This window comes from Lycium barbarum, chromosome 1, assembly GCF_019175385.1.
Source record: "Lycium barbarum isolate Lr01 chromosome 1, ASM1917538v2, whole genome shotgun sequence".
NCBI classification, from domain to species: domain Eukaryota; kingdom Viridiplantae; phylum Streptophyta; class Magnoliopsida; order Solanales; family Solanaceae; genus Lycium; species Lycium barbarum.
Genome location: NC_083337.1, coordinates 125,851,636 through 125,923,724, shown reverse-complemented (window position 1 = coordinate 125,923,724; position 72,089 = coordinate 125,851,636). Strand labels below are relative to the sequence as shown.

Below are 72,089 nucleotides of genomic sequence, written 5' to 3'. Positions count from 1 at the left end.
CAAGTTTATGATTTTTGTTGGTTAATGTCTTGGTTATAAGACTGAAAATTTAGGATTTCATTACTTTTGGTTATGTTTGTTCTAAAACTAAAATGAATATAGTTGCTTGTTTAAATTTCGAAATCGAATGAATCAATTTGTGTAATCGAACCGAAATAACAATGTTACACCTCGAAAATTTTCACGTTGTTGCATCGCAGGTAAACTAACATAAGCCCAGAGAGGTCATGGAACCCTTATAAGGTTAAGGATGACTTGTAACAAGTTCTAGACAAGTGTCTAAAGGTTTCGGGATCAAGTGAATCAAAGAAATTAAGTCTGTCGAAAATTTGGGAAAACTTGGCAGAATTTTGGACTGAAATTTTTGGTCCAACTTGAGAGAGGTATATATCCTAGAATATTAGGAGTTATGGAATTCATAACTTATGTCAATTCAAGTTCAGCGAGTCTTCTTTCCAATGCAACTGACAGATCGCAATTCTGAGAAGTACCGGATAAAGTACGGCCCGTACTTTGAAGTACGTCCCGTACATTTTGGACGTACTTTACCCGAATTTTCCAGAAAGATAGATTTTGACCATCCCAAGTACGGGCTGAAAGTACGGCCCGTACTTTTTGGCTGTACTTTGCCTGAAATTTCCAGAAGTCGGTGGACTTTTTTTTCTAGCCTATAAATAGGTTTTCCCACGACTTGGGACTCAATTATTCATCAAAATAAATCCCTAGTGACCTTCTAATCTCTCTCAAACATCCATAAACATCCCAAATCAAATCAAGAAGAGATCAAGCTATAAAATCCTCACTAGTTCATAGAAAGTGTTGGTTCTTGCTTCTAGATGAAGTTGTCACAACCCAAACCGATGAATCATGACGAGTGTCTGACCTATAGTGACCAAACACCACTATACTCATATTTGAACATCAAGGGCCCATAAGCAACTTAAACTAATCTCATACTGCCTCACGAAAGGGGTGACATCATGAACTCTGTACAATCTGAATATATATACATGCTGAAAGAACAATGCAAGCCAACTAGGCCACTACATATACTGTACACAAAATAATAGAAGCCGGCAAGGCTACATCATCTGACATATGCATACAACTGTCTACAGAACTCTACTGGAGTATAATGTTGTAGAAAGGACGGGACAGGGCCTCGTCATACCCATAAACATAGACATCTCAAAAGAATGGCATACCAAAATAGACTGCAGCTCCGGATCAAATGGAGCGCACTGACCACTGCTGGATATAGAGGTCCTACTGAACAGGACCACCTGTCTGTCTAACTGATCCTGCGGGCATGAACGCAGCCCCCCCCCCCCTAGCAATAGAGAGTCGGTACGGATAATGTATCGAGTATGTAAGGCATAAGAGTAACATAAGCATAAGAATCATGAACGGAATCTGGAACTCAAATGTCACTGACTGACCACATAGATTTTTATGAACTAGTATCTGTAAGTAGGTGCATAAATATGTATAACTGACAATGCCTCTACGGGTGCATAAGGATCGGGCTGCACGTACCGCAGCAATGTATATGATGATGATGGCCGCAGAGAGGCCGATATGATATGATGGGATGCCCATAAAGGCTTGATAGGCGTATATATATATATATATATATATATAATACTCTCGGAGTGACACCAGGTCGTACTACCTCCGATGAACATCTTTTGAGCTAACATCATCAATATAATAAATAAGACCCATGAACAGAAGGAACACTCATAAACGGGGCATAGGAATATCAAAGACTGAAGTACTCCTGGTGCTTCTAAGAGTAGAGCAATATGGAAGTTTGTTTAATCGCTTGTTGGCTCATAACATAGGATCATGCCAAAATGAAGAAGGAATAGCCTTAACATACCTTAACGTCTCCTTAATCGCTTAATGTTCTCCTTCCAATTTGCAAAGTCTACATTCAAGAGGAATTACACTAAAGTTAAGTCTTGAAGAAACACTCTTAAGCTCACACTAGCATAGTTAACGAGTTAACGAAATTTAGGCAGCACCTCCCCTATTTTATCGAATTCCACCATATGGTAAAACAACTCCCAAACAAAAATAACAACACCCATAATATCACAATCAAGAAGTTATATTCAATTAAACCCCAAGTTGGACCGAAATCCCCTTTTTAAGTTCACTCAAAGTCATCTTCTTCATTACACCATCCATGGCTTCTCCACTTTCATTCTTTTCCTATCTAAGGAGTAATAAACCTTTACATCAACTCAACCATAAGAATAAGATGTAAAACATACCTTGTAATCAAAGAACTTCACCTCACTCAAATTCCTCCAAGCTCGAGTTCACCACCACTTTGAAAAGGAGCAAGAAACTTCACCCTCCATGGATTACCTTAAGCTCTTGATGTTGATCCTCTCTCTCTTGATGCTATGGAAAGGTGAGGAGGGTTAGAGAAACTTTAAAATCTCTCCAAAATACTCTATAAAGGTAAGGAAATAAGTGTGGAAGGGTGGAAATGAATTTAGGGTCGTTTGGGTTTTAAAAAGGTGGCCAAATCACGCCCCGACGCACTTGGCGAAGAGTATGCGGCTTAGCACACCGAGTGTGCGGCCGCACACTCAACCCTTGGCTTGGGGAGTATCATGGGAAGAAATTACAGCCATTTTGGAAAGTTGGCGCCCAGTGTGCGGGTCAGCACATTGAGTGTGCGACCGCACACTGCCCATTTTCTTCCGGTTTCGCGAAAATGCGATCCTTTCGATTCGTTTGATCTCCAATCCTTATGGAACCTTCTTGGAACTTGTCTAGAACTTCATTAACCATCTAAGGGGCCTCATATATCTTCCTCAAGGTGATTCTAAGAAAATCATAGCTCAAATGATACGAAATTTCCCAAAACATGGCTCAACCTTAACTTTCTCCGACGAACTTACTTCTTTAGCCTCAAATGCCTTTGGAATCTTAATTAGAATCATCAAACACATTTTTTAATCTTAAAAGAGCTTCATTTCCACTTTAGTTTTACATTAGCATGCTCATAATGCGAGCGACACAAAATCCCAAGGTGTAACAGAAGTTGTGGTGAATAAGCTTGGACTAAGGTATAAGGTTCATCTTATTTCTTATGTTGAGTTGATTTAAAGATTAAACAAGTCTTATAAGTGAAAAGAATTATGGAGAAAAATTCATAAGTGTTGTGTTGTAGTTGATGGCTATGGATTGAATTTGAAAAGAAGTTTTGGATGGATTTGAGTCTAGTTTGAATGTAATTCCTTGGGTATAATATTGTTGATGTTGTTATTGATGTTTGGGAGTTGTTTTGGAGTTTGATGGAAGTAAGTGATATATGGGAAATGCTGCCCAAATTTCGTTAACTTACCTAATAGTTTAGTTTGATCTTATAAGCGTTTCAATGACTTAATCTTAGTGTGAATCATCTTGAATGTAGATTTGCAAGCTCGGGAGGATAGACGTTGAGTGGTTAAGTAGACTACGAGGTATGTTAAGGCTGTCCCTTTCTTTCTTAAGGCTTGATCCCATTGTTGTGAACTTACACATGATATCCACAATGTCCCTATTCCTAGAAATACTAGAAGCTTATGGTTCTTGATGTTCTTATGATATTATTGATCTCATCTTATAATTATTGACCTCATTTTATGATTATTGATCTTATTTTATGGTTTTTGATAGATTCATAATGATAATCAGAGGTTTACCGACCTTACGTCACTCCAATAGAGTTGTAGCTTTTATTTGGGCTCTCATGCATGCTTTATATATACGCATGTATTTTCTCACACCGAGCCGAGCTATAGTCGACCGGGTACGACACCTATTGTGCACACCACTACAGTTGGGTACAGATAACACCGAGCCTATATGGCCAGGTACGGTATTATATATATGTATGTATGAAAATATTTTTTTTTAAAAAAAGCTAAGCATGCATGACTTCCACCTTAAGAGGCATTCAGATGTACAGGTTATCTCTCTTATCTCTTGTTACTTTCATATCCTTATTATGTGGTTACTCATGCCTTACATACTCAGTACATCATTCGTACTAACGTCCTTTTGTTTGTGGACGCTGCGTTCATGCCCACAGGTAGACAGGGCGACTAATCATATCCTTAGGCTACTTTCTCAACATTGTACAGGAGCACTCTACTTGTTCCGGAGCTGCAGTTCAGTTGGTATGATTCTTTTGTGTATATATGGGCATGGCAGGGTCCTATCCTGTCCTTATCATGTTATGTACTCTATGTAGAGGCTCGTAGATAGATGTGTACAGTTAGATGTCTTTTGACCTCTTCGGTCTGTATTTTGTTATATCCTTTGACAGCCTTGTCGGCTGCATATAGGCACAGTTGATGATGTACGTTTATATATGTAAATCTTAGGGGCATGTGTCCCTTCGAGCTTATGATATCTATGAGTTAGTCTTATGGCCCACTCAGATATGACTATGAGATGTACGTTTTGAGGTGCTCGGTAGGTTAGCTCCGGGTGCCCGTCATGGCCCTTCCGGTTGGATCGTGACAAACCAAAAACGAATCAAATTGGACTTAGAATGGGTCGAATTTGGATGAAAATATTAGAAAATCAAAATTCAAATTTTCAAACCGATGATGGCCAAAATTGAACCAAACCAATTCGTGCACATGCAGAATCCTTTTCCACAAAGAAAACTTTTTCTACTAATGAATCCTTTTTGAAGTAACACACAATTATGCTAGAATCCAAATAAGGTAGAAAATTCAGGACAAACCCTAACAAGAGATACCAAAACTACAATTTGCCACGGGAAAAAAAAGATAAGTAAACTATGAAGGGATTCAACTCTCGACAATTATTGTACACCATGTAATTTATGAGTTAATTTCTCAGAAGATCACTCAACTAAGGATAATTGTAAATTAAAGTCACTCAACTTTGTTTTGTAACTAAAAAGTCACTCAACTTTTGCTATTGTAACGAAAAAGTCACTCAATTTTGTTTTGTAACTGAAAAGTCACTCAACTTTTGATATTGTAACTAAAAAGTCACTCAATTTTAAAAATACCATACATCTCATGAATTCTTTACATTTTACACCACTGATGTATGTCATCTTTTTTTGTTTTGCATCCTATCTTCTTGTTTTGATAATTTACACCCTAATCTTTTTTTTTCCTTGCAAAATCTAAAAACTCTCTCTCGATCTCGAATTATCATGAGGCCATAATGGGAAAGGCATAAATAAATAAAAAATATAAATATCATCTTTTAAAAACTTTAACTTATACCTTTAAACTATTGCAAATTCTTTAGTTTTTTATAAATATAAATATAAAAAAAAATATGAAAACTCTTTAGTACTTGGAAGAGCTTCAAAATATAGTTTAACAAAAAACAGCGAGTTTTTCTAAAAATTAAACTTTAAACTTTAGTAGTTTTTCTATGTTTAATCTTTAAACGAAATTTAATTAAATTTATAAATATTAATTTAAGAAAAAACTCGCTGTTTTTTTATTTATATTTAGTTGTTTATTTATATCTTTCCTATTATGTCCTCATGATAATTCAAGAGAGAGATTTTTTATTTTTTATTTTTTTTGCAAGAAAAAAAAAAGAGATTAAGGTGCAAATCATTAAAAATAATAAGATAGGGTGCAAACAAAAAAGATGACATACAGGGGTTTAAAATGTAAGGAGTTCATGAGATGTAGAGTATTTTAAAAATTGAGTGGCTTTTCAGTTACAAAGGCAAAAATTGAGTAACTTTTCGGTTACAAAACAAAGTTGAGTGACTTTTCAGTTACAATAGCAAAAGTTGAGTGACTTCCATGCACAATTACCCTAAGTTGAGTGACGGTTTTTATAAATTTAATCGAGATAAAGACACATATAATTTTCATTATACCAAATATGTGTATATAAAATAAAGTATACGTGCGAAAAATTTAAAATCTGTATATCTGAAAATACTAAAATACAAAAGAAAAGAACAACTTCAATAAAATTAACGTTCATTATAAAAAATATATCTAATATATATCTTCAAACCTTCTCTTTTTTGTTTAAATGTTGTTTATAAAATATTTAACCCGCGAGATGATTAAAAGAATCAAAATATGTCTGAATGATTAGTGTCGTATAATTTTTATGAAACAAAATTGATCTTTAATAATCAAGCAACTTTTCATATTCTACCATATCTTCACGACTCTTCACATTATAAATATAAATTTTTGACAGTAAGAAAAGAAATCAACACTTGAAAGGAAATACAAGAAATAAATACTAATGTAAAACAAAGAAAAGAAGCATAATGTACCATTTTTTAAAAAAAAAAAATTGTTTTTATTACATAGGAGAAGGAAAAATGGGGAGAAGATTACAATGTGAGAATTCGAACCTTCACCAATAAGGTGAAAGTTCAGGTAACCAACTAACTGCTACTAGATCCCTACTACTGTACCATTTCAAGGGATACATATCACCCGTTTATTTTCAATTTTTGTTGTACAAACACCTCATTTATTTTTCAAAATTATAAAAGAAAAGAAAAAGAAGGAGAACTAAAAGAAAGAAGATTAGAAATCAAAATATCAGATGACTTTTTGATATAATCCAATCTAAAGGTTCAGTTTTTCCTTTTTCCTCTTTTACTCTTTGCTGTCCTTTTCTCTCTTTGATTTTCTTCGGTGATGATTCCTTTTTTTTTTTTCCTCTATCCATATCCGTATCTAATTTTTCCTAGTTCTTCTGAAATCATAAAACAAATCCCTCCTTTTTCTCCTCACATTATACCGTAAGATTTCCAAATATATGTTCTATTTTACAAAGTTCTTCCCATCATTTCAACATATATATTAAAAAAGAGCAAAGTAAGAAGGATTCGCACTCAAGAGGAATTTGCTCTTTTTTAATATATATGTTGAAATGATGGGAAGAACTTTATATTATACTCCATCTATTTCAATTTATGTGAATCCATTACTATTTGGGGAATTTACGAGGTGGTTCTTTGACCATGTTTTTCTTACATTTTTTCAAAATTATTTGAATTATAAATTATCATGACTTATAGTACTTTTTATATAGTTTTCAAATATATAAATTTTAGTTTTACAAACTTGAAATATCTATGTCAAACTTTATGGTCAAAGTTGTAAAGTTTGACCTTCGTACTCCGAAAAGGTTCACATAAATTTAAACGGAGGGAGTATATAAATAGGCAAGCACAATTGTCGAAATTAAATGCGCAAGTAAATTGTCAGAATGATAGAGGAACGTAGGGGTGGGCATGGTATGGTATTTGAAATTTCGGTACGGTAATTTCGGTATTCGGTTCCTAAAAATATTATATCATTACTGTACCAAACTAATTCGGTATGGTTCGGTATTTTAAAGTTCGGTTTCGGTATTTTACGGTACAGTAAATCGGTACCATAGCTTGTCCGACTTCGACTTGCATATACTCATATCATGGAGATTATGACTTTCGCTACTTAGGAAACGTCTCAATTATTATGTACTAAACACCTTACACATGGAAAAATATTCAAAAGAAAGTACAAGCAATGCCATTCGTAAATCAATTATATAAAAAAGACATTTAAATCAAGATAGGGTAGTCAAAGTTCAAACAATTAAACAATTAGTTTTCTAATAATACTAGTTTATATTGTTGGGTCCATCCCATAATTTGAGGAAGGAAACATCTCCCTCATTTTAAGGAAGAAAACAAGGAAGAAAACATTTCCCTTGTTTTGAGGAAGAAAACATATTCCTTATTTTAAGGAAGAAAACATCTTCCTTGTATTTGGAAAATTGTCAAGTGCTTACTTGAGTCACAAATGACATCAATAGGTTCATTTCATCCCTATAAATAGGGAAGCTTTCTATCATTTGTAGTATCACCAAGAGCAAGAGAGAAAAACAGTAAGCAAAACACTTGAGTGAGATATAGGTATACAATTTAGGATTGGTTTTTTGTAATAGTTGAGTGTGAGAGTTACTCCTCCTATTGTAATTCTGTTCCGGTTATGAATAGAAGACTTTTCCAATTCTAACAAGTGGTATCAGAGCTTGGTTAATCTTCCAGGCCAATCTTTTAAAGTTTCGTAAAATTTTCAGTCAAAAATTTTTTGTCCCAAAATTGTGCTCTGAGTATACCATTAGAAAGATCTCGTTCTGACGATTCCGAATATATATTTTTCGGAATTTTTCGACCACCGGAAGGCCTCCAAAAGTCCAGTCAAAGTTTCTCTGTCCACCATCGCCGACGCCGCTCCGCCACCTTCCGGCCACCAGCTCGCCGGAGAAGACGACCGAAGAAACCCGATACGACCAACCCGTTTTGTCCAGACCAACCCGTTTGACCAGAACCAGATCTGGTCAAAGTCCAATTGCCACATCATCCTTTTGTTGACTTTTTCAACCAGCCAGTGGTTAAACCGGCCTGGTTCGGTTTGAATTAGTACAGCCCGGTTCACTCTGTTTTTGTCCGATTTTCAGATTGGTCAGACCGGTTCCTTAGGTTTTCGACCATTCCGGATTCAACTGTGAGTCCCGTTTTGCCTGATTCTGCTTCCACAGTCCAGTACAAGCAGATTAGGTGCACTTTATCATGGAGAAATCATCATCGGATACCATTATTCCGCTAACATCCTCAAAGTATAACATGTGGAAACCTCGTATGGAGGACTTGTTAAATTTGAAGGATTTAGCCGAGCCGCTCGAAAATAAAGGTGCCAAACCCGACAAGAAGACAGACGAAGAATGGGCAAGAATGAATAGGAAAATGGTCGCACAAATTCGACAATGGATTGACCATAGTGTATTCCATCATGTCGCGCAGGAAACGAGTGCTTACAAACTTTGGGAAAAGCTTGGGAGCATGTACCAAGCAAAAACGGCTCGAAATAAAACATTGTTGATGAGGCGATTGGTAAATCACAAGCTACGTAGCGGTACCTCTGTCACAGAACACACAAGTCAGTTCCAAGATCTCGTGAACCAGCTAAGTGCAGCCGAATGGGTTCTCAAAGATGAGGAGCAAGCAATTTTGCTCCTAAGTTCTCTACCTGATAGCTGGGAGACTCTTGTCGTCACTCTCAGTAATTCCGCCCCCAATGGTAAGGTGACCATGCAGATGGTCACGGACGCCTTAATAAACAAGGAATCGCGAAGAAAAGAAGCCAGGGTAGATCAATCATATGCCCTTGTTTCTGAAAATAGTGGACGCAACGGAGGTAGAAGCGGAGGTAGAGAAAGAGGCCGAGGCAAAGGTAGAGGTCGAGGTCAAAGTAGAGGAAGATCTCAAGTTCGAGGGAGATCACGAGAGCGGAGAAAGTCCGTCGATACCAACACTTGGTTCGAGGGCTATTGTAACTATTGTGGCAACTATGGACACAAGAAGGTGGAGTGTCGAAATCTTAAACGAGAGCAGCCTCAAACTAACCAGAGTTCGAGCAAGGAAGATGGTGAGACCATGGTCACCGTGTCACCAGACATTGCACTTGTTACATGCAGAGAGGAAGCATGCCTACACGTGGGCACAAATGATATTGAGTGGGTGATTGATACTGCTGCATCATTCCATGCCACTCCACACCGGGATTTGTTCAGTACTTATAAATCTGGAGACCACGGCGTTGTGAAGATGGGCAACACCAGTTTCTCGAGCATTGTTGGCATTGGTGATGTGCACATAAAAACCAGCAATGGAAGCTCACTTGTGTTAAAAGAGGTTTGTCATGTTCCGGATCTGAGATTGAATCTGATCTCAGGAGTAGCTCTGGATCGACAGGGGTATGGAAATCTGTTCAAGGATGGTACGTGGAAGTTGTCCAAAGGCTCTATGGTTATTGCTAGAGGACATATTTGTGGTGCTCTTTACAAAACCAATGTAAAGTTGTATCGACCGAGTCTCAATGCAGTTGAAGAAGAGACATCGCCAAACTTGTGGCATAGACGATTGGGCCACATGAGTCTGAAGGGATTGACGACTCTTGCAAAGAAAGAAGCCATCTCAATAGATAAAGACGTAACTTTGGATCCCTGTGATCACTGTTTATTTGGGAAACAACATAGAGTTTCTTTCAGTTCCACCAGAAAGAATCGTTCCGAGTTGCTGAGCCTTGTCCACTCTGACGTGTGTGGACCCATTGAAGAAGAATATCTTGGTGGTAGCAAATACTTCGTGACATTGATCGACGACGCATCACGGAAGGTTTGGGATTATTGGCTCAAATCGAAGGATCAAGTATTCGGTCGTTTCAAGACATTCCATGCTATGGTAGAAAGGGAGACTGGAAAGAAGCTGAAATGCCTCCGATCCGACAATGGAGGCGAGTACACTTCCCGGGAGTTTTTTGTATATTGTGCTGAACATGGGATCAGACATGAGAAAACGGTGCCACGAACACCACAACATAACGGTGTAGCTGAAAGAATGAACCGCACTATTGTTGAGAAAGTCCGATGCACACTCAGTATGGCTAAACTGCCAAAGCCATTCTGGGGCGAAGCTGTTCTGACAGCTTGTTATCTTATAAACAGGTCACCTTCAGTCCCATCGAACTTTGAAGTTCCAGAAAAGATATGGTCTGGGAAAGATATTTCATATTCTCACTTGAAAGTGTTCGGGTGCAAGGCATTTGTGCATGTATCCAAGGAGTTGAGGCAGAAGCTTGATCTCAGATCAACTCCGTGTATCTTTATCGGCTATGGAGATCAAGAGTTCGGATACAGGCTGTGGGATCTCGAAATGAAGAAAGTGATTCGAAGTAGAGACGTCGTGTCCCATGAAAACCAGTTTCATGAGTGTGCTCCAACAGTCAACAAGCAACGAAGTTATCATGCTCCAAATGATGTCCCTGAATCACCACACATTCCTCTCAACAACGAGGAACTTCATGATAATGTCCATGATGAACAAGAAAACATTGATCCGGCAGATGTTGATGATGATCAAAACGAAGAAATTCTTGAGCAGGGGGAGCCTTCACTCCAAGACGCAGCTGGAAATAATCAAGTTCGACGTTCTGCACGAGGGTTAATCCCTCAAAGGTCATACTCGCCAACAGAATGGATCCTTCTTACCAGCGAGGGGGAGCCAGAGAGCTTTCAAGAAGCTCAATCTCATCGTGAAAAATCCAATTGGTGACAGGCCATGGAGGAAGAAATGAATTCTTTACAAAAGAATCAAACTTATGAGTTGGTGAAACTTCCTCCTGGAAAGAAGGCCATGAAGAACAAATGGGTCTTCAAGCTCAAGAAAGATGCTAGCGGAAATATCGTGAAGTACAAGGCAAGGCTCGTAGTCAAAGGTTTCCAACAGAAGGAAGGAATCGACTTTGATGAGATTTTTTCGCCGGTTGTGAAGATGATGTCTATCCGAGTGGTTCTCGGATTGGTGGAAAGTATGGATCTTGAACTTGAGCAGATGGACGTGAAAACAGCTTTTCTGCATGGTGATTTGGAGGAAGAAATATACATGGAGCAGCCCGATGGTTTCCGAATCCCAAAGAAAGAGCATCTCGTTTGCAAGTTAAGGAAGAGTCTCTACGGTCTCAAACAAGCCCTAAGGCAATGGTACAAAAAGTTCGACTCATTCATGCTGAAACATCAATACAAATGAACAACTGCAGATCATTGTGTGTACTTGAAGAAGTTCCCCGATGGAAAATTTATCATCCTTCTGCTCTGTGTGGATGATATGCTGATAGTAGGCCAGGATGCAACTATGATCAACAACTTGAAGAAAAATTTGTCTAAGTTATTTGATATGAAAGACTTAGGCCCTGCACAACATATCTTGGGCAAGAAAATCATTCGTGATCGAAAGGCAAAGAAGTTGTTCTTGTCACAAGAGGAATACGTTGAACGCGTGATCAAAAGGTTCAACATGAAAAATACCAATCCTGTTGGTACTCCACTAACAAATCACTTCAAGTTGAGCAAGGAAAGTTGTCCTTCTTCCGAAGAAGAAAAGAAGAAGATGAAAGCAGTGCCCTACTCTTCAGCAATTGGAAGTTTGATGTATGCAATGGTGTGCACAAGGCCAGACAATGCTCATGTTGTCGGTGTTGTGAGCAGATACTTATCAAATCCAGGAATAAAACATTGGGAAGCTGTCAAGTGGATACTACGGTACCTGAAGGGTACATCCGGTTATATCCCGCATTTTTGCGCATTTGGAAAATTTGGAATAATCTTGACTTGTAGGAAATAAGGCTATGGCTGTATTTTATTTAATACATGTGTGATATTCATGGAAAATATTGATGCGAAAATACGGAGGAAGGCCAAGGGCAAAATTGGAATTTTAGAAATTAGTTCCGCAAATTACAAAAATAAGATTTATAACTAATTGGGCTCAAAAAATAAGAGAGAATTGAGGCCCAAAGATTGTAGGGTGGCCGGCCATAGGCCTTGGCCCAAACCCATTTAATTGATCATGTGATTAATTAATGTAAGAGGGTGATATATACATGTTTATCCTTTAGAACATTCAAGAAATTAAAACAAAACAAAGGAGAGAGCCAAGAGGAGCCATTCGGCCGAGTATAGGGAGAAAAGAAAAAAAAATTCCAAGTCCATTAACTTTGATCCAAAAATCTCATCCTTCTCGAATTCTTAACAAGTTCAAGACGCTCTTCGACGTGGTATAATTAGTTAAGCGAGAAAACAACACTTGCGGCAAGTTGGAAATTGAAGAAAAAGTTAAGAATTCTATTCTTTTGTATTATGGAATAAGTGTATATGTTATAATGATTGGAATTGGATGAGAATTATGAAATTGTGGTGTGTGTGTGCATGGCCGTGTGTGTGTGTGAAGTGATGCATGGCCATGAGCCATAGTGTAATGAAGGGAAGGTGAAGTGAAGTTCATTTAGTTGGTTAGTTATGTTGTTGTGACCTTTCTGACGCAAATAAAGGTTTAATGAATCGAGTCGGCATTGAAAATTGTTGTAAGTCGTTATAGGAGATCATGTGGTTTTTATATAGTTTTTATGCAACTATGGAAGTAGAATTCTAAAATATAAATTATGGTTGTCGTTAATGAATTTAGAAGAAGACAATGCGACTTTGTAGCTTCGTTGCACTTGTAGAAGTTTCGGGTAGCATATGGAGTTGGTGGGATCATTGGAATATTTGTATATTGTTCAAAATGCCTTCGGATTGTGTTTGAATAATCTTGAGCTAGTAAATGAATATGTAAGTGACGATATTGACTTGAAATGATGACGTCGGAACGAATATGGTACGCTATGTAGAAAGAGACTTATCAATGCTAGAATGAGTTTAAATTGACTCTTGATGACTATTATTGTGTTGTTGGTATTGTTGTTGATGTTGTTGTCGGTATTTTGGCCGAGTTAAATTCTCGGGGTGTTGAATTTATAGGGGAGGTGCTGCCCAAATTTTTGTAGACAAGTATGGTTTAAGATTGAGTCACTAGAGCTTATGATTTACATTTGGTAATTGTGACTATTTGTAGATTCTGGAGTAAACGAGATTGGAGCTTAAGCGAGCGTAAGACGCACATAAGGTATGTAAAGCTATCTCTTTCCTTCTTTTGGCATGTCCTAGGTGTACTAGGTTTGAATTTAAGCCTCGGGGAATATCCTGTTCCTAGAAATCCGAGTTTACTTTTAGTACTATTTCATTCAATGAAATTGAATTACAACTATATGTTTGTTGGAAAGAAACGCTCAAGCACTTGTAACTTTCACATACGTAATCGAATCGCTTTGAAACTTTCATGGATGACTCCATAGAGTCTAACGTTTGTAAATTTCGTACGCCACCTCGACCTTACCCGAGGTGGGCCCACTAGTCCCGAGACTTCCTTCGTTTGTCTTACCGGATCTATTTTTGTATGATATAAAAAGGGGACTTTTGCCTATGAATTTAAGGCTCCGTTTGATTAGCTCCATAAGTTATTTGAAAGCTCCTTAATGTGTATGATACTAAATTTTCAGAAAATGGCTTATGAGGTATTTTTCGAAAGTTTTGTAAATTTAAAGGCTCATATCTTTTGTATACTAATTTCGACAGACTCGATACTCACTTTGAGCTTTCTGATCTCAATATATATATGTATATGTATTTATTTGTCGAGTCTTGGAATTTAAATTGTGTATATGCATATGGTTTCCGCACTACTCTGCTCGTGCCTATTACTATGATATCGTTCGCCGGTTCCCGAGCCGGTTTTGTGATCGTGCGTATTATGACATATTCGGTAGTATGATGTGTTACGATTCCCGAGACCTCGCCATAGGGCCGGGTACCGTTTATGGAGTTATGCTGTGATATGGCTTATGAAATGCTTTGATGATATGATATATTATGATGATATGTTATGTTCGGGGTTGTACGGAGATTTGAAACCTTCTGGAGTATGCTGTGTTGTGGCACCAGCGTCGGAGTGGTGACCACGTTCCTGAGCCTTATGCATGATTTTTATTTGCATTATATATACATATAATTTCAGCACGGACTTTGATGTACTGGTTCGGTATTTACTGCCTGTACCCTTCTATGTCAGTTATGGTTTGGATTTTTGTACTCTATGCTTTACATACTCAGTACATCTTTCGTACTGACCCCCTTTCTTCGGGGGCTGCGTTTCATGCCCGCATGTACTGAGGTTTGTGACCCGCCAGTGTAGGCCACACTTTCTGCTATTACGGAGTGCTCCTCTTGATCCGGAGCCCATATTTTGGTATATATCTTTTGTTATGTATATGCTTCTGTATATTGGACTATTTGGGGTACGGCGGGGCCCTGTCCCGTCATATGTTTCTGTTTCGATTTGTAGAGGCCTGTAGTCATATATGTGGGTCGTGGGTCCTACGTGTGTTCGTTCTGTTTATGATTTGTGTCTTAATGCGGTCCTACCTGCTATGGAGGCTATGGCGGCCCATATGTTTGTATATGTGTATATATATTCGGCGATGTGTATTCCGCCGTCCCTTCTGACTTTGATGTGATACTGTTGCACGTGTGACCGCTTAAGATAATATTTAATTTCTAATCGGTTCAAAATGATTAATATGAAATCTGAGATAAATTAGAATATGACGAGTTAGCATGTGAGTTCGTTTGGGGTGTCCAAATAGGGCACCAGTCGCGGCCCACGGAGTTGGGTCGTGACACATCCAGACTATGTTTGTGCTATAGGGGAGCTAAGCCGATTTTGGAAGGTTACACTGATGCTGACATGGCAGGAGATTATGATAGCAGTAAATCAACTTCGAGTTATATATTCACATTTGCAGGGGGAGCTGTGTCATGGCAATCCAAGTTACAAAAGTGTGTAGAACTATCAACCACAGAAGCCGAATACATTGCCGCAGTTGAAGCTGGGAAGGAGCTTATGTGGCTGAAACGTTTCCTTCAAGAACTGGGTTTCCGACAAGAAGAATACACAGTTCATTGTGATAGTCAAAGCACTATGGATCTCAGCAAAAACTCGAGGTGCCACTCACGCACAAAACATATTGACGTTCGATATCACTGGCTCAGAGAAGCAGTCGAGCAACATGAACTGAAGCTCTCCAAGATCAACACAAACGACAATCCTGCAGACATGCTGACCAAGGTGGTACCGAGAGACAAGTTCGAATTGTGCAAAGAACTTGTCGACATACACTCAAACTAAAAGCCAGTGTACCCTCCTTCAGGTGTATGGGACTGGAGGGGGAGATTTGTTGGGTCCATCCCATAATTTGAGGAAGGAAACATCTCCCTCATTTTAAGGAAGAAAACATTTCCCTTATTTTTAGGAAGAAAGCATATTCCTTGTTTTAAGGAAGAAAACATCTTCCTTGTATTTGGCAAATTGTCAAGTGCTTGTGTTACGTCCCGTATTTTTATACATTGGGACAACCCGGATTAACTATGATAATTTAAGGCCTAGACTATTCCGAGATTTGAAGTCGGGATTTTTGACCATTTGATTTTATTCGGAGACATAAGTTGTATATAAAATTGTGGGCATTGAACACTTAGGAAAAATTGGGACCACAATTCATAAAATTGGAATTAAAAATCTTGCCCAAAAATGGCCTTGTAGCCGTGTGGTCCACAAAAAGGTCCCACACATTGTGTGGCCAATTTTAATTGGTCCAACACATTGTGTGGGCCAAAGGTAATAGAGATATTTTGGGGGCTTAAAAGATGACCCTTAAGTCATCTTTTCTCATTTCCACTTCAACACTAGAGAGAGAGAAAAATCAAGACCTTGGAGAGCAATACTCCCTCCAACCTCACGGCTTGGACCATGGAAATTCAAGTCCAAGTTTTGCCTCTCCAAAATTAATTCTTGGGTACAAACCCACTATATTGAGGTCCCTAAGTAGCTTGAAAGCATTGTTGGAGTGATCAATTCCTTCATTCAAGAGGTTGCAAACCCTAACCCCTTTGTGGAGTTGAAGAAGAAAGGTGAGAATTCCTCTTGTTTTATGTGTTATAAATGTTGTATGCATATTATAGTATGTTATTATGGATGAAAATCGTGAAATGTAGTATGTTGGAAGTTGGGTCGTGTATGGTGTGTGAAGTTGTGTAAATGGGTGTTGTGACTAAGTGATGAATTAATTCCATTTAGTATGTTGATTGTTGCAAGGTGAAGAAATGAATGAGAATTATCGATATATGTATGTATGTGTGTATTGTAGCCGTGTATAGCCTCAAATGTTTGGCAAAGAATGAATTAAAATCGCTTAGCGTCGTAATGGTTATTGTGATGACTTTTATGTTGGAAATGAGAGTTTAATGTCCCAAAATTGATATGGTAAATGTGCGGACTGATTTGGAGAATTTGGGTGCACTTAATGTAACCTTTATTTATGAGAACCATTAACATATGTATATGTGTAGCGTGGACGAATATGGGTCTTATTATATGCCGAAGATCGTATTTATATCGCTTAACGTCTTAATTGTCGTCATTATGAATTCTAGTTGGAATTGAGCATTTAATGACTCAAGAATGATGTTGAGATTTTGTGGGCTGATTTGGGTCTTATTATGCGTTTGATGTAAGTCGTATATTTGTGAAAATGACATCGATATATTGTGGATTGTGATACAAAACACGACTTGAAAATGAGGAAAGAAAATAGGGGGCTGCTCTCGGCTAAGGGGGCTGTTTTCGGCCAAAAATTTGGAGAAATTGTGGATTGTTAGAAATATTATGTGAATTGTTTAGAATTCCCTTGAATATTGTGGTAAGGATTTGGGTTGATAATTAAATGTGTGAACGATATTGTGGCTTGAAAGTAAGCCATTGAATTGAATAATTGGAAAGTTGTTGAATGATGAAAAAGAGAGCTATTAATGTTATTTTGCCTTCCGAATTTATTATTGATGTTGTTAGGTTGGTTATTGTGGTTGTTGTTGTTGATTTTGAGCGAGATAAATTCTCGGGATGGCCTATTTACAGGGGAAATGCTGTCGAATTTTCCGTAGAATTTAATGATTAGTTTGGAATGGATGGCTTAAGTGCCCTTAGCTAATGATTGGATATTCGTTGGCATATTTGTAGACCTTGGGGAGCCCGAGCCGTAGATTGGAATTTACTTTAGATTGGCCATCTTGGAGTGCGTACGAGGTATGTAAGGCAACTTCCTTTCTTTTTGGCATGTCTTAGTTTTACATAGGCTAAATTAGAGCCTTAAGGAAATTCCAAATCCGAAATCCGAGCATGTTATGATCCGTATATGTTCTTTGGCACTCTTATGTATGATTTGATGAAATATGAACCCTTATGTCTCTGAAATAATCGTTTTCCGAATTTTGCATAAAAAGGGTTCACTTTAAAGAAGTTCGTAATTTTTGGAATGCCATATCTTTCACAAACATGCTCGGATTACTCTAATATTTTTGTAGAAGTCTATATGACATATGATATGTATGTTTTCCATAGGCGGGCCCGACTCGGGTAAATACCCACCCGTGGGTCCCGCGACTTTCCTTTATGAAATCCGGAGAATCTTTGAAAGAATTTAGTATGATTATTATTTCGATTTTCAAATATGATCATGTTGCTTATGTTTGAATTTATGATAATGATTTTATGCATATGACTACTCACGACTCTATTCGTGCATTCTGTTATTCCTTTTGCCGAGTCCCGGGCCGGTTCTGTTATCGTGCGCGTTTTGATACACTCCGGAGTTATGTTGTGTTTATGGTTCACCGAGCTACTCGCAAAAGAGGGTCGGGTTCCACTTATATTTGGTGTTATGCTGTGTATGGCGTTATGCGGTGATGTGATATGTGACGGGGATACGGAGATTTGAAACTTCTGGTGTTATGCTGTGTTATGGCGCCATCGATGGGCGAGCGACCATATTCTTCTGTACCCTATGCATGACTTACATGTTTGAAACTAAACATTTTGATATGATTGGATTTGCACTTATGTTCGGCACTTCTGTTTCTTTTATGTCTCAGGTTTGTTTTCTGTATATTCTGCTTTGCATACTCAGTACATATCTCGTACTGACCCCCCTTTCTTCGGGGGGGCTGCGTTTCATGCCCGCAGGTACAGATGCGCAGTTTGGTGATCCACCAGTTTAGGACATCCTCCTTTGCTGTTCGGAGTGCTCTTCTCACTTCAGAGCATATGTTTTGGTATACAGTTTCGTTCGTTGTGTATGTATTTGTTCAGGGGTACGGCGGGGCCCTGTCCCGCCATATGATTCAGTTGGTCTGTTTAGAGGTCTGTAGACGTATTTGTGGGTGTGTGTGCCTACTTCTGTTCCGATGTGTTTGTATGATTCTATTCATTATGGCAGCCTTGTCGGCGTGCATTTGTATCTGTGTTTTGGGCCGTTGTGCCATTTGACAGCCTTGTCGGCTTTTGACATATTTGACAGCCTTGTCGGCTTTTTGGACATATTTGATAGCCTTGCCGGCTTTTCGATATATGTATATGCTTATGTTTGTGTCAGATACAGTTGGATACAGTTTGAGACGGCATATAGCAGTTATGGCCATATATGCTATTTGTATGTGATTCGATATGGATAGGTACGTTTGGGTGCCCAACTAGGGCGCCAGTCGCGGCCCACGGGGCTGGGTCGTGACAGCTTGCTTGAGTCACAAATGACATCAATAGGTTCATTTCATCCCTATAAATAGGGAAACTTTCTATCATTTGTAGTATCACCAAGAGCAAGAGAGAAAAACAGTAAGCAAAACACTTGAGTGAGATATAGGTATTAAGTTTAGGATTGGTTTTTTGTAATAGTTGAGTGTGAGAGTTGCTCCTCCTATTGTAATTCTGTTCCGGTTATGAATAGAAGACTTTTCCAATCCTAACATATATATTTGTTAGTATTATAATACTAAGATATATGAATTGTATATGTAATTATATACTTCGGTATGGTATTCGGTATTTCGGTATTTTCTTTGTGAATACCGAATATCATACCAAATACCAAACTTTTTAAAAATACATACCAAATAGCGTACCAAATACCATAATACCGAAATCGTAGTATAAAAATGTTTGATTTCTGTATGGTAAATGGTATCTAGCATACCATGTTCACCCCTAGAGGAACGTCTACATCAATTCCTTTTCAACAGCTATTGAATCAATGAAGTAGAAAAATATAGTTTTTAAAAAAAAAGGTGTGGGGGGGGGGGGTGGGGTTGGGAGGGGAGAGACGAGCCTTCAACTTGAACCGTTTTACAATTTAACGTACCATAACTGCTTTAGTAATAAACATTGGAGAGGTGGGTGAGGAAAAAGAGATACTAATTTTTTGCAAAATATTCATTGAGTGGAAGTGGAGAATTACCTCAAAGAGGCATTCTTGCACAAAGAACTGCAATTATATGTACTTCCTCCGTCCCAATTTATGTGATATAGTTTGACCAGACACAGAGTTTAAGAAATAAATGAAGATTTTTAAAATTTGTGGTCTAAAACAATTCATATATTTTATGTGGCTATAAATCATATCATTAAGGATAATAGGAGAAGTTTTAAGTTAAATTATTTCTAAATATAAAAATATATCATTCTTTTTGGAACAGATTAAAAAAAATGTATCACATAAATTGAGACAAAGGGAGTAATATATGGAAGATGTAGACTTATATTGGAATGGCCTACATGCAGGGCGGAGGTAGGGGGCGGAAGGGGATTCATTTGAATCCCCATCATCCGAAAATCACTATGCATATGTTTGGTCTTTTTTTTTTTTTTTTTTTTTTTTGTATATACAGTAGATATCGAATCCCTTGGTGAAGATTCTGCCTCCGCTACTATCTACATGGGTAAATTTCATTGACAATATTAAAAGCAGATTGGTACCATTAGACCATAATAAGTTATCTGTCATAAACTTTCAAACTTCTCTGTCGATTAGTGACTTTGAAGAAAGGTTTGTTTTTTCTTGGAATAACAATATTTAGTAATTGAAGGCAAAGGTTGAGGACCATTGCGCAGTAGTGGCTTTTGGAGTTGTCTTTAAGGGCATCCCTACTAGTCAATGTTTTATCTTTAAAGTTACAATTTACCTGTCCCGTCCTCATTACTTTCAAATGAATGCTAAACTTCACGGCATAATCGTTACAATCATTTATGTGGCTGTTAAAATTGCTTTCGTAGTGGTTTTTCCGTATTAATTACTCCTTGGTCAAGTGACAATAAAGAGGAGTATTGTAGTAGGATGACATCGATCACTGTAAAAATAACCAAAACTATGATGAGTCCTCTCCATGTGATGAAAATGATACAATATGATTCATATAACTGAACAATTGATTCATTGACGTTTTCAAAGTTACAAAGAACAAAGAAAAAAAAGAAAAAGAAAGGGACTATTCCCTAATAATGCTGCCAATACATGATAATAATTAGAGTTCAAAACTACCCCATGTTGTGCTTAGTCATATGCGTAACTGAAAATATATACTCAGAGAGCATAAAACTAGGAATACAATTCCAAGTCTAAATCATGATCTGCTAACCAAATTTCTAATAATGTGCTAAAAAACATAACCCTTAACAACCGACAAAATCTCACTTGGAATGAACAAGGCAAATAAAGATTTCTCTGTATTCTATTTTACAAAAAGAGGTCCAAGTTACAGATTAAGGTATAAGATGATCATTACATTTTAATCCCAAAGCCAAACGACCATTATACCTGTCAATTCTTAAGCGACAATTAATATCCTATTTTGTTGCAGAAGGTAAGTCTTCATAGTGGACTCCACACCTCAAATTCTGGTATAAATAGGTAAAGCACAGCTTGATTTGAATCATCCGAACACAGACAAGCTAGAGAAACTAGCTATGGAGAAGCACATTCTATTTTCTCTAATATTCTTTATAGTCGTCTTGACGATACCATGTACTACTTCCCAACTACATGCATGTTACCAGAATGACCCTAAGACCAGCACCTATAGTTTTTGTAACACTTCTTTATCTTATACAGACAGAGCAAAAGACTTGGTATCACGCTTAAGTCTCCAAGAAAAAGTGAAACAACTAGTTAACTCAGCAACAGGCATTTCCAGGCTTGGTGTGCCAGCTTACGAATGGTGGTCTGAGGCGCTACATGGGGTCTCAAATACGGGGCCTGGAGTACGTTTCAACGCGACAGTGCCTGGAGCCACCAGTTTCCCTGCTGTCATCCTTTCAGCTGCTAGTTTTAATTTTTCATTATGGTACACATTAGGCCAGGTTGTATCGACTGAGGCTCGGGCCATGCACAATGTTGGCCTGGCTGGATTGACCTATTGGAGCCCCAATGTGAATGTGCTTAGGGACCCCAGATGGGGAAGGGCTCAAGAAACACCAGGGGAAGACCCTCTTGTGGTCTCCAAATATGCTGTTAACTATGTCCGAGGCTTGCAAGAAGTCAATGGAGAAGACTATTTCAGCAGTCAAAACAGGCTTAAAGTCTCCAGCTGTTGTAAACATTACACTGCTTATGATCTTGATAACTGGAAGGGCATTGACCGATTTCATTTTGACGCCAAGGTAATCAAATAGCGTACAAAGCAACCATTTAATTTATTTAGTTACTACTTGTAAAATTCTAGAATTAAACTTGGCCATGAAACTTTTACAGGTGACAGCGCAGGATATGGAGGATACTTTCCAGCCACCATTTAAAAGCTGTGTAGAGGAGGGTCATGTTAGCAGTGTAATGTGCTCATACAATCGTGTGAATGGAATTTCAACTTGTGCTGACCCAAAATTGCTCAAGGGAGTGATCAGAGATCAATGGGGTCTAGACGGGTTCGTTTACTCCTATTCTATAAAGTCCCGATATTCTGAAATCTTTATGCTAACAACTAACAAGGATTCATAAAGCAATTCTACCATTTAGATCATTAGATAATCTAATCAGCAGCAGGGCTCAAAACACAAATATACTTAACATCTGATAAATTCATTTCTATTCCAAAAAAAAGTTGTAATCTGCACTCTTTTCTAACATCTCATGTTGCAAAATCTTTTTATCAGATACATTGTCTCGGATTGTGATTCTATTGAAGTGTACTATGATAAAATACGCTATACTCGGACACGGGAGGATGCAGTTGCCCTTGCTTTGAAAGCAGGTCTTCTAACTACTTTCCTCTGGTTATTCTTGAAATAGAGATTATAATTTGTATAAGTTTTCAATGCTTATCGTGATCGTGCAGGTCTGAACATGAATTGTGGGGATTATCTAGGAAAGTATACAGAGAAAGCAGTGAATTTGAGCAAGGTGGACATGTCTACTGTTGATCAGTCATTGATATATAACTATATTGTACTAATGAGGCTTGGATTCTTCGATGGTGATCCAAAAGTGCAACCATTCGGAAACCTTGGACCATCTGATGTGTGTACCGAAGGTCATCAATCCTTGGGAATTGAAGCTGCAAAACAAGGGATAGTTTTGTTAGACAACAATGGTGTACTTCCTCTGTCGCCAAGCACCATTAAGAACTTGGCTCTTATAGGTCCGAATGCTAATGCCAGTGGAACGATGCTTAGTATCTATGCAGGGGTACCTTGCCGCTTCACTACCCCTTTACAGGGAATGCAGAAGTATTTATCAAACATAACATATGAGCCAGGATGTGCAAATGTTCAATGCACTGATGCAAGCCAAATCGAGGCAGCAGCGAAGGCTGCAGGTGCGGCTGACAATGTGGTGCTAGTTGTAGGGCTCGATCAATCCATCGAGAGAGAATCATTGGACAGAGTGAACTTGACATTGCCAGGATTTCAAGTAAAGCTTGTAACAGACGTGGCTAAGACAACGAAAGGATCAGTCATTCTAGTAATTATGTCAGCCAGTCCTATTGATGTCACCTTTGCCAAGAATAATAGAAAGATTGGGGCAATTTTTTGGGTTGGCTATCCTGGTCAAGATGGTGGTGATGCCATTTCTCAAGTCCTCTTTGGAGATTATAATCCGGGTTCTCTTAATAAACTTTAAAGCTTTAGTCCCTTCCCCCTCTCCTCGCACCTACCTCCCAGTTCAAACAGAAGTTGAAAATAGAAAAAGGTTCTTTCTTGATTTTGTTGTTTTGCAATGCTATTTCAGGTGGGAGGTCTCCTTTCACTTGGTATCCTCAGGAATATGTTGACAAAGTGCCAATGAGTGACATGAACATGAGAGCAAATTCTAGTAGAAACTTTCCTGGAAGAACTTACAGATTCTACAATGGAAAACCAATCTATACATTTGGCCATGGACTAAGCTACTCGACCTTTTCCTCATTCATAATTTCGGCGCCTTCCACCATTGTCATAAAGCCAAAGAAAAGATATGTCTCAGATACCAACTTAACTGCCCAAGCCATTGATATTTCAACCATGGATTGCCAGAATGTAGGGATAAACATCACAGTTGGGGTCAAGAATAATGGCAAAATGGATGGATCCCATGTTGTCCTAGTGTTCTGGAAGCCGACTAATATGACTGGAGCGCCTAATATACAGCTGGTGGGATTTGGAAGAGTCTGGGTGAAGAAAGGGAAGACAGAAACAGTGACAATAAAATTGGATGTGTGCAAGGATTTCAGCTTAGCTGATGCACATGGGAAGAGGAAGATAGTCTCAGGGCTACAGACTATAATGGTTGGTTCTTCCAGTGAGCGCCAAGTTAGGCATCAGTTTAACATAAGGGTGGCTACAAAAGAAGAAGCTAAGATGGAGCTGTAATTTATGTCTTATTCTTAACAGACATGCATATTTATACAATGTGTTTAAAGTAGCTGGTGCACTCCAGTGTTAGTCCTAGAAGAGAGGAGTGCTTATATCTAGATATCTGTGAAATGGGAAGTATACTAGATAGAAGATCATTGCTGACATCTATGAAATAGCAAATTAATGTAGTGCAATATCCAATAAAATTATAACTTGTGATTTCTATTGTATCATCAGATGTCATCCTGCTCGCGCATTTTCATATCTATATCAGTAAGAGTTTCACTTTACCCTCCCCAGACCTCACGTTGTGGGATCCAACTGGGTATGTTGTTGTTGTTGTATCAGTAAGAGTTTCAAAAGAGATACTTAATAGAGAAGTGGAAACCTGAAAGTATATATCTATGATTAAAAAAAAATGAGGTGCTTCAGTTGGATATGCATACAAGTGTTGGGATGATTGAGGGCAAAATCCTTCTAATATAAGATTGTTTGAATATTCCTTCATGGTCTTATACACTTCTGTTCTCAGATTCTTTCTTCAAAGTTCGTTGTCACTTCAGAATTGCAATACCATGTATTTCTCATGCTCTCTTCTTTTGACCTGCACAGCCAATAGAAAAGTTTTTCATATGTAGGTCAATTGACCAAACTCTATTAAAAGTTATTATGCCTTTTTAGTATAGTTCTCTTTGTTCTGATTTATCGTCGTTCGAAGTTTGCAATTGTTAGCATCCGCATGACGCCATGTTAGTTAGATCCCACCAATAAGAGCTTAGATTCTCCTCGATAATGGTGAATTTTAACAAGAACCAAGAAAGTCCAAGTATTGTATAAAATCCCATCAATAGCAAAACAACTACCCACTGAAGGGGCCAGTGCCTAGACACGACTGGGAACACCTAGCCTAACACTATGACGGCAGCCAAGCGTACCAACAGAATAAGTTTGATCATCAAACGTGCGAGTACGAAACAGGATCAACACATTGAAAGAAATCGAAGTTCCTCCTTTCTATTGCAAAAAAAAGGTGTATACAAAATAAGCAACAATGGCTACGTTATGTTGTTGCATCACAAATTTCTTGAAAAAGAAGTTGACTTTCGACCACAATTTAAGAGACTTGTAGCAAAACAAAAAATTCGAACTCCTTTCAGTGATCCAGATTTTGTTGAACTTGTAGTTAAATGGAGGATTTCTGCAATGCAGCAGATAAAATTGTATTTTTAAAGTAATTAATGGGTTAATATATAGTTCTCTTTAAATCATGAAGATGAAGGAATCCATTGATCGCCTTGAATGAAATTCTGGAGAGAGTATGAAAAAACATGTTGAGCTGGAATTTGGCTACTCCATAACACGTGTTCTTTAGCATTGGCTGCAGCCCCAGTATTTTCGAATTCTCCATAGTAAAGTGTGTTCAAAGCAAATTCGCCACTCCAAGGCATCCATCCAGCCGGATTAATAAGATCACCAAATTTACATTGTATAAACACTGTCCTGGAATATTCCTTCCACGGCCTTCCAAGGTAAGTTTTGTGTACACTAGGATTACTATAATACAACTTCATATATTCTGGAGTTCCGTTGATGGAACAATTATGGAAGACGAAGCCGGTTGATTGACCTGGCTCTAGTCTACCGTGAGCAGTCACAGCATTGGTTTCCCCATTCTCTGGATTTACTACCCGAGGGGCAACTAGAATGTCACAGTCTTGGAAGAACGCAGCCGCGTTACCAAAGATGAAATCTATATTACCCTGGATGCGACATGACTTGTAATATTGGCGCAACGAATTGACATAAAGTGTGTCTTGGTTGCCTAGAAATTCGCAATTTTCTATGATAGAACGATCACTGCTGGATCGAAAAGCTACTGCTTGTTGAGCATTAGCACCGGCTGTGTTTTGAATTGTTAGATCCCTGGCCATGAATCCATCACCAAGTACTCCTGTTTTTGGGTAAAAAATATTGAACATCAGAACAACTCAAAACACTGAAAAATCATCAGGTATCAGTATTATTTTTTTCAATTGCTTATATTCCATGAAATCAAGTATAGTATGCTCATTAATGTACAAAGCTAGGACAAGTTGCTTTTATACTAATAGGTGAAGTTTAGTGACTTTGTTGTTATAATAATGGTTAAAATTAATTATAGTAATGTGATAAAAAAAAAAATTACGACTTTAATCAATGATCATATTTGAATTTTTCTCCTCTTCTGCACCAATAACTAGGAGTAATAACGTCTTGGAGAGTTAATATCTGAAATTTGGGATAATTTGATGAAGGATTCGGAGTTTTTTTTGTGAATCAGCTGCAAATTCCTTGTTGAAGAAGAAGAAGAATGTTGAAGTAGAGGAGTATAATTGGGGGTGGGGGCTGTGTTTAATTGGGGGGTCGGGGGGTTCAACAAAGGGAGTGGGTAATTTTAAGTGCAATTGGGAATTGGGTTTGATTTGGGAATTTCCATCCAAATAGGGGTATAGGTGTAAACTTTGGTAACGGCAGGGGTATTTTTATTTACAATCGCTAACGGAAGGTAAAGTTAGCTAATAAAAAAAAAAAGTAAAGGGGCATATTTGACCATTTTCCTTTGAATTTTTCTCCTCTTCTGCACCAATAACTAGGAGTAATGACTATAGGACGGGACAGTCATACGTTTTATTCAATAGTTTGGCAAGAAGTACAACTTTTCGGTGCCAATGCATGCTAATGAGCATAAATGTTAGCATCGTAGTAGAAAATACTCGAGCCGGTAAAATTAATGGAAGATTTGGCTGCGTCAGGTTCATTGTTCAGTCGTTGCAATTTAAATATTCAAGACAGTAGTAGATGTAACTGTTTATACTGTATTTATAGTCTTGAAATTCTAAGTAAAAAAGACTTAATTTCCTGCTAATCTATAATGGACAAAAACTAATTGGGGTAGTGCTTTATCTCCGGTTTAATTTTCCTGATGTCAATCTAGGACTGGACTAATTATCGATTTTAGACTGAAATTTGGACTTTATTATCTTTATCATTATAACATTAAATTGGGTTGAATTACACTAAAATTTACACCAACAAAAAAAGAAATGCAAAATCATAACATGAAACAAAATGATCAAACGAAATGAACCACCAAGTTGCAATAATTGACTTACCGACAGTAGCAGATTCAAAAGTGGTGACCCCACTGTTGGCCATGTGACCAACATTTAATGATCCAGTAATAACAGTTTTGCCCATTCCATCTCCCAAAAATACCAAATTTCTCTTTGACATAGGAACCCTAACTATTTCACCATACAACCCCGTCTTGATCAATATCACAAATCTCTCAGTGACCAATTTGTTGGGTGCTGCATTAACCGCAGCCTGCACTGTCCTATAGTTACAATTTCCAACCTTGCAAACCGTCACATTCGGCTTCAAACTCGAAGGTACCCCGCCCTTGACGTCCGTTCTGATGTCAGACACATAATATAATCAAATTATGCTTGTCTTAGTTTGATCGGTAAGGAATTTAAAAAAAATAAAGAAGATTTTTTAATATTCTTAATTTAAAGATGTGTTAGTATACTAAAGTGTCATTTGTATCTTAGAGTCTTAAATATGTCAGGATATTAGGCGTAAAGAATTACATTCTCCGTGTCAAAGTATATGTCGTGTTTCTTTTTTACACGCCTTTTCAAAAAATACTATTAAGAGGGATTTGATTATTTTACCCTTATTTATGTCTTAAGATATAATTTTTATTCATTAAATATTTAAGTGTTTATAGTCTTAAAAATAATTACTATTAAGAATAAAATTGGAAAAATCTAATTAATTTAGCATCCGAAATAACAAACAATTTGAAATAATTTTTTATTTTTTGACACAATAGATAATATGAGATGGAGAGAATACTAAATATAGATCATGACATTCTTAGGAGGTACTAAAAAGAAAAGTACAATAAATAAATTGAAACAAAGAAAGAAAAGTGTGTTTTTCCTGTCAAGTAAAACTTTTAAATGAGATAATAATACAATTAAAATACCTGGTGCCTTTAACACCTTCCCAAAATCCATCACGCTCCGTTTTAGGCGGACTCCATGATGCTAATTGGTTCCCATGAATATCATAATTCATTATCATCCCCAAAGCATTGCTGGTCAACCCTATCAAAGACTCCATCAACACTATCGTTTTCCTGACTTGAACGGTATCATTCACCTTTTGCAAACCCGCAGAGCATCCGTGTTGATACCCTGAGGCTGCACTCATCCATGTACGAGCGTCCTTTATTTCGCCTTTTTCCAATGCATCAACCGTATGTTTGAATCTGTATTCCGAATAATCGAGTCCCTCTATGCAATTATTCGCGGCTACTGTGATGTTAATGTTTCCACCGGAAGCGTTTAGTATGTCCTTCACCATGGCCTGGGCATTGGCGAGTTTGTGAGAGGACAGAGCTAACGCGGAATGGATTATTTGAAGGGTTGTGGGGTTGGAAGGAAAGTGATGATGGAACGAAGACTCGCATGTTGAGGGGTCATGTGAGGCCTTGCAGGCTCCTCGTATCTCAGGAGGCAAATGGCGGTGTTGGTGATATTTGGCGTGAGAGAGGGAGAAGAATAATAAGAGGAGGATTGCTAGAGAGAAATGAGACCCCATTGAATTATGGTTTTGAAATATGTTTGAAAAAATGCTAGGTTTATTCAAGTTGCTTTTTTTGTCCTTTTTTTTTGGGGGGGGGGGGGGGGGGGGGGGCGGGGCATGGTTTACATATGAATCGATGGTTGAAAAGAAGTGTTTGATTGACCAGTGTTGAAGTGAGGGGCTAAGGATGAGTTTGGGTGAATGGTAAGGAATGTGAGGATGGGGTTCTGTTGAGGTTTTGGGGTGCAATGGTAGAGAGACTCGTTGACTCATTTTCACATGTGGTATAAAAAGAAATTGTCATATTAAAATTGCCTAATTAACTTTATGTACTGTAACAGCAAAGTGATATTAATAAATATTTCATAACTTTATTTATTTAATGGGTAAGTTTTATTGACTTTAGCACTTTACTATTTTAATAGTAAGAGCCTGTTTGGATGGACTCATGCCTATAAGCTGTTTGCAGCTTATAAGTTAAAAAAAAAAATTGGGGTAGTTTAACTTATTTATTTTTTTTGGCTTATAAGCTGTTTTTAACTTATAAACTGTTTTAGATAAGCTAAGTCAAATGGGTTCAATTATTTTTTTGAGCTTATTTTAAGCACAAAATAATTTTAAGTTGATCAGTCAAACACTCAAAAAAACTGAAAACAGTTTATAAGCAACTTATAACCAACTTATAAACCAATCCAAACGGGCTCTAAGTAAATAAATTTAAGTTACTTTACGCGAGGGTTAGACAAGAGTTTCACGGGATGGAGTACGATAGTCACAAGGTTTTCGACATCTGCCGTCTAGGTGTCGGTAGTAATAAATGAGATCTGACGAATTGGAAATTTCCTTAAGTTTATATTCCTTGATATCCTTTTTTATATAATTTGTATAGAAAGTTAGAAACAATTAAAACTGGAGTTGATTTTTTCCCTATATACACCAGTATTTTTGCAAAGTGCATTACATGTGTATTTCATATTATGTTTCAATAAACATATATATTAACACGTGATCCATACTTATTCAAAAAATTATTACTAGTAGTTATATATTACAAATTTGAATGTAACAAAAGCTAGTATTCTGGCATAACCTTAAGATCTTTTATGAATAAAAGTCAAAAGGCGTGAAAGTGAAAACGAGTGAGGATTTTAACTAGAAGAAAAAACAATAAGTGAAAAGTAATGAGAGATTTGACTAAAACAAAAAAGTAGAATGAAAAAAGAAAAAAAAAAGGTGAAAAGGTGAGGAATTTTTACTACTAAGGACAAAAGGGGGGGGGGGGGGGGGGGGAAGTGAAAAGAAAGCAAAGAATGACGGTGAAAACTAATGGGAGATTTGAATTAAAATAAACAAATAAATAAAGAAAAAAATTCAGATTAGAAATTAGGTTATGGGTACGCGTTCATGTTAATGAACTAAAATCGGGTTATTAAAATAGGAGATTGGAGTAATCCGATAGGTCTGACGATAGATTTTAAAAATTGGGGTAAATTTAGTGAAAGATGAAAGTAACAAATATTTTAAAGTACGTACAAGGGTAAATTTGATCACTTACATTCTCAAACTTTATTAGTAATTAAACTAATACACGTTATGAAACAGATGGAACATTAGCCATGCATAGATTATAATTGTCAATTGTCATGCAGAATTTTGTATCAAAAACCAAACGCTATATAAGTAGTACGAAATCTTATATGTCCAGTAAATTTTCTTATACTTCAAACCAAATATAAGCAATGCATAATTCTTATACGTAGATAAAATTTTCCTTATAATTCAAACCAAGAAAAGAATAGAAATGTAGAACATAAAAGTAGAATTACTGTCAAAGAATACAACTCTTGGCTACCTAGGTTTGCACTTCAAGAAAAGCTCTGAAAATTCCAAGGGGAAAAAAATCCGAGAATTATATGCTTATCTTCAGTAGTTGTGAATCGATGGCTTTCAAAGGGAATTCCTTCAATACTTTTGAGTGCCAACTTCTTGGAACAATCTGCCAAAATGAGCTCTCTGAGTGTATTGAAATGCTACAAATAGCAATCCAACTACCAGCTACTTTTTTTTTTTTCCTCTTAAGATATTGCTGCTTCTGTATTCCATGTGTCACCAATTAATGTGCCAACCCTCTCTCCTTTAATGGCTTTAGCAATGTTACCTGGTTTATTGAGATTAAAAACGACAACTGCATAATGAAAAATAAGATTGGAAATGTCAGTTCTTAAGTTGATTTAAAAGTGAAGGCTCGCCGATGACACCTCTAGAGAGTCATCCAGAAAATGACAGAGGGAATCCAAGGGTTGAAAACGTCATACCTGGAATGTTATTCTCTTGGCACAAAGTAATTGCAGTCAAGTCCATCACAGAGAGCTCTTTCGAAATTACTTCATGGTAAGTCAGGTTATCCTGAAGACAAGCATCAGGATTATGCCTCGGGTTATCATCATAGACTCCATCAACGTTTGTTGCCTTCAACACCACCTCGGCATTAACTTCAATGCATTCAAAATTTGATTGTTGAGAACAAAAAACAAAAGAAAGAAACATGCAGTCTCATTTATGTTCCAGTAGCAGAGCGCCATTTGTCTCATAGACCACATCATCGCTTGGATGAGAACCATATGGACATATTCCATTTAATAGGGATAAATATTAGTTAATATTTAGGTGGCTGAAGTGGGCACAGAATGAACTTATTCTTAGCCGAATAGCTTCGCATGAACCATGAAAAATTGATTTTAAGAAAATTACCAAGCCACTCCACTCTGTTAGGAGTGTTTTCCAAATATAGGACAGTTTACAGCGTATAAAGCCCTTATAACATTTCCTACCTAGGTGTGTTAGGTATGAAGGAAAACGTTTTCTAGGAAAATAAATGGGTTTTTTACTTATTTTCTTGTGTTCGGTACGTAAGTAAAACAAATTATCTTAAAAGCATTTGTTTATAATCTAGACAAATACTATGGAAAGCGGGGGTTGTGGGGGTGTGTGTTGGGGGGGGGGGGGGGGGGGTAGGGTTGAAGATGAGGTGTGTTGGAGGGTGAGGAGGACACAATCAATGTGGAATGCCACTTGTGGAACTTGTTTTCCCTACTTCCACTAGAGAAGTCATTTTCCTCATTTTTAAGAAACTTATTTTCCTAGAGAAAATGTTTTCCAACAATTTTGACCAACCGAAAAATGGAAAATTGGAAAACATCTTTTGGAAAATGTTTTTGGTCCATACCGAACACACCCTTGTAGTTTTGCTTTCTCTTTTATCCAATTTAGGAAGGAAGAATGATATTTTGCATAATCCACTTTAATTTGCAAGTATGTCAAAGTTCCATGCACGAAGAACATCAGAATCAGGAAAGAAGTAGAACTCACTCTCTGCACAACGCAGAGCTGCAGCAGTGTCTGTCGTGAAGAAGGGATTCCCAGTTCCTGCTGCAAAAATTACTACTCTCCCTTTCTCGAGATGCCTAACAGCCCTTCTACGGATATATGGTTCAGCAACTTCTGACATTCTAAATGCAGTCTGGACTCTTGTGGGGATTCCAATGCTCTCCATTGTAGCTTGTAAGAATATTGCATTCATAACAGTTGCTAACATCCTGAAAGGTAAGTGATAAAACTTTAATTAAGAGCAGTACCCAAATTTCCCAAAGTGATCTCTCTACCATGCATCTTCAGCACATACTGAAAATTATAGGACAGATTAAACAAGATGCGATACCACCACTCGAACTCAGGCAAATATGACGGATTTCAATCTGACCAACTTAGAGGCCAACTTAAAGAACTGACCTTGTCACTCCAGAATAGCTTTACTAAACAAAAGCTTTGTTTTCAAGTATATTAGCCTGAAGGTCTGCAGGCCCTAGCAATGCAAAACTTGGTTTGAATACAAATACAAGGAAGACATTTGGATTGAAATCAAGATTTGTACCATCAGGTTCTGCAGAATCTCGGACTAATATAATTCAAAACAAAAGCATTTGTATCCCATTAGATATTAAGCAAAAACAAAATGCAATTGACAAAATATAGATTTGGGTTACCTCAGGCATAGCCTACTTAGATTAAAAACTGACATTTGTAAAAAATTTAATCTTGTTTTATGTTCCAATCAGTTCTAATGCTACCTCACTATAATAAGCTTTTATAAACCAATCTTCACTAAGAGATATAATTCTAAAAAGATTACCGGATATCTGGACTAGGGGCATCCTACACAGCTCAGATAGTTTAGAGTACAGCTTAGCTCCCCAGTTTTAACAGCATCCAGTTGCAAATAAATGTCCGAGTAATTAGGATTTTGTAGTATAAATATATCATATTGAAGTAAAATTAGGAGAGAATATGAGTTGTGTGATACAGTTAATTCAAGGGTTAGCTTCCCGTGTTTTTACATAACTTCAGCTTTCAAAAAATAATAACTACCTCACTATTTTAGCAATGGGGTAACAGCCTATCAAAATCCTCTTCGGCCAACAACTTTGAAGCTTCTACACATAGTATATGATACAAATTCACTGTGAAAAGCTGCCTAACTTTTTTTTTTTTTTTCAATTTGCTTCTTTGATCTCCAAATCATCATCTATTCAGGCACATGCTTAATTCCTTTCAAAGCACTTTTTCATAACTTTAGTCACCAACACCAAAGCTCAAAAAAGGAAAAAGGAGCCTCGAAACCCCACTCTGATTTGTTTAACGGTTATGTGATGTAACAGAAAAACAACCAAGCCTGTCCTACATCAACATCTTTTATGGAAATAGGAAATAGGAACCCATCAAAAATAACTCTTCCTACCACCCTTTGCTTCCTCAAGTACATTTTCTGAAAACTATAAAAGAATGTGTACCTAATCACACCTTTAAGTTAGAGTCATGTTTGTTTAAAGCATACTAAATTGCACAAACAACACCACAAAGTCCATTACACCCTTGAATTGTCAGCGGTATACACGGAAGCATGAAAGATCACTAAGTTTAGAAAGTTCTCTTTGAGCAAGAAAAGGTGTCAAATTAACCCAAAAAGACAAAGGGTAAGAAATCGACATTTAACTTTTGAAAGCATTTGAAACAAACTTTTTGAAAGGTATTCAAACTAAACAAAAAACAATAGCAAACATACCCAATATAATCAGCAGATGACCGATCCAGTCCACTACTTCCTGCATGGGAGGATCCACGAAAAATATTACCTCCACCAACAACTATTGCAACCTGCCACATTTGCTAGAACAACTGAGAATCTATGAAAAAACTGAATAAGATTGCCATCAAGGAGCTCATAGTAGTATTATACTGATTTAATCATGACATACGATTGAAAACAAATATATTGAATGACAAATATGAAAATTAACAAATGGAGCAGCAGATGAACAGGCAACAATCCAGTCCGCTACCTCCTGCCCAAGAGGATCCACCAAAAATATTACCTCCACTAACAACTATGGCAGACCTACACAGCTACACATTCGCTAGAAGAACTGAGAAATCTATGAAAAACCAGACCCAGATCGCCATCAATGAGCTCATAGCAGTATTTACTGATTTAATCATGATATAAGATTGGAAACAAGCAGTTAGAATAGCAAATATGAAGATCAACACTTGGTTCATATTCTGAATCACATAAACAATTTGCAAATTCAGTTGGACGCGGGGAAGTTTCATTGCTATAAAATTTTAATGAAATGACTATAATTTTTTTAGTTCAATTTCCAGATAACGATCTTGAGTACTGACGAGCAGGAAATTTGGGTAAATGTTTACTTCAGATAGCACAAGAAATGATAGTGATACGAATCTTAAGGTTGACGCTCCAGCCAAACCATGACCTATGGAGAATACAATAATAAATCAACGGTCTAAGGATCCTTCAAAATAGGGAGCAGAAAGATAGATAATAAAGGAAAAGTTAATGAAACAAAGTCAAATCCTTCAGATAATGCACCACCTTTATATAATATAAGAATAAGGATCTTTAGTAAAGAAATATATGATTTATGCAAAAAATTAACCTCTATGCCAAGTCGAGTGACAGCTGCCACCTCCCTTGCAATGGCCATTGTGATCTGTACAACAACATGAAAGCTTTATAAAAGATCAGAAATCTAGAAAGAAAAAGAACAGAACAACACAGCAACCTATTCTGACCTTGGGATCAATGTTTTGTGCTTGATCTCCTGCTAGTGCCTCACCACTAACTTTAAGCAGCACCCTACGCCATCTATATGATGGTTTAGATGTTCCATTAGTTGTCATCGTGACACCAAAAGGAGCTATAGGAGATAACTCAGGTTGCCTATCACAGAACACAGACACAAAGAAGTTGATATAAGAAACACACAACTTCATGCAAAGCAAGCACAAATAACTAAATGTCAATAGAGATAAGTGGTAACAATAATATGTATAACAAATTATAGTTAGGGACTATTAAGTTATATCTAAAGTGACACTGCATCACTTAAGATAGAACGAAATTTAATATTTTTTAAAAATGCAAGGTCTTACTTAAAGTATCAATAGCATGAAGAATAAAATACCTAAAAGTGGAAGAATGTAAAACATTTTTGGTATTGCTACTAAAGCATCCAATCCAAGGTAAATAGGGTAAACTTCATTCGTTGCAATCAGTGATACATTCATTGCGCAAAAGGAAAAAGGAAGTTCGAATGATTAGCCTGCTCGGCAAAAAGTATAAAAATTTTGAGCTTATTTGCTGATTGAATAAAATGAAAGAACCCCGCATGTTGTGCTTAGGCTGCTAAATTTATGCTATTTTACTCTTACTTTCAAGTATAAAGTAAAAGGTTTCATAAGCCCTTATAAATCAGATGGAGAAACTGTTGTGCTTGCGTTCAACGACTCACACCCCTCCCCAGGATAATCTGTTTCCCTCACCTCTGCTTGACGAGTCCACTAAGGTATTAATGAATAACCTTTTCACAATAAACTAGTCGAGTTAAAAGGGCAAATCTATTAATGCACTTTGAATATTCAAGGACAGTGTTCCACCTCTCAACTTCTACAAGTTGAAGTGCTATTACAGTAAAAGATAATTTCATATGATTAATACATTTATCACACATCATATGACCATTATCAGGTAAACTGAAGACAAAAGCTTTCCCACTGCTGACTTGCTACCGTCAAGAGTTTCTTCAATTTCCTCAAATAAATGTAATATCAATATGGACATTTTGCTTTTCATTTTTAAAAAAACACAATAACTGAGTTGCACAAACACCCAAAAAGATTTTGTAGAACCTTAAGCTATTTTCACCACAATAGTGACAATCATATGAAACCTATCGTTTGGTTTGAAGACAATTTATGATGGGGTTAGTAATGTTGGGATCAGTAATGTTGGGATTAGTTATGCTGGGATTATTTCTTATCGATTGTTTGGGTTGTTGTATTAGCATAACATGCATTGCATAATTTCTAAATAGTACTGAATAGGGTGCATAACAGTATAAGAATAGTATTGGTATCATTAATGCCATGGTTTACTATGTATAAGAATAGTACTGAATAGGGTGTATAAGTAATACTGGTATTAGTTGTACTAGACTTGAATTTGCAACCAAACATTGTACTAAAATTTTATACCAGCATTATTCTACCTAATACACCCTACCAAACGACCGTGTTATCAGGTGCTGGCCTCATTTTACAGCAGCAAAGTCTTTAAGCTGATAAGCTAGAAAAGCTGGACAAGATCAGGAGAAATTTTCTATGGGAAGGGAATAGCAACACTCACAAATTTGATTTGGTAAAATGGGACAAAGTATTGCTCCCAAAGTGCAATTGAGGCCTGGGAGTCAAAGATCTGGCAATTCATAACAATTCCTTACTCATGAAATGGCTTTGGAGGTTTGGCTCAGATGATGGAAGTCTCTGGAAGGAGGTGATCATAGCTAAACATGGTAAAAAGGACAACTGGACTCTAATACTGTGCTTTTATCTTATGGAGTTGGGCCATGGAAGTATATCAGTAAGCTGGGTTCTGAGTTTTCTCATGGAATCCACTTCAAACCTGGTGATGCTGTTCATATTAAATTTTGGAAGGATAGATGGCTCATCAATACATCTCTCGTGGAGGAATACCCCAGCCTCTTCAACATTGCCATCAACAAGGATTCCTCAATTGCTCAAAACAGGATCAACAACGGTTGGGATGTGCATTTCAGAAGGTTTGTACAGGATTGGGAACTTGGGAGTTTGATGGAAATGTTAGCAAAGGTGGAAGCTCACAACATTGATGAAAGTGCACCAGACAAGTTGAGATGGGGAAACAAAGGCACATTCACAGTGAAAGAATGCTATAGGCAACTATGTTCTCATAATCAATTACCTGATATATGGCCATGGAAGCTAGTATGGAAGACTAAACTGCCTATGAAGATTAAATGTTTCAGCTGGGTTATAAAGAAAATTCAAGATTACAGATTCCTTGACAGGTCATCAACAAATGTAAACCTGGCTCTCCACTGTAGAAGTGTAAGGCGTCGTTTGGTAGTATGTATTAGAGAAAACAATACATGTATTAGCTTTGGTATCATTAATCCCTTGTTTGGTACTCCTTCCGTCCCATATTAGTTGTCCACATTACTATAAATATCCGTCCCAAAATACTTGTCCATTTACAAAATAAAGATATAATCAATTAAGTTTTTCCTACTTTGGCCTTATCATTAATTGTTTTTTAAAGTAACCAATATTGATTAGAGTGCAATTAATTGGAGAAAGATAAGGGTAATGTAGTAAAAATATATTTTTATTTATGAGTTCTTAAAGGGCGTGTAAAGGGTTAAAGGCCGTGTAAAGGGGAAAGTGGAGGGAGTAGTGTTTTTCAACGTATGTATAACACCCTATTCAGTACTATCCTCGTACATAGCAAATCATGGTATTAGCAATACAAGGGTAATTAATACATGGATAAGCATGATTAAAGACAGAACTAACCTTAACACACCAAACCAAACACCGGATAAGAAACCAGCATTACTAATACGCCGTATTGACTAAGTTGAAAATATTACAGGAAGACTTAAAATTCTCATAATCCCTAGAAAAGAAAAGGAGAATTAATTAGAATACCTGCCATTCATGTGGTCTGAAGATTGGCCATTGTGAGAGGAGCAACACTTGAGGGCCAAAGAAGGATAAGAAGAGTCATCAAGTTTGAAATGATGGTCAATGGGTTTCAAGAAACAGAGAGATGGCGGAGAGATAGCATTGAAAGAGGAAATGGACCGGCAAAAGGATGTAGAAATAGCCATGGGGAAACCAAAATTACAGCCAAATAGGATGTTTAATTATTCTTTGGTGTTTTCCTTGTTCTACAAGGTGGGAATGTTCTTTGTGGATAATGTTAAATCCTTGGGTTTTTCAAACATGTCATCTCCCGAGGACAATATCACTGCAAACGGAAAGGATAACTAAGGTCACTCTCTCTTTCCATTTATACTTCTTCCATTAGGCTAAGCATTTTTTTTTTCTCTCTTTTTCTAATTTTTCATTTACATTTTTACAGCTTTCAAAACACATGTAAAAGAATGTCACATGTAGCATTTTTTAACCACTTTTATCATTGCGTTTGGAAAGCTTACACAATTTTGATACCTCTAAAAAGGGTCAAAAACACACCCCAACTATCACTATTTTTTGAGTTTCATATCTAAACTATCAAAAGGTTGAGAAAACTACCTAAACTATCACTATCTAGTTTGCAAAACACACCTCAAATTATTCTTGAATGGCATGTGATCTACACTCTCCATTTTATATAAAACTGTTGCCAAGTGTTATCTACGTGGATAAATAATGTCACAATGACACCTACATGGAAATTTAAAAAAACTATTTATTTTAAAAAACAAACTGAAAAATAATAATTTTTGTAAAAAAATATCAAAAATTATAGAAAAAAAAAAGTTTAAAAAATAGAAAAGTTATTTTAAAAAAAAAACTGATTATTTTGTTTTCACATTTTTTTTTTAGAAAAAAAAATCAACTTTTCCATTTTTTAAATATTTTTTTTCTGATTTTCTAAATTTTTTGATATTTTTTTACAAAAATTATTTTTTAAAAAAATCCAGATTTTTTTTTTTTAAATGCTAATTTTTTTTTAAATGCTGATTTTTAAAAAAAAAATAATGCAGTTTTTTTTTTTAAATGCTAATTTCCATGTAGGTGCCACCGTAGCATTACTTATGCCATGTGGACAATTGTTTTGAGAAAATTTCAGCTTCAGTTGTCTTTTGGAGAGTGAGTTCACGCATTTAATTCAGGTGTATTTTGCAAATTAGATAGTGATAGTTTAGGTAATTTTCTCAACCTTATGATAATTTATGTATGAAACTCAAAAAAAAAAGTGATAGTTAGGGTGTGTTTTTGACCCTTATATCCATCTTTTTATGATCAGCTAATTATTTGTAGCAGGTTTGAAAAGTCACCGTGTAACTGAATTTGGGTGTAATTATACAGTTTTGTCATATTTATCCAACCAAGTAATTACCTGATTAGCATATAATTGAGGGAAAGTAATTACACTCTTCAATTCTCAAGGGAGATGAGAATTGCTCGTAATTACATTACAAGGTTACTCCTAAATTTCTTTCATTTTTGTTTTTGTCTTAATTTGTTTTCATTTTAATTTATTCTTTATTTCTATTATTTTAATTTCTTTTCTTTTCTTTTTTTCACTTTATTTTAAAAAAAATTACATTGTTTATCTTTCATTTCCTTTCTTCTTATTTTCGAGTTTTACATTATTTATCTTTAATTATCTATTTTCATTTAGCGTAACTGCGTTATTATTCTATTTTTTGAAACTACATCTCCTAATATTAGAAAGAATGAGTCATTAACAAACTTGGCATATAATGAATGATGTTGTTAAAGTAAAATTTTGTTGTTGAATGAGATTATAGACTTATGTCTTCCTTTTCTTTTGAATTTTATCTACTTAAGTCATGTTGGAACTTATTTTATTTATGTTGAAATTTGACATAAGTGTATTATGTTAACCATTTTAAATTTGTTATATTGCCGGTTTCAATTTATTTGCTTTATTAATATTGACTTGATATTTCACATTGCATGATGTTCATTTTTTTGGTTACAATTGATAGATTATTTTTGTCAAACATTTGAATAGTATTATGACATTATGTTTGTAAATATTATTCTTTTTTTCAAATATGCAGTCATGATGTTCTTACAAAATGTGTGTTTTTAGTTTTTATAATTAATTAAATTTAAAAGTATTTATGAATTATTTTTTACAATATTAGTTACAGATATATGATTACTAATTCATATATTTTCAAGAAACAATATGTTATGTTAAATACCTAATTTAATATTATTTATAAAGGCATATGTTTGACAAATATTAACTTTTATTCTTTGATAGTTAATTTTGTTTTAAAATTTAATCTAATTGTGTAATTACAATTGTGGAACCAGACGCATGTAATTACACGAAGACAAACAAATAGGCCATCGTAATTACTATATTATGTAATTACTAGTCTATGTAATTACTATCCTAGTAATTACACCAATTCCAATTACCTGGTGGCTTTACTCAGTCAGCATGTAATTGGTGTAAATGATGGAGGTAATAACACTCTTCAATTCTCAAAGAGGGGTTGAGAATTGATGGTAGTTATAAGGTTATTTTTAAAACTTTTTTGTTTTACTTTTAATTCCTTTTTTAATTTATTTTTATTTCTATTCTCTCTTTTTAAACATTTTATTTTTTCCTTTTAAATTCATTTTTTAAAATTTCAAAAATAGAATTCTTTTTACATTACTTATCTTTCATTTCTTTACATCTCATTTTTCAACCTTTACTTTATGTGCTTTCGTGTAATTTCTCATATTTTGTTTTTTCCTTATTACTTTCATTTAGCTTAGCTATGTTATTATTTTAATTTTTCTGAAATTATACCTTCTAATATAGAAAGAATAATTCATCTACAAACTTGGTTTGTAATGAATGATATCGTTAAAGTTGGATTTTATTATTGTATGAGGTTAGAGACAAACTTGACTTGTACTGAGTGATGTTCGAATTAATAGATTACTTTTATTAAATATTTGGACAATTTTATGAGATATAATTGTAAATATTAGTTAATTTTGTCAAACATGCAATCCATGATGTTCTTGCAAAATGTGTGCTTAGTTAGATTTTTTTTTTTTAAATACAACAAAAAAAAAAAACATGCCCAATATGTTATTAAATTAAAATATTATTGATTTGAAAATTATATATCAATTACCTTCTATAATATTAGTTATCAACTTATAATTATTTAATATTATATTTTCCAAAAAAAAAAATATGTATCTTGAATACCTAGTGATTAGTAATATTTCAATATAAACATATTTGTCAAACATTAAAATCTATTTTTTTATAATTAACTTTTATTTTAAAAGTTAAAAGATTTAATTATGAAATTACGTTTGTACAACCAAACAACTCAATGTAATAACTCTATAACTACGTATGACAAATAAACATGATTTTTTGTAGTTACAGTACTGTATAATCATTAGGCTGTGTAATTATTATCCTAGTTATTAGACCAAAGCCAGTTACATGGTGGTTTTTCAAGCAGACCCTAAAAGTTCTTTATTTTAAGGAAATAAAAAGAACTATACAGAGAAAATTAACTTTTACTTGATTTCACAGATAATTTTCAGATAAAGGTGATTCAATTTAAACTTCCTTCCTTACATGTGGCTCTACCACTACTTATAATGAGGATCTACATATATTTGTATAAAAATGGTTTAAGAAGAGGTGAGGTGGCACCTCTGTTGGGCTGGAATTTTTATTTTAGCTCATTCTTTTAATCATAGAATAGATTTAATAAAAAAAAAAATTGGACAATTTGCTTTAATCATACATACTTTTAGATATCAGTACTTCTAGATATCATAATAGAAATTTTAGTAGTGCTTTTAAAGTTTCTATAGTTTTTACTTTTGCTTTGTCTTGAGTATTGGTATCTTTGATGATTAACAAACACAATATGCTATGTGAAGAAATTTGCTAAGAATAGGTCATTAATGCGTATATGTAACAAGCTGAAAAGTGTTTTGTGTTGAGATATTGTATTGCGATATCTTAGGAAAAATATATATGAAAATTTTATGTGTATATCTCTATTATTATTTGTGTAATGTAATCTGGATATTCACATGATCTTTCCATTGTGTTTGAGTTGTAGACGCATTTTCTGTGTTGAACGACTTGTTATTTTTTCCTTTTAGTAAGACATGGCTTGAGAATCCTTTTTGATAAAGGACTCTCATCTGAATTTGGTTTTCTTACTTGATAAAATCTTTGAAATAAGTGATTTTCTTTTTCATTTGCTTCTAACATGTTTAGTATATATTGTATACCACTTTGCAGAAATCATTTATTTACAGATTTAAGAAATTGAGAAACAATTTAAAGCTATCAAACAACTCGTTGTTCTTGGAAGTACGAAGACTGGTCATCTAAGAGTGTGAAGAATTGTGTTGAAGACTATTGTCCTTGTGTCGTTGTTTCTATTCATCGAGTCCAACCCTAATTCGATTGTATTAGAATTTTGAGTTGTAATCATCTACTTATTCAGAAATACAATTAGGTTGTTGTTTATTTGTTGCAAGAAACATTTTGTTGTTGTTTCAAGTAAGGGTGACTTGATAGGAATATAGTAGTCGAGTGACGGTTGATGTCAAGGTTTAGAGTTAAGTTTAGATTGGAATGGTTTGTGATATGAATTTAAACCTCACTTCTTTAAGTGAAGTTTGGAGTTAAATCCTACTAGGATAGATTATGATTTTTGTACCTTTTGAACCAGGATCTTTTCACATTAAACCATGTGCTCTTACTATTCCACACGTTACTATTTTTGGTTATTAAACTGAATACTCATAAGACTCGAGTTCTTTAGTCGAGTTAGACCAATATTATCAAGAGAGAGAAATTAGGTACGACCTAATTCAATCCACCCCACTTGAATCATTAAGAAGCACCCATAGAGCGGGTTTCTCATATGCTAGGCTAGCCCGTTGAGAGACCCCTGGATATGATGAGTGCACCACCTGATATTAGAGGACAAACCTACTACTCGACCATCACTATTCAATGGACAGTATTACAGTTGGTGGAAAGCCAAAATGAAATATTTTCTTACTGCAGAGCATTACGAGCTATGAAACATTGTGATAAGCGGACTGAACGGAGATATCCAAAAGAGCCTATAGAGTTCATAGTTGTAGATTACTAGATGATGGCGAAAAATGCCAAGGCCAAAAAGATCCTCATATACAGACTTGATCCCGATGAGTATAATCGAGCATATGCTTGATTAAATGCTAAATAAATATGATAATATGTGCTCTAAACTATTAGGGGGGAACAATATAGGTGTAACACTCCTACTACTATTGTATAACCTTTCATCGGGCTCATAGAGTCGAGTCTACCATTTTCCCACATCAGAAGAGCCGCCTCCACCAACTGGCCATGGTTCATAACACACTCGTTGCACAATAAATTCACTCTGAAGCAGACTTATTAGCTCAACCAATCATCGGAATGCATACGAGATACCATAAAGGTCCAATACGTTAATAGCTACGTGTCCAAAGCTTTGAAGGAAACTTCATATAAGTTTAGTGTCGAGTCGTTGATGAAAAACTACGAGTTGTTCTCCATGAAGGATGATGAATCCATACAAGAAATTATCATCCGATTCACCATCATCACTAATGAGTTGAAGTCGCTAGGTAAGAAATTTTATTAAGAAGAATTGATAAGTAAATATTTAGAATTGTGTCTTCCCCTTGAAAAAAAATAAAGTGACCGCTAACTAGAACAGAGAACAACTATAGAAGATAAAAGGGGAACCTTTGTAGATGGATCTGAAGTAAGTGAGATAGCATGCTCAAAAGTATTAGACGTCAATCATGCTTGATTAGGATCCTCAAACCGGTCAATAAATATTTTTGTAATCTTTATTATCTTATTGGCTGGGTTACTCTTTGCCACGACCCAAAACATGGATCGTGCGGGCATCTACTCAATCTCACCTGGTAAGCGAACCCTTCCCAAAACAATTTCTACCTTCACACCAAAATAAGAAGAATAAATAATTAGTCATTTTATAAACATTACTCTAGGAAAAGAAGTTAACAAAAGAAATATTTTATTCAATAACCGTTTTCCAAAACCGGGTATAGACTCGTACAAGAGCTTCTAAGATTTACAACTCGGAATGAAGTACAACACAACCTAAGTATAACCTTTCTCTTTGAATGAAAGTTAACAGAAGCTTTGGAGTGGACACCGTGAGATCTTCGAAAGCTAATGAAATCTCGAACATAACTTGTAACAACTCTAAACCCCAAATAGGATGTAGCAGGAGTAGTATCAGTAGAACACACATAGTGGTAAGCATCATAGGCAGACAACGATTAGAAAAACATATATAATAGATAGAAGTCAACAGATAAGAATCTTAGGCAATCAAACATAGTTAATAGGCATGCTCAGGTAGTGGTCCGCAACAAATAATTACACTATAACAATTGTCTCAGATCATGGGCCTAGATACAACCTTCTAATCCTCAGCCATTAGCTTTCTAACTACAGACTCATACACGCATAACCTGTCCCAACTCATAAGATAGAAAGGTCTTGCTATGATCAATTCATATCCTAAAGTCATATTTCTAATCCTCAATATGTGTTCTCCTTACTAAGAATCCTACCACGTAACTTAACAAACCTTTAATGAGCATTACACAACTAAGGAACAGACAATAAGGAAATCACAATGATGTAAATGCAGTGCACATGAATGGGAATGTATGCAATGCAATGGCCAATGACTTCCACACTACTAGGCACTCTACACACAACTCAGAGATGGCTTCCATATCAAACCTGTCCACAATCTCGAATGTTCCTTCCTCACTTATCATCACCAGTACCAATCACATCCCGTAACAATGAATCGTGTACATGTGTATGAATTCTATGCATGATGCCAATATCAAGTGTAAATCACAACCAAATAACATTCGTGCCTCTACATGAGCACACATCACAATACCAATCCTAAATCAATATTCTTTCCTTTATCGATGATAAGTGACAAGATAAGTGAGAGATAGATGCATTATAAACATTGTTGACACCTAACTTTTAACCTCCAATAATTTTATTTAATTATCCGGAGTTCCCGAATCTCAAACGGAGTGAAAGAGGTATTTTTTATAAATCAAAATGATTTTACAAAATTAATTTGATAATATTTTGCCTTTTCATTTGGCAAAATAACTTCATATATATATATATATATATCCATTTTTTTTTTACATATTTTACTATTAATGTTAAAGTATTTGTCAAGACAAATTAGAAGATAACTTGAAACAATTATTCAGTTAGTTGCTTAAATTATCAAAAGATAAATTAATAAATATTTTACTCCGCTTAATTTCAAGAAAATTGATTAATTAAATAGATAATCAAATACTTCTTAATTTTATGATTTATTCGGTCTATAATTGCAAATTATTCCAAATTGATTACCAGCGAATTTTCTATTAATTGCATGAGTTGATTGTGTCTAAACTGAAATAGCCAATTGCTTGCACGTGTTAATTAGAGTTATAATTGAAATAATTAATTTGTTTTATGCATTTTGGTCGTATATGAAAAGGGCTAATTAGTTTCTACTTTTAACTGGGCTATAATTAAAATGGTTAATTAGTTGTCATACTTGTAATTTGGCTATTTGTTAAATTAATTGATGGTCGTGTTTTGACAAGATTTCCCCTTTATATATTTGTGTATACATGTGTATACACATGTGTATACAACAAGCATGTACATACATATATACACACACACATAGAGGTTGGGCTATTTTTTTAGGGTTGAGCCCAGTCCAATATGGACCAAGACCCAGCCCAATCCCACTTCCACCCAAACATATACACACAAAGTTACACAAAAAGACCTCTTTGGTCTTATGTGTATGAACAAGGGTTTCGTCGAAACCCGAGTAGCGTCGCCGCCTTCATCTCTTCTCTCCCATCGCGTCATCGAGCTAAAAATGGCAAATTTGATGTGTACAACTGCTTTATGGAAGAGCTGCTCGATCAATTTGGGTAAAGCATTAATTTCTTAGCCACTTTCCACCGTATCTCAATCCAAATGAGGTATAACCCCTCCTCTTTTACTATTTTCTACATTTTTACAGTCAAACAAGGACAAATCCCTTAATTTGAATCCCTTAATGAGACAATGGGATTTGTCTCATTTCAATTTGAATTCACGATTTCTATTGGTCGATGACCATTGTTGACACCTAATTTTTGACCTCCCATTATTAATTTTAATCATCCATAGTCCTTGAATATTAAACGGAGTGAAAGATGTATTTTTAGAAGCCGATAATATTTTACCATTCTCATTTGGTGAAACAATTTCTATAAATATAATAAATCATTTGGAAATTAATTTGCAACAATTTTAGTATCAACGAATATTTTACCACTTTTAATTCAAGGAAATTGGCTAATTAAAATAAATAACCTTTTTTACCCTTCAGACTTTAATTTTCTACATAACCAAGTTACTGGGACAAGTTTCAAATTAACCATGATTGATTTAAAGTAAATTAATTAGGGTTATATTTGTAAATTTGTTTATTGGTGCCTAATTACGACTATAATTGAAATAATCAATTAATTAGCCAATTAGGGCTATGATTAAAGTAGTTAAATGCATTGTTTGGTTAAATTAAGTCATTAGTTTTTTTTAAAATTATTTTGATTATATCAATTACGACCCTAATTAAGTCGGTTCAATTCGTGGTTTAGATTTAATTAAGGACCGTTCTTGCAAAATTGATTATTTTGTTTTTTTAATTTAAGACACAATTGAAAGTTCGGATTTCAGGACATTATTTCAATTGTGGCAATTTCTTAAATATTACATGTTTGTCCCTATATTCAAGTATACACCGATATACGCATGTGCATGCATATACACACACGTATATCATGTATACACATAAAATTGGGCCCTTACCTTTTATTTCAATTTGGTCGAGCCCATTCCATCAGGACTTGACCCGGCCCAACCTTAAAAAATATGAAAATCACTAGGCCACAGCCAAACGAACCCCTTAGGGGTCATTTGGCATTTTCACGAAGGGTCCTTGAAATGGCATTTTCATGAAGGGTCCTTGAAACCCTAGGCGCTGCCAAGCGGCGATTCCTCTCTCTCATCATCACCATGGCCTGAAATGGCAAAATGGCAGGTGGTATATGCCTTTACAGTCATGGTTCAACCATTTGAGGCAACACATTTATTGTTCTTTTGCTTTTTCAATCAATCTCAACCAAAGAGGGTATTACCTTGGGTTTTCGATTTTCCTTCTTCGATTATTTGTATTATCAACGGTCAGCACTGTATTTTCTTTAATTACTTTTGTTTGTTTGCGATTTGAAATACCGTATTGCGATTGGTTCTTGATGAACCTTTTTGGATCGAGTTTTGTTGGTTAAAATCCGACCTTTGATGTTTGTTGTGATTAAATCTTGACCCTACAACAGGGATTGGTGAAGAGAAAATCCCATAGTTGGGATTTATCCCACATCGCGAAGTTAGGGTTTGACGGGTTTGAAGAATTGCTATAAAAAGAGGCATTTGCCCACATTTTTAAAGAGAGGAGAAAATTTTATTTTTTCACAAAAAATAGAAGCTTAAACTCAGTTTTGGCAACACTTGCTTTGAGACTGAAGTTTAAGGAGTTAAAATTTTAAATCATTTTTTAAGTATGTGGTTGAGTTTAATTTTGGGAAGATTAAAGGCTGCACAAGAAGGATGTAATTTGCCTCTGCATTTTTTTCTCTATTCCTGCTTTTTTTCTTTAATCTTTTGCTGTGTTAGTCTAGTTGATTATTTTAGTCAATTTGTCTTGTTAATACAATGTAGTCTATATGTGTGATTAGGCAAATTAATTAGCTTAATATATGTATTTAGATTGATTTCAATAGGTAAGATGATGTGGTTTAAGCTTAAGGTATATTGATTAGATGAAACCTAATACTGCTTTCAATAAAGGAATTTACTTAACACACTTAGTTAATCTAGTTTAACTAAAATATGCCCATATTGGTTTTGCCCTTAATAACTTGCTCAACCTTAATCAAATAGGCTTTACTTGTTTGTTAATCCAACCTATCTATAATGACAAAATAGGGTTCTATAGTTTAAGCCTTGATATGATAAGGAAAGAGTGCTTATGCACTGTTAAAATCAAACTAGCTACATTATAGGTTAAGTGTCTGATCTGTATGGCCAAACATGCCCTTTTTCTAGTCATTTCATGCCTAAATTTATTCATGTCTAAACCTGTGTTGTGTTGCTTAAATAAAAGGTGTATTATTGCTTTGTTGGGAGCTACTTAGATGATTGTTAGTTGTTATTGACTTGAACAATGTGTGTTATTACCTTATGGGGGGATAGTTGGATGGTTACTAGACAATGTTAACTTGAATATGATCAGTAGAGTTAATTGTCAACTTGACTATTTTTGCTATACTTTTCCTAGGTTGTTTTTGGCCTGTTTGGTCTGATGATCTTATATTTGGTGGGCAGTACTGCAAATAAATTTAAGTCTAGGAAACTTTTGGCTGATTTTCATTGAATTAGACCATGTTTAAACTTTTATTCCTGTCTTATGATAACTTCTACTAAGTCTGATTGTCTTAACATGTCAAGCTTGGTTTTGCTCAAGTTAGTTCACCCAAAAAAAAAAAAACTTGTCTAAATCTTGGCATTTTGTCTAAAAGAAAAATAGGAGTTTTACCTGATAATAGTGTTTGTTTATTGCTTCGCTTTGCCCTGAAGACCTGCACACCATTCTTGGCAAATCTTAAAATTAAATGGTGTATGAATCTGTTGAAGTTTTGTTTAGACTGGAATTGTACATTTACACCTCAAATTGACTTGTCTGTGGAAATCAAGATCCTTACATACTCCTTGGGAGGTATGAGGCTTATGCTATCAAATTGATCTAACTGATTTCAATCTAAAAAGGGAGTCTTTAACTGAGTCCTAAGTGCTAGAATCTATGTTCAAAATGTTCTAAAATTGGCATTTATGATCTGTGACTCATGAGGACAGTCAAGACCTTTGTGTTTGGGTAAGAAGTGATGAGATGTTGGTCCTTTAAGTCCATTACAAATTGCCTCATGAGGCAGTTTTGTGCAAGATATGTATTAGTTTGCATTGGCTATAGCATTATCATTTGATGTTTAGTTTTGAATAGAAAATGATTTCAAAACCTATCTTCCCCTGCTTGTTTCTGCCCTTATCTTGCAACTATACATATGTGTTTCTCTCTATCTGTGTCTGATTAAAAGACTTATTGGAAAAACTGGATTTAGAGTTAGTACATGGTAAGTGTGATCATGAGTTTAAAAGACTAAGTTGGCAAGAGTTTATCATTTGATATTTGAAATAAAAAGGAGAGAGTAGAAACATTCATGATCATAATATCTTCTTGACCCTTGACCCTTGACCCTTGACCTATGAATCCCTTCTGTTGTTTTTCTGATGCTGTCTATTTGGCTCGGCTGAAACTTCTATGTTTGAGGGTCCATCTTTTTGTTTCATCATCTATTATGTAGGGTTGTTTGTTCTTCCTTTTTTTATATAATAAATGAAAGGATACACCTAGATATGTGGGATATACTCGAGCTTTATACACCTCACAAGTGTATAAAATTGGTATACCTAATATATATGGTGTATATCACTACTATGAGTCTATTGGATTTAATATTTGTTTAGTTTTTTAGGAGCTCAGGGCCAGTTTCTTGGGGCTTTCCTAAGTGCCTAAGTATAATTCATTAGTTAGCCCAGTTTTGTTGTACTTCTATTAATTGACATTATTTGGGTTTAAGATGTTTTTTTGGGTACTGTTTTTGCTTGGGCCTGATTGTTCTTTAAAGGGTGTTCATTATTAAATGTTCCAATACACTCGACTGGTTGTATATTGTGTGTATATCATAGCTGATTTTTCATAGAGGGTTGTGCATACAAATATTAATGCTTTCTCTATTGTATACCCCAACTTAGCACATAATTAGAGATGCTTAATAGCACTCAAGGATCAAGCTTAAATCTTCCCTGGTGTCTGCCATGGCCGGTGTTCCTAGAAACCCCTTGGATCTTGTGCGACATCAGGAATAAGAAGATAAAAGCTTTTTTTTTTTGGGCTATTCATGTATCTCCATGAATGTGTATATCTAAGGTATATTAAGTTTGAAGTCCTATATATTTGCATGACACTGCCCAGTGCTTATTTTAAAGATGATTGATCTCGTATACCTTTCTTTACCTATGTAAATATTTTGGTTTGCTTCTATGTGCTTTGATTTATGTGGGCTTTGGGCTTATGCATAATTTTTGGGCTTACTTTTTTAGTGCCTCTAATACTTAGTCGATTCCAGGCTTTGTTCTGGCTTGCTTTGTGCTTCTGAGCATTACTTGAATTCACTTTCATTTTGCCATCTCAATTTGCACAAGTCCTAATCTTTATCTTTTTCTATCCTTGCTTGCATGAAATGCCATCGTTGGGTGATCTCTCTTGCATAAACCCATTGGGCCGGCCCAATAGTTTCTTTTGATCGAGTCCGCTGAGAAAAAGTAAAAGGGAAGCTAATATGTTTTGAAGGCCCAGCCAATGGGTGAAATGGCACTAATGGGCTTGGGTAGGCCCATCAGTTAAAAATTTCATTCTCCTCCTTTCTCCATCTATATATTTACGTGTATATATTGTATGTATACTGAGTATGTGAATATTGGAACCCTTGTGCATGCTAGAACTTAGGAAGAACGCCTAGTATTTTTAAGAGGATGCCAAAAACTCTTTTTCCAAACTCGATTAATGTTTAATTTCGCATAAAACTAGAACTCGGTTTGATAGTGAATTTTTTCTCAAATTTTGGTTAAACAACATGGCTAATTGTAACGAGATCTTGCTTAAGTTTAAAATGAAGCAACGTCTAGCATATTTTCCCTAAAGCTGGCCAAGAAATAGATTTCCAAGCTATCATCCGTGATTTGTAAAAAATAGGCGAACTATTTAAAATTTGGAACTGGTTGAAAACAATCTTTTATAAAACTCAAAGACCATTTTAAATTTGGGCTCGATCTGGTTGCATGCATTCTTTAAAGAATGGAAATGGATTTGGACTTGGTAAAATCTAATGAATTCGGTTGATTTGGGCTTGACAGTCCCAAAGCAATAGTGACTAAAAATGGTGATAAAACTATTTGGACCAAAATTGAGGACTTTGGGTTTGGAATACAAGTTGACTTATGGGCTTGAATGATAAAAATGGGCTTCGAAAGGGTTTTATTTCTTTATATATATATAATGTATAAAAAATCAGAGATATACTTCATATTTTCTAGAGGATCATCAGAACCCTTACCTCGAACGTTGGTCCCAATTTTTTTTACTTATTTTTGAAAAAAATTTTAAATCCGGTTTTCCTAGTTTTCCATAATAAATTAGGTGGCAACTCTAAAAAAATACTAAAATCCAATTAGAACACCAACAACGTCGTAGTAACTTTTATGCCTTAACCCACGTAAAAGCGAACTGTAACAACCATTTCACACGGATTCAAGATGAATCCCTCTAAAGCCGAAAGTCCCACATCGATACTTAGAAAAAGATTTGGGGTTTTGGGGGTTCTATAGCGAACTGTAACAACCATTTCACACGGATTCAAGATGAATCCCTCTAAAGCCGAAAGTCCCACATCGATACTTAGAAAAAGATTTGGGGTTTTGGGGGTTCTATAGAAAGAACTCCCAAGTCAGTAACACACACACACACACACACACAAAAGTCTCAATATTCAGAGCAAAAAAAACTCAATATACCTAGGGATCTAGCCATATCTGCGGGAACCTTTAACTTATTGAGTTTCCTAGTTTTTAAATTTAATTCTTTTGTTTGTGGTTAAGTTTTGAGGTGTGAGGAGCAAGAAGATCTCCAATTTCAATCTCAATTCAAGGCTGCACATAAGAAAGGTAAATGTCTCTCCTTTTAGTTATTTTTCGTATTTTTATGTGCTTAATTTATAATATGTTTGTGTGTTTAATATAGGCTCGTTAATATTTATTTAGTTTAGTTTAGCATTAATTGCTTAGATGGTTTAGATTAATTATTTTAGTTGTTAAGGGCTGTTATGTGTTTATTTCTAGTTTCATGTCTATTATGCAGTCTCGTTTTAGGAATATTTGTGATTAGTTGCTAGATTAATAGTAGTTTAGCATTATTGGCAGTTTAGCATTACAAGCCTGCCTTGTTTTAAGTTAATATAATGTTATTTGTTTATATTGGTTTAACAACCATTGTACGATTAATATAGTCTAGTTTCAGTGTAGTGTTAGCATTAGTTAATGCTATTATGATCGGTCTTTAAGTATGTTGCCTAGTTCATATATGTTGACTAGTTCATTTATGTTTAAATGTTAGTATAGATAACCTCATAAATCTGCTAATCCCTTTATTGTTAAATGAGTGCCCATGTTCAATGTTATTGCCTTGTTAGCTTAATCTGAGTCTGTTGATATCCATATTAACCTTCATAGTCCTTATCATGTATTAGCAATGTAATGAGGCTGTATATAAGAAGTCAAATTGGGGTTTAAGTGAGAATATAGGGATTTGACTTTAAAAACACCTTATCTTGAAGCTTTGCTATCATTAGCCTAATCCTATTATCAGCATGCTCTAGAAACCTATTTGGCACCTGATTTGCTTAAAATTATTAACTGGTTCACCATCAATTGGCTTCTTGGTGGTTTAATTTCAAAACGAATGCCCAAGTAAGAGTTCAATTCAGTGATATAGAGCCTTTACATGTGAAACAAACTTGAAATAGTATTGGAAGAACTTTGGCATACTCATTGAGTCTGTTTGCATCTAACTTGACATGAAAACTATTTCCAACTGCTTTGCATTGTTTTAACCTATCCTATTTAGTTCTCTCAAGGAGCATGTTGTATGTGTTTAGTTTGAAGTTTAAAAGGGGATGAACATTATGTTATAGCTTCAAAATGGTCATGAACATATTATGTGAAATTGTATACTATGTAATCCCTCTATGTGGTTCATGATCTGGTCAATAAGGTGTCACGACCCAATTTCACTAAGTCGTGCGGGCACCTATTTTTCCCACCTCGGTAGGCGAACCCTTAACTCAACATTCACAAATAATAGAAAATAGCGGAAGAAGTAAAATAGCGAAAATCTCACAATTATAATATAAATAAGAAAATGAGGAAGTAAATAAAATCCACTCCAATATCTGGTCTGGTCATAGAAGAGCATCTAACTAAAATTTACAAGTCTGGAATATTAATAATACATCAAGTCCGAATATGTCTCGAAATAGGAAATTAGACATAAATAAGAAGAATCTTCAAGGCGGCGGGCGTCTTGTGCTCACCCTGTAGACTCTAAGCAACTCTCGGGGCGACTATCAGCCAAGAAAAATAGAAGTAGATCCAACCTGAAATTCTACATTCATAAAAGAATGCAGCAAGTGCAGCTCAGTACAAAACCACAGTACTGGTAAGTATCATCGGCCGACTAAGTTTAGCTAACATAATCCAGATAATAAAGAAAGATAAGCAGATAAATCAACAAGTATAACTCAAACACAAGTCAGAACCAAGTACACGTCATCACCTAGGTTGAAGCATCTAAACCCAAGTGTGCTAAGTCTTAATGTATCCAATCCGAACCCAACAACACAAGTAAATCACCAGATCATCACAATATAAGCCATAATGCAATGCAATGCAATAATGTATGAATGCAAATGCAATGCAATGCAATGCTGTGTACATATATACTCCGGACGGAAGTATCGACGTCCCGGTAGCACAACCCATGAGGGACCCGCGAATTCCATGCACCGTCACTCCACACACAGTTCAAAGGACCCAATTTTCCACAAGTATCGCAATGTCGGTGTTCCATATCAGTCCCTCCGCACACAGCTCAGAGGTGACTTACTATGTCCCATGATCAATCCCTCCGCACACAGCTCAGAGGTGACTTACCATGTTCTATAATCATCAATGTTCCTTCTCGTTTCCATCAATAGTGCTAGTCACACAGCATAATAAAATGATATGAAATGAATATGGAACGATGCAAGTACAATAATGAATAATATCAAGTTCAAGTTGTGCCACACACAACGCACCCATATCGTTAACAAGTGATCCACACGGTAATCATAATGAATCTCCATTTTTCATAACAATAAGAGTCAACTATCCCAAAATGGCTATACCAATAACAAGGCGTACACTAAGTACCAATATCAATATCAAGTAATTCATCCTTCCGATTTACTCCCAATTCACAAACAATCCACCAATTTATACACAGCGTACCAAACAGGGCACGCAAGTAATATCATGAAAAGGCTACACAGGTCATATAGAAAATTATCCTTGTATCAAACATTAACAATTAAGATACTACAATATCAAGAACAAGATATGTCAATAGTCTCCAATATCTACTACCACCACATGGTATCAAGTCACAACACAACGGGGTGGCTAGCCCCAATCACACAATAGGGCTCAACCTAAGACAATATCCAACCCAACTTCATACCTGTCACGACCCAACTAGGGGCCGCGACGGGTACCCGGAGCTAGCTACCGAGCACCGCTCGCTCTACTACTCATCTTACTCATTTAATGCTCTTTTTGCAAATTTTATACATGAAAGTATAAGAAAACATATTTTGTATAAAAACGTAAATGCTTTACATTCATTTGCCTTTCGGCCATCAAAATAATATATATATATATATACATGTGATAACATCATGTGAGACCATCTAACCCACACTGCGTATCTACGAGCCTCTACTGACATACTGTATATATAGACGGAACAAGACTCCGTCGTGCCCAAAATATGCATATGTACCAAAAAAATAACCATAAGCACCTCCGAACAATGGAGTGCTCCCTATCAGCTGACAGTTACTGAGGATCTGGGCCAAGCTCACCTCCTTGTCTACATGTGGGCATGAACACAGCGTCCAAAGAAAACGGACGTCAGTACGAATATTGTACTGAGTATGAGAGGCATAAACAATGAAGAAGACATCAATAATATAATGAGAACATCAATATGAAACTTCTGGATCTGAATGACAATCATAAGGGAGGTAATGCATGCTGTCTTACTCATACTCATCATCATGTCATACATGCATAATATGCAAGCTGCCCGTCCATGTCGGAACGGTGTGATAATCAATAACATTAGCCCGTGTCCAGGCCTCCCGCGTCCGGGGTACCATCTCATGCCGCCCACTAGTGGTGTCTGCCCATGCCAAAAGGTCATGGTGTATCTGTATAGCTGCCCGCCTTGGCGGTGACTGCCCGGCCAACTAGGCACGGTGTGAAATGCTCATGTCATGCGTATCATAAAATACTTATAGTAATATACTTATCATCATATGCTTATCTTATCATAGTACGTGCATAAGGCTCAAGATCAGCTTTACTCTATCGGGGTGACGTAAGGTCGTGATCCCCCGATCCCATTATGGAGCAATTACTGACATTCTGCCTCACCTTGAACGAACTAGCACTTAAGGTGAGTGTAGGCAATAAATAACATCATTATCATTATAGCATCATCATACCGTATCTCTTATCTTATATAGACATTTATGAATATAGGCTTTTAACTTTTCGGGGAAATGGGAACTCATGGAGAGGGTAAAGAGTTTACACTATAGGATTCATGCCATTAGAAGGAAAAGACTAGCTTCACATACCTTGGTCGTTTAACTAAGCTATCGCTCACTTGTTCTCCTTCGACATCACGTCGTTACCTTCATGAGAGAATTCGAATTAACATTAGTTGATTGACTACAAGAACGCATCGTTAATTCTAGGAAAAATTGGGCAGCACTTCCTTTGTTTATACTACTTTTCCCATGTTCTATATCAACTCCCAACATTCACAATACTACTCACAACATCACAATCAAAAATCATCATTTATGTATATTTAGCAAAATCCACCATTGTCCTCCAATTTTCCCATATTTCTCCTTATAACTCATCTTTGTGTTTTCACGCATTTAATACTTGTTTCATGATATAAACATCATTATAACGTATTCATAATCACAACTCTTCAACTTTCATGATTCAATTCCACTATCATTCAATTATGTCACTATTCACTCAGTAATGACCCACTTTCTATGTTTTTCTACATTTCAAGTATCTAAGCCTTCCAATACCTTAAGCAACATCAAATGATTATGAAACTTACCTTGGATGATGGTTGAACAAGTCTTGAGTTGAAATACATCACTTAGACAAAACCCTAGTTCCACCTTCTTTGGAATTCCTTGACTTAGATGAGCTATGAGGAGTTTCACACTCTTGATTTCATGAATTTGGGTGTTATTGATCTAGATTTTCACTTGAATTCTTGGTTTGGAAGTGTTTGGAAGTTTCTAGAGAGAGATTGGGCCGTGTAGTGAGAAGGAGAAATAATGAAAATGAACTTGGATCATATTTTTATAAATACAAAACCAGTCCCGATGCCATTATACGGTCCGTATAAATTTATACGGTCCGTAAAACTGACTCAGTGATCAAGCCTTTCTGTGTCAACTTGACGGTTCATTTGACGGGCCGTATAATTTTATACGGTCCGTATAATCTACCGTAAAACCCACTTTTCCTCAGCTTCTTTCTGTGACACTTTGACGGTTCATTATACGGCCGTAAAACCATTTTACGGTCTGTATAACCTACCGTATAATTCGCCAGTTCACTGAGTCTTATTTTGTCGCTTCGTTTAATCTCCGATCCTTACGGGACCTTCTTAACAGTTGTTCAACACCTCGATACCAATCAAATGAACGCTACCACTCGTCTCCACAACATCATATACACCATATCCTTACTAGCCTATTCACTGTACGCTTAACGGGAAAATTTTCGGGGTGTAACAATACCCGAAGGTTTACATGCTTTCTCCAATAATGTAGTCTAAATATATGCTTCGCTAAACGAAGTCTCACCATAAGGTAAGCTATAACCTACCTGGATGGCCGAACAATAATACACCAACGATCACTCCTTAGCCTTACCCTTCCGCTGAGCCTCAAGATCAAGAAAGTCTAGGCATATTCGAATTCTAGATTAGAAGTCATGAAGATCGATACCTATACTACCATTCAAATTAGGTCAAAACAAACCCTAGAATTTGGGAAAACGGGGCCCACAAGGTCATAACAGAAAATTCGGGGGGATATTATCCAATTAAACACTAGATGATCAAAGCCCATCAACTAATTGCTAAATTAACTCAAGGATTCATCCAATTTCGAAATCCAAGCAAAACCCCTAATTTTTTTTAGTATAAACTCTAACTCTTAAATTCAAGAAATCAACAGTAATGATGGAAGGTATATGATTAACAACCTTAGATACATCATAATCTAGAATAAACCCAATCAATTTCATCATTTAAAACAACTTAGGGAGTCTAACCAATTTTATGAACTTCTCAAGGAAGATCCATTAAATCTTCTTTCATGAAAACCCCAATTCCCTACTTTAGAAATCATGGATTAAAGCTTAAACCCAGGAATGAATCAAAGGGAAATACTTAGATTATGGTTTAGACCTTACCCCATGGAAGAAACTTGAAGAACATCCTTGAAATCTCCCAAACTCAAGCTTTCAAGATGAGAGAAACCCAAACAACATTAAAAGCAAAAAATGCCCAGTTATTCTGCCTCGTTTCTGGTGCCAAACGATCCCCAAACTCGCTTTTGATGCCTCCAATGGATTCCTTGTGAAATTCCAGTCAAGTCAGGGTTTTGAATCACTCTATTTGACCTTATAATAAAGGAGATATGTTGGTTTCAATATTTGGAATAGTGCAGATTTTAAATACGAATTCAGTGGCAATTTCGTTTAATATGACAAATCTGGCAACCCAATTCTTAGTAAAATGACCATAATTCCCTCATACGATGTCGAAACTTGATGATTCCAATTGCTATGGTTCTGAATTTACGATACAGATATAATGGTTTAGTCGAAACACGAATCAAAGGCCGTTTGCTTAATATGGCGTCCTTTATGCTCAAACCGACGTCAAAACCGAAAACAATCACCATACAACCCAAATTTATCCAAAACTCACCGGAATCTAATCAAACTTTGTGGACATGTCCAAAATCATCATACAAACTTATTGAAACTTTCAAAGCATCGACACGGGTTCATCTTGACCCGATGTTGACAGTGGTCAACACCAAATCTAATTTAACCAATTTCTCAACCAATGACCCAAATCACACCCGAACCCTTCGGGACACCACTAAGTCATAAATCACCCTACGGACCTAATGGAACTATCGGAATTCTATTACGGGCACGTTTACCCAAAAGTCAACTTTGAGTCAAATGATTTTCGCTTTAAGACTAAATTTCCTAAAAGTCATTCCAAAACCCAAAATGATTCCTAGGGAATTGTGCCACCAGTCCCGCAGATAAAAATAGTACTAACAAGGCTGGGGGACGAATCAACGAGAGCAAAAATAGTAAAAACGCAATAATGACCAAACAAGTCGTTACATAAGGCTTCCAGCCACTCAAGCTAACTTATATGTTTTGTATGAACCTGGTTCTGCTTAATATGATCTCATGGTGGTTATTTGAAATGAAAGCATGTCTTGTATATAATTTTTTGACTAGTTATGCCCCTTGTGCCCATGTTTCCATAACCTCAGTCTGTGGATGTTGTTCTAATGTTTTCTCATGTGATCATGTTATCCCATATTTAGACTCTGTTTGTCCTATAAGACTCTGTGTACATGGATTAGGCCTATAACAATACACTGCATCTAAAGTGATTTCCTTTCAAGTGTTTTTTAACCTCTCTTTATGTCCTATGTGCATGTTTACCTATTTAGTTTGCCCTGACCATGTTAAGTGCTGAAATGTGCCCCCAACCTCCCCCCGCGCATATTCTTAATCCTATTTGAGTGGAAACTTGACAATAATGGGACTGGTAGGGTCATTCGATGTTTGAAAGTTAGTTTTTTGTGCAACCTGCTTTGTCCCATACCTTCAAACCCTTTTTTAATTTATGTGATCCCTTTATATGTGTTGGCATGTTTGAGGTCCTGCAGTCTTATTTGTTATGTGAACATGAATATCCTGTTTAACTAAGAGTTTAAAGGTACTACTCACTTAAAAAATGGTTATTTTGCCTAAGTATGGCTTGTATACTTGAAAGTATGCATGTATGGGGTTTTCATGATAGTTCTCATTACAGTGTTGTCATAGAATGTGTCAAAGATGTATGCCTGTTTGGACAGAGGTTCAGTTGTGTCCTTAAGAGTTGAATTGTAGTCATTTGAACATGCCATAGAATCAGAAGGGATATTCTCTGTTTAAATTGGTTATGTGATTTAAAAAATTATGCCAAGGCAACTGGTGGGTCTTTAGATTATCCCTCCCAATTTTGCCTTTAGATCTGAAAAAAATTAAGGAGTCTGACCCTGAGTATAAATGTTTGCACACCTCCTTTCTCCTCTCTCATTTGTTTGAATGGGCACCCTATGCATATGTTGTTGTGATAACTTGGAATTCGTCTAGAACTTGTTTTGGTTATAAGCCTGCATGATCCCTTTTCACTAGCCCCATCTTGTGACTTGTTTCTGTCCAAAGCATGTTGAGTTTTTTTGTTAGAATAAGATGCCGCATTTTCTTCCCTTATCTATTTCAAAGATTATATTTGCCCTTATTGATGCTTGTTCTGGGAAATCGTTGCTGTAAAGAGAAGGATATACATCATTATACTGGATGTATACAACTTTTTGTATATTCATATTCTGGGTATACATTGATTTGTATATCGAGTATATTCTTAGTATATTTCATTTTTGTGCTTCTTGAATAGAAGTTCTATTTATTAAGTTTGGACTTTGAAACTCCGAAAATTGCCTTTAATTATCATATTGGACCTTATGTCTTACATTCCTATACTTATGAGTTTTGGGCCTATCTTATGTTTTAATTTTACTTCAACTGGGACGGTTTCCTCATGTGTTTTTGCGTCAACTTGTTTACACATATGTATGAATTGAAACTATCCTCTATGGTTGTGTACATGTGATTATCTTGCATACATTAATAAGTCTAGATACTCTCTAATCGGATTTTCCCTTGTCCCCTATTTGTTTGCATAGGACCCTTGACGATGCCATTTGGGCCAACTTCTCATAAACCTGTTGGGCTAGAGGCCCAACTCCTCTTGTGATAGAGTCCGGGCGGAATTAAAAATAAATTAGGCCCAACCATGGATGAAAATGGTCAACTGGTAGGCTTAGGTAGGCCCACCAGCCTTCCCCTTCTTTTATTTTCCCCTTCTTTTATCTTTATGTAGTTGTAAATATTGTTGTAAACAAATACTTGTAAATATTGAAACTCGATGGTTAGGACTTAGGAATTTCATGTAGAAGTTAGGAAAAACTTTCAAAACGATTTTCCAAGTTTGGACACGGTTAAAGTAGAATCAATGCATGAAATTGGTAATTGAATTTTGGCAAAGTCCTTTTTTTATTAATGAAAATTGGTATATGATATACAAGATGTATAAGGAAGAAAAAGAAAAAGCTGTTTTGGGTCCTTACACCCTTTCAATAAAATGGGACTGTTTTGAACGTTAATTTTGGAACAGAATCGAAAAACTTGAATTCTCTACCCTTGGACTGATTTTTGAAAAGGAAAAGAGGAATAAAAAACGGATTTCAAAAAATATGAAGTAGTGTAAATGATTTTTTTTTCCAGAATCTTAAGGTTGATTTCAAAAACCTTTTGGGTCTAAACCCAAACCTTAAGTTAAAAAAACAAGAGGAGATATATTTGGACTTTAGTTCGGAGTAAGATGGCTTTGGAGTAGGACATTGGTTGACCTAAAATGGAATAAATGAATAAAATAAGCAAACTCTTTTCTCTTCACTTACATCTATAAAAATCTATCCTATATTTTCAAAGGGAGATATACTCCATTTATTTTTCCACATATATATAAATTTATAAGGGCAAAATCATGACAATGGATCAAGCTAGTAGGGACTCTACTTAAGAGAAAATCTTAAGTGTATTTTGGTCCGAAAATGAAGTGATTTCAACCCCCTTATAACATTTTTTTCCAAAAAAAAAAACAATTCTTTTTCCTTAAAATATTTTGCCAAAGAGATGGAGTTATGATATTGACATGACAATTTTTGCAAGAAATAAAACATTTTAGCAAATAATCACAATTAATCACACATTGAACCTCGTACGTCAACCGTATTTTATGGATCTTTAATACTAGGGTGCTTAAAACCTTCCCTAGGAGATCACCAGAACCCTTACCTTGAACTCTAGTTTTAAAGTATTTTTCTCTTGTTTGAATAAACCCTTTAACTTAGTTTTCCTAATTTCCTTTATAAAATTAGGTGGTAACTCTAAAAATATAAAAATCCAAATGGAGTCCACAACTTGTTATGTCACGACCCAACCCCGTGGGCCGCGACTGATGCCCTATTTGGACACCCAAACCCATTCACTTAACAAATAAACATATCAAAGACTTATTCAAATTTAGCATACGTTATTTTGAACAGATACTGAAAACAGATATCATCTTAAGCGGTCACCCGTACAGAAATATCATACCAAAAACCGATAGGCTGGCGGAATACACATCGCCCGGATACACATACATATACAAACATATGGGCCGTTTTGGCCATAATAGCAAACGGGACCGCTTAAGGCACAAATCACAAACATAATCGAACAAACATGACCCATGACCCACATATATGACTACATGCCTCTACAAACCATAACAGAAACATATGACAGAACAGGGCCCCGCCGTACCCAAATAGCCATATATACAGAATATGTATAACAGAAGATATGTACCAAAAATATGAGTTCCGGATCAAAAGGAGTACTCCAAACAGCAGAATAAGTATCCTACACTGGCGGGTCACCTGAACGAACGTCTGTACCTGCGGGCATAAAACGCAGCCCCCCCCCCCCTGAAGAAAGGGGGTCAGTACGAAATATGTACTGAGTATGCAAAGCATAAGATACAGAAATCCAACCATAACTGAAGCATAAGGTACATAAGGGAATACCGAATCAGTATATCAAAACCGGTACGGAAATCATATGTATAAGTAATGCAAACCAAAATCATGCATAAGGCTCAGGAATGTGGTCACCACTCCGACGCTGGTGCCACAACACAGCATAACTCCAGAAGGTTTCAAATCTCCGTACAACCCCGTACATAACACATCATCACAACAAATCATAAGCCATATCACAGCATAACTCCATAAACGGAACCCGGCCCTATGGCGAGGTCTCGGGAACCGTAACACATCATACTGCCGAATATAACATAGTGCGCACGATCACAAACCGGCCCGGGATCCGGCGAACGATATCATAGTAGTAAGCACGAGCGGAGTAGTGAGGAAACCATATGCATATAAGTACATAAATAAATTTCAAACCTTGATGGACAAATATATTTACCGACATCTGAAGGCTCAAAAATAAGATTCGGGTCAATCGGAATTAGTATAAGAAAGTTACGAGCTTTTGAAGTACAGAACCTTCTGAAAAACATTTCATAAGCCATACTTGGAAATTCAAGTATCATTCATATTAGAAAACTTTCGAACATCATTATGGATCAAATATTCATATTAGGAAACTTTCGAATAACATTATGGATCAAATCAAATGGAGACTTTTGGACCATATTTACGCAACAAAATATTCATCAAAGACTTTAGTCATCTCGATTTTCTTTCGAACAACATTCGGAAACATAACCACTAGAGTCTTCGAATATCACAAATATGTATCAAGCCATATGAAGTAGCTTATGGAAGTCAAAGATGTTAGCCATCCTAGTGGCTCTAAGAGAAGGATTTTCTTTATAAGCATACATATACATTTTTGTTCATTTCAAAAGGATCATGCCAAAAGAAAGAAAGGTAGACTTTACATACCGCTCGTCGTCTGTACCAATTCAATAATTTAAACTCGTCTCGATTGGCACTTCAACCTATAACAATGGTAGCATGTCCGTCAAATCTATGGTTACTATTATACGTTCTATCTCAAACGATAACTCATTTTTATATAAAACAAGTGGGTAGCACTTCCACTACTTGCACACATCCACAACTCACACACAAGGTCAACAACACCAATAACAAGACACGACCTAAGGACATAACAAAATCATCCCCATATGCACTACCTACACCATTGTTATCATTCTTTCTCTTTACATCCATGGAGTACAACAACCACAACAACAAAGCGATTAATACGCTAATTCCTTATGTTTATCCAGCCCCTTTTTCAATGTTAGACCAGCCATCATGAACAACCCATACTCCAGCAAATACACTACATATATTGTACATAATCATAACTATAATCCCTGCATTTCGACTCAATAAGAGCAGCCACGAAAATTACAACAAACAGCCCCCAAAATGTCACCACAAAACAGCCACGAAATTTATAACAAGCAGCCCCAAAACAGTCACAAAATTCATCACAAAACAGCCATGAAATTCATCACAAAACAGCCACGAAATTCATTACAAAACAGCCTTTATTTACCACATAACAATGACCGATAATCTCACAAACATCTAAGAATATACCAAGCAGATCGCACACACTTCGCATACGATATTTTATACGCTTCTTTCCTCCAAGTTTGATGATTCACATCAGCAACAACATCAACCTCTATATGCAAGAAAACTATCATAACATTACAACAAGTTCTAAAACAGCCCAATCCATTATAACGTCACAATACAAATCTTAACTATCCTTAGTTCTCCAATTCCTCAAGAACAGCCCCTAACTACAATTTAACCATAACAATGACAACCTCAAATAGCCATATAATCACATGAGATTTTTCACCAAAAACCTTATCAAAACAGCCCACAACAACAACAACATCAACTATTATATGCAAGGAAACTGCTCTAATTTCACAACAAGTTCTAACATGATTTAAACTTTCCTTTCACCTTTTACACATACTCCATAACATTAATAACAACAACCATCCATGTACAAGAAATTACTTCAATTTCGTTTCAATAGCAAACCCAAAACAGTCCATCAACACTACAACATCGAAATACAATTTTCGACCTTTATTCCACAAAATTACAAACACATGGAATCAAGTGTAATTTTTACCATTGACAACAACCCATATACATGTCAATAACCATATTTCCAGCCCTTCAACATAAACAAATTATCTACAAATATCATACCATAATTATGACTACACTAATCAAACTCAACCCAATTAAAACAACTCCAAATCTGCCCACTTTTAATGCCAACTTTAATCAAACAATTTTTCTTACTTCCAACTTCACATAATACAACTTAATAGATCCATTACAACATCATTAACTCCAATCTTATAACAAAAAAGCGAAATCTTACCTCAAATTAAATTAGGACACTTTAGAAGCTTAAGTTGTTCCAAAAAAAATCCGCCATGGCCGTGAGTTGCCATGGCTGTTGTAATCCTTGTTTTCTTCCTCTAATTGGACTTGGAAATCATCAACTTAATTGTGTAGAAGGGGGGGAGAAGAAGAGCTGGCCGTGAGCTTCATGAAGCTACTGCCATGTCCATGGTCGTGTAGCTCTCTCCCTCTTTCTTTAGTTCACTTTGTGGAGAAGATGAGTGCCTCTCTCTAGATTTTCAGATTTGTGGTTGAAGAGGAAATCCCTCTCTCTCTCTAAATTTCGAATTTAATGAGTATTGGAAGTGTGAGTCATCCACTAAGACCTCACATGTTGTCTCATCTCTCTAAATTTTCAGATTTGGGAATGAAGTGTGGAAGATGACAATGTGATGAATGAATTATTTTAGTCATCAAAGTGTTGTTTATGGGCAGCATAATGCTCCCACACGTGCCCACTATAGAATGTCTTCAAGATCAGATTTTTTTTTTTGGTTATAATGCTTGGTGGAGCCCACTTAATACACTAATTAGCCTAATTAATCCTTAATCCCCACGAATATTTCTACACTGACTGCAATTAATTAACAAGTCGTGCACTTATTAAAATCGGGGATTAAAAGTCTTTGTCTCATATCCCAAAATAATCTTGTCCTTGAATTTATGTCCATTAGCTCACAAATAATCCAATGTACAAAATTACAGGATATAACATGTTAGTAGCTTTTATGACTCGCGTAAAAGTGAACCGTAACAAACACAACATAGAAAATGGACAACGAGCCTAAAACCTCACACGTGGCAACAAGCCAAATCACAATAAACAAGGCGACAAGCCCACAAAGTCCAACAATAATACCATCCTAAGAATATCCATCCCAACTTCATGCCCGAAGGCTTACATGCTTTCTCCGTCAATCACTAACTTCTACATATGCTTCGCTAATTGAGGTCTAACCAAAAGGTTAATAGGGCAACAATTTCAACACATATCACATGGCGTAAGCCCAATCACACTAACAAGCCACAAGTCCACATGGTCACAACAAAGACGACAAATTTAATATCATAAAATGGCGACAAGCCACACATAAACAATACCAACCCAGAATATCCATCCCAATACCATGTCCGAAGACCTAAGCATGCTTTTGCCATCAATATCTACTAATGACGTATGAAATCCTAATCGGAGTCTAACTCAAGTAAGCCGTAACCTACCTCGAAGCCGAACAAGTGCCACGAACGTCCACTTGAATTTCATCTTCCATTTCCGGGAGAAAGTGTCATGCCCCAACTAGGGGAATCGTGTGGGCACCTACCATTTCCCACCTCGATAGGCGAGCTTTTTCCCAAATTATTCATTCAACCACAATAAATTAATCAAGGCAATCAAGTTATAAGTCTCAAACATAGATAATAATAAAGATAGTGAACAAGTGCGGAAATAATACAACAACCCCAAGGTATCTGGTCTAAGGCCGTACAAGAGCCACTACTACAAACACTATAAGTCTGAATGTGAATACACGTCTGATAATGGAATACTGTCTCAGAATATCAAAATAAGACAAGTAACTAAGAAAAGGCATCCGGGCAGTGAATCCATCCAATGCTCACCATGGAGTACCCGTCAGAAGGTAGCACATACTAAGCAGGCATCATAGGCCGACAACAGTTAGAAAATCATATATATATATATATATTAGGAAAGAGACTGAAAAAGTAGGCATGCTCACAATCAGATAAAACTCAACACAATCCAATTATCGAATCTAGTACCAAACTACCGAGTCTAGTAAATCACCTCAAGTCCGCTATAAATCTGATCCACATCCTAAGAACTACTATCAAGTTCGTGTATCACCAAGAATCAATCAACAAGTCCAAAACAATGCCAACAATAAATATGAGATGAATGCAATGCATATGCAATGATACACACATGATTCGAGCGGAATATCTCGTCGCCTCGACAGTCATGACCCATAGGGGATCGCTAAGTCCATGTACTTGTTATGGAACACACAACCCGATCCAATAGTCAGTATTGCGGAACGTGCAACCCGATCTTAGTCACTGTAGCGGTACGTGTGACCCGATCCCAGTCAGTGTTGCGGAGCGCAACCCGATCCCAATATATATACGAATGAGTGAATGCATGATAACAAAGCCAACAAGATTAAATAATCAATGGTGCCACACATGGATACAAATCTCACTCACAACAACAATATCAAATCCTTGGTTCCTTCCCAACAACCTCATTCATGAATAAATATGCTTTCCGATACACAACTAATCACTAAGCATCAAATCTCTAGAATCAATCACGTGGCGGCGAACCAATACTCACAATAAGCTACAACATAATAGAACACAATAAGACAACAAGCCATAAATCACAACCTAAGTCTTCCATCCCAAGTTCATACCCGAAGGTTTACATGCTTTCTCTAACAATCACTAACTATACATATAGTCCGCTAACCAAAGTCTAACCGAAAGGTAAGCCGTAACCTACCTGGAAAGCCGAACAGGAGCCTCGAATCGTCACGCCTTGGCCTTGCCTCTTCGTAACTCCTTCAAGTACTCAAAGTCTATTCATAATCAAATTCTATATTAAAATCCATGAATAATGACACCCATATTGCTATACTTCTAGTTAGGCCAAATTCTAACCCAAGGAAATTGGGAAAACGGCCCACAAGGGAAAAACAAAAAAACTGAAAGATTGAGCATGCAATTCAAGTTCTAGGTGACCAAACCCACTAATAATTTGCTAAAACAACTCAAGATTAAGCCTAATTTGGATTTAAAGAGAAACCCCCAAATTTGGGTATGAACCCTAATTCTTCAATCCTTAAATTAACCATTAATAATAGAAGAAATAAGCTTAACAACAAGGAATTCATCAAACTCTATGGTTATTCTAGTCAATTTCACCACCAATTTCTAATTTAGAAGTCTAAACCCATTTCAAAATTGTTAACACAAGACTCATCTTCTCTATCTAGATTCTAGGTATGGAATAGGAATCTAGGAAGGCAAATGACAAAGGCTAGGGTCATAGATCTTACCTCCAAGAAGAATCAGTCCACAGGTAGCTCTATTTCCCCAAAGAGTGCTTAGAAAAGTGATAGGGTTAAGGGTCTTAACTTGAGAAAAGGGAAATAATTCTGCCCGACTAGGGCTACAACGGTCATAGGAGCCGCTACAGCGCAAACGCTATGGCGCCCATATGGCTCGCCTAGGCGGCCACTACCAAACATCATCAGGCTGCTATAGCGGCAAGCATACCTCTATGGCGGCTAGTCGCTAAATCCCTCAGTTCGCTATAGCTGTCTCTCAAGTGTTGACACCTAATTTTGGCTCGACGTGCTTAAAATTAACGTTTTGGGGGCCCTGATTCGTTAAAGAGCACGAAATACATTTTTTTACACATTTTTACACTTTTTCAACAATTTATTGATGATTATCATTATTTTAGGAATTTTCTCAATTTATTGTCATTTTTTCAAGAATCATTATTTTGCACATGTACAGCGTAATATTACCATTTTTGTGCAATTAATAATTGTTTCTTAATTTTATATCAATACATTTTCATATCATAGACATTAATATTTATATTTATATTTTATACTTGCGTTATTATTTATACATGTATTAATTAACTATATTTTAATATAGTCCGACAGTGCAGAGAAAATCGGAGTAATTAATTTTTAAACGCAGAATAAAATTTAATCAAGTCAAGATCTCATCACTTCTTTTTTTTTAAAAAAAGAGTTAATTGAGATGATGGGTTGGGGACAAAGGGGTATGGCTTCATTATTTTTGGGCATAAAAGGGGGTGTTTGTTTATATTATAAGAAAAAGGGGGGTTAATTTAATGATAGGATCCACCACATATTTACACACACAACATCAGATTTTGCCCATTCTCTCTCTCTTGTAAGAAACCCTAAACATTTTTTTCCCTCTCCTCTACTTCACAAACAGCAGCCGCCGCCGCCAGCCCTTCACGCCGGAGCTCGGAGCTCCGGCGAACACCACCTTCAGCGTGCACACCAGCCCGCACACCACCACTCCACGACCCCGCTGCCCCACTTCGTCTCTTTCTCTCGCTCTACGCCGCCATCCCCGACCATCCCTCACTACGCCGGAGCTCGGAGCTCCGGCGAACACTAATCCACCAAACGACCGTAGAGCCACCACAGTCACGCCCATCCAAACAGTGAAGCTCTTTTCCATCTTCAGTATACCTTTGACTTCCTACTAAATTCCCAAAAGAAGAAGAAAAGAAAAATAAAAAAACAAAAAAAAAAAGAGATTGTGCTGAAAGATTGGACCATGGAGAACTCAAAGCGCCACCACAAAAATATCAGAGAGTTGGGTTCTTCAATGAGTTCAGCACGCTAATTTTCTCTACAAAGATTGCAACTTTTTGACACTTGGTAAGCAAATCATTCTCACCATCTTCACTTGTTCACTTTTCACCCCAAAAATCTTGTTCCATCATATTTGAATTGGGCTTTTTTTTTTCTTTTTAATTTTGCAATTGAAGGTTCATTAAGAACTGATTATTCTACTCAATAGTGCTCATTTTTGTATCTGTGATACTCTTGAATAAATTCTCTATTTTCCCTTGTAATTTATTATTCTCTAGTCATATAGCATAGGTGCCCAATTCAAGATTCATTGGCTTTTCTGTTGTTTTATTTCTTTGAAATGAAGTGGGGTTTTCTTGATTTGATGATTAGAATATGTTATTGGAAGTTTCTTGAAGAGTTGCTTAAGTTTTGGGAATAAAAAAGTCAGCTTTGAGGAACTTTTATTGGGTTTAGAAAGCTTGTTTGTGTGTATCGTTATAGAGATAATGGCAGCAAAGCCATTGAATGACATTTGGATTAAAAGACAACAATGCCCTTGTGGAGATTGGAAGTGTTACATAATGGCCGATGAAGAAATTTCCGTCGATTTCCAAGGCCTTCCATGTACAAAGACGGATTTTTATTTTAAGTTTATTCATTATTTTTTAATTCATCCGATAATTATTTATTCTCTTACTAATATTTTTTATTAAGTCTCATGCAGGTATCTGAAGTTATATTTTTAAGATGACACTCAAAAGAAGTTCAAATAGCTTCTTAAATTCTTTGTTTATATTTTTTTTTACATTCTTAAGTTATGCAAGCATAAAATATAGTGAAACTTTACTTTTTTAGGGTGTAGGTTAGTGGTATTTATTTATGATCTGCTTAGGTGATTTAAATTTTATGTGTTTTAGACAAATTAATATTAGGCAGTTATTATTTTTGTAGCTAATATTCTTATAGTTATCATGTTTTGCTAGAGTTTTAATTCAATAGCTTAGCACACTTAAGTGAATAAATAGGGTGATTTGCCTCAATAGTTAGGCTTTATAATATACTTTCATAATTAATTGATTAGGCGTACATACTTAGCTAGTAAAATTAGTTAACTCGCTTCGAGTGCAAAATAATTTCATGCCCATTTTTTATACCTTTGTCACATACCCAAGCTTCTAAGTTGCACATAACTTTTTTTTTTTTTAATAATTATTATAACACATATGTATAAAATACGTATTGCATGATTATTTATGTGAATATTCATATTATTCTTTAGTCGAAATTCTATTAATTTTTGTAAATAATAAAGCCTTTTTACACATCCCTCGTATAGTTAAATTGGTCCAGCCGGGAACCACATTTGTGGATTCTGAAGGATGCCTAACACCTTCCCTTCGGAATAATTTGAACCCTTACCTAAAATCTCACTTATTTTCGTAGACCATGTTAAGCTGCATATATTAATAATTTATAGGTACCCTAGTATACCTTAAATGCTAGGTGGCGACTCTGTACATAATTAATTATTTTAGAGTCCCATAAGTTGTGCTTTGTTTAGCCTTTGGTAAAAACAGGGTGCAACATCAAGCGCTATAGCGGGACTGCTACAACGATTATAGTACCGCTGCAGTGCCTATACCAGAACCAGAAAGTTCTGGTTTGACCAATCTCATCCCGAAATCAGACTATCACCTGAGGCCCCACAGATACCAAACAAACATGCAAACACACATAAAAACGCGCTACGAATTCACCCGTGCCCTCAGATTTCCTAACGGAGGTCTATTTGACCAAGTCAACCCCCAATGGCATAAAGCCAAGTTCCCAACCCAAGTTTCAAAATGCTCCCAAATTGCATTGAGAACCGAACCGAACACACTACCAAGTCATAAATGACTGTCCGGACATTTCGAAATTGACGGAATTTCGAAATAGGTCTGTTTACTCAAAAGTCCAATTTGGGTCAAACGAGTTCCACTTTGAGGCTCAAACCTCCAAAAGTCACTCTAAAACCCGCCCGATGACCTAGGGAAAGGTCAACAGGGGTAAAAGGGTCATTAGCACTATAACGACCAATCGGGTCATTATAGAAAGTCGAGACGGGAGGGGTCTAGGAAAGGCAAACAACTCGAGTAAGCAAGGCGTTAAGAATATATAATTTGCTATAACCCAAGAAAGATTCTAGAACACCTAAAAGACAATCCCGAGTCCACAAGGGTAAAATTGAAACTTCTTCTTAACTAGTTTACTAAGTTCTCGATTGGTTAATAACATAAATTTCATAGTTATCTAAACCCAAACAAGCCGCAATTCCTTGTATCTTATAAACCTCCAATTTTTAAGAAGAACCTTACACTAACCCATTTAAGAATTCAAATCAAAGGTTAGAGAGTTAAATAAGAAATGGTTTCCCCCAAGCTAGACCTTAACTTCTATCCTTACGAACCATAAAATTAGTTAATGACACTATTTTCCACCTAGGGTTCACAAACCATTAACCCTTCTCCCCAAAACAAACTCCCCCCCATCAAAGCCTTTAGTGATCTAAAATGAAATCACAAGGCAAGGACATGGAACTTACCCCCAATGACCTTGAAAAATCTCTCTCCAAGGCCTTCCACCAGCCCCCTAGGTCAGAAAATGAGAAGGGAGTAAATGAACCTCGAATTTGGAAATAAGATATTATAAGGGTTTGTTGATTTCAGCGATCCCGCCCCGGCGGAGGGAGGTTCGCTGAGGCGACCTCGCTTCGGCGTACAAATGATCCGCTGCTGCGGACTCACTTAAATTGTTGTTTTCCGCTGAGGCAGCCTAAACTGCCGGGGGTGCGGGGTCGCCGACGCGGCCCGCTGACCGTTGGCGCGAAGTACTGCAACAATGAACCTTAAGTTGATTTAAATTTGCCACCCTTACCCAGAAATCCCATGCGCAGAAGCCATGTGCGAATCTGAACTAGGATATTTTGGGGGGGAAAAAAAAGATAAAGAGAGTCATCCTTATCCTGGATCAAGAATATGTCAATGGGAAAGGGAGCTTTCATGATCAAATCAACCCTTTGTAATATGTGTCTTCATAATTTTATTTTTGGTTTTGCATAAAATTTTGTCTTCCGCACAATCTTTTCTCTTTTAACTAGTTGTCCAGGCTTGTTTTGCACAACTTTT

General features: G+C 36.1%; 3 protein-coding genes and 1 long non-coding RNA gene across 4 annotated transcripts; 2 read left to right on the top strand and 2 right to left on the bottom strand.

The window, feature by feature from the left end:
• The first annotated feature begins 21,293 nt into the window (after window positions 1-21,293).
• Window positions 21,294-24,402, top strand: LOC132637531 (probable beta-D-xylosidase 5). Its single transcript, XM_060354610.1, has 5 exons — window positions 21,294-22,003; window positions 22,095-22,264; window positions 22,493-22,590; window positions 22,675-23,439; window positions 23,568-24,402. Exons 1-5 carry the CDS (start codon window positions 21,311-21,313, stop codon window positions 24,185-24,187), a joined length of 2,346 nt encoding a protein of 781 aa, XP_060210593.1. The 5' UTR covers window positions 21,294-21,310; the 3' UTR covers window positions 24,188-24,402.
• Window positions 24,403-25,166: 764 nt separating this feature from the next.
• LOC132637516 (probable pectinesterase/pectinesterase inhibitor 51) lies at window positions 25,167-28,876 on the bottom strand. The gene is made up of 3 exons (XM_060354596.1): window positions 28,206-28,876; window positions 27,325-27,626; window positions 25,167-26,123 (listed from the first exon to the last, which is right to left on the bottom strand). Exons 1-3 carry the CDS (start codon window positions 28,820-28,822, stop codon window positions 25,438-25,440), a joined length of 1,605 nt encoding a protein of 534 aa, XP_060210579.1. The 5' UTR covers window positions 28,823-28,876; the 3' UTR covers window positions 25,167-25,437.
• Window positions 28,877-30,500: 1,624 nt separating this feature from the next.
• LOC132637523 (uridylate kinase PUMPKIN, chloroplastic-like) lies at window positions 30,501-38,241 on the bottom strand. Its single transcript, XM_060354602.1, has 7 exons — window positions 37,910-38,241; window positions 34,958-35,105; window positions 34,822-34,875; window positions 33,927-34,018; window positions 32,177-32,403; window positions 31,123-31,299; window positions 30,501-30,992 (listed from the first exon to the last, which is right to left on the bottom strand). The coding sequence occupies exons 1-7, from the start codon at window positions 38,089-38,091 to the stop codon at window positions 30,883-30,885; spliced, it is 990 nt and encodes a 329-aa protein (XP_060210585.1). The 5' UTR covers window positions 38,092-38,241; the 3' UTR covers window positions 30,501-30,882.
• Window positions 38,242-45,846: 7,605 nt separating this feature from the next.
• LOC132637512 (uncharacterized) lies at window positions 45,847-60,682 on the top strand. Its single transcript, XR_009581558.1, has 3 exons — window positions 45,847-46,054; window positions 50,530-51,956; window positions 60,203-60,682. It is a non-coding gene; the product is annotated as an uncharacterized LOC132637512 (long non-coding RNA).
• Window positions 60,683-72,089: the final 11,407 nt, after the last annotated feature.

Excerpts from the sequence above, each read along its gene's own strand:
- LOC132637531 (XM_060354610.1), top strand. The coding sequence starts at position 21,311 with ATGGAGAAGCACATTCTATTTTCTCTAATATTCTTTATAGTCGTCTTG. Across the intron at positions 22,591-22,674 it reads TGCCCTTGCTTTGAAAGCAG|GTCTGAACATGAATTGTGGG; the intron begins GTCTTCTAACTA and ends GTGATCGTGCAG. Across the intron at positions 23,440-23,567 it reads CTTTGGAGATTATAATCCGG|GTGGGAGGTCTCCTTTCACT; the intron begins GTTCTCTTAATA and ends ATGCTATTTCAG.
- LOC132637516 (XM_060354596.1), bottom strand. The coding sequence starts at position 28,822 with ATGGGGTCTCATTTCTCTCTAGCAATCCTCCTCTTATTATTCTTCTCC. Across the intron at positions 27,627-28,205 it reads GAAGGTGTTAAAGGCACCAG|AACGGACGTCAAGGGCGGGG; the intron begins GTATTTTAATTG and ends GTCTGACATCAG. Across the intron at positions 26,124-27,324 it reads TTTTGAATCTGCTACTGTCG|GAGTACTTGGTGATGGATTC; the intron begins GTAAGTCAATTA and ends ACCCAAAAACAG.
- LOC132637523 (XM_060354602.1), bottom strand. The coding sequence starts at position 38,091 with ATGGCTATTTCTACATCCTTTTGCCGGTCCATTTCCTCTTTCAATGCT. Across the intron at positions 35,106-37,909 it reads TCAGACCACATGAATGGCAG|GCAACCTGAGTTATCTCCTA; the intron begins GTATTCTAATTA and ends GTTCTGTGATAG. Across the intron at positions 30,993-31,122 it reads CCAAGAGAATAACATTCCAG|TTGTCGTTTTTAATCTCAAT; the intron begins GTATGACGTTTT and ends TTCATTATGCAG.